The following is a 72,089-nucleotide window of genomic DNA, read 5'->3' as shown; positions in this document are numbered from 1 at the left end:
ATAGTACATTCTTTTCAGATTTGTCATTAGACATATCTTAGGTCATTAGCGCTCGTTTACAAACAATTAGCCCGTAAGCGCGTATCATATTATTCCTATATCTACATACATCAACGATCATCTTTCCTCAAGACCAAAACACGTCGTGCCAAGAACAAGAACATATCATCTCTTCGCATGAGCAAAACCATAAGACGGAAAAAATGGACCCTACCACCAAACCCGCCACAACTTGGCTAGTCGTGTGATAACGTAATCTAACACGAAGCCATGACTGCATAATAAAATAGCAACACAACATCAGAAAACATTAGTAATAATGCTATAGATTAAACCCTTAGGGGATATGTAATTACGTATACAAGTACACAACTACACGTACAAAGTATGCACCAATCGCGATAATAAGAACAATAAGCATGACCGAAAGTCCATTTAATCCTAGCCATCCAATAACTGTAATCAAGATCAAAGTTAGCAACTTAACAACTTTATTATTAGGAACCAAATATTCAAACACATGTGCATTTGAAAGGAGTAAAGATGATTACTTGAAAGAATAAAGAAAATGCCAGCAAATGATATTGATTGAGCATGTGTAGATGGCATTCCAGGGCCAGAACACAGTTTAGAAACAGGTCGCTCTTGGTTTAAAATCTGCTTCAAAGTGAACGATAATAGCGTGTTCAAAATCGAACCCACGAAAGCAGAAAGTGCTAGATCATGTTGTCTTAATAGAATCACTCCGTAATATGTTACGGCAACGCACCATATGCTGTGAAAACAATATCAAGAAACCGAATTAATAAATGCACATGAACTGTTTTAGAATGTCAAGTAAGTTCAATATCAGCTCAATTTCATACATGACATAATTATGTTTTGATGTTATGAACACGCAACGGATTGAACACAACAGGAACACTAACCGAACAATTAAGAACAATGTGGAGCGTGCAAGCTGTGCGACGATTTGACTCTCGATCACTATCGACCAAAACTTCGTGTTCGAAAGCATTAACCACAGTATCACTACATTTATCACCATCCACCATGGGACTCTCACTCGGCGTGTGAACCATTGTCTTCTTTGGCTGCAGGTGCGAAAGTAGAAACCGAGTTTGTGGTTAATTTTGAGACGAAAGTTGAAGAATGTTGCTGAGTATTGGGAATGCTAGATAGATTCAAAGAGAAGGATTGCTTTGTAATTTATAGACAACCCAAAAAAGAAAACATTCCTCTGGTTTGTGGACCTTCACAAACTACATTTTTCTAATATTTATGTGTAATTTAGAAAGAAAATAAATAGACTGTACATTCAATTGAAAATTGGATATTTGATTCTTGGTAATCATTATTGATCGTGATCCAATAAATTCTAAAAAAATAATTTGATAAATCATATTTTATATAGTTATCAATTATATACATATTATTTATTACAATATATTTAAGGGGGTAAGGTTATAATACTAAGACAAGAAAACAATTCTCTAAGTTGAATTAATTGAGGCACCGCAAACGTCCCGTAGATTAATTATAAAAAATAACCAACACTATGAGGATTAAATTAGCATTCATTCCTATGGGTACAAAGACGAGTAAACGAGCATCCTTGGAGTGGGAACGTTCAAATTTAGTTTTGTTCATTTTCGATTGTAGAATGTTTTTTTCCTTGTTTTGTTGTGAATTTCCTTTCTTTATATGTTTTGGGTTGCATGCTTATTGTAAGTAGTCTATTTTTGTGTTTAGTGTATTAGTATTTTAAAAAAAATTGAATTCGTTAAGGCTGAATTAATTGTAAGTTAACTTTTTATTTTTCTTTCGAATAGCAATTTAAAATGAGTCCTTAAAACCCCAAGAGACAGGGAGGTCTTGGGTTTAAAATTGGAGTATTTCTCCTTTCTAAAGTCATTTATTAAATATTTCCTCAAACTAAAAAACTATATCATATATTTCCCCTTTTTAAAACACATATATTACATATTTCCTTTTCCACTAAAATTAACCTGTTAAATTCTCATTTTAGCCTTATATACACAAAATGATTCTTTACATGTTTTCACAGCCAAATTTTCTAAATAATTTGATTCTTTGTTGCCTGTAAAACTTTAGTTATATGTCAAAGCCTCAAAGGAATCAAGAAATTAGTTTCTTGAACAATCATTTCTCAAGAAATAAAATAGATTATTTTGTATGTTGTAGACCATGCCACCACAGCCAAAGACTACTAATACCCTAGAGTTCATCGACAAAAACCGCCGTAGGATTTCGTCACATGTGGTTAACCAACGTCCATCTCTCCGCCTTGGTTCGCCATGGGAATTACAAATCTGAACAGTGGTCCAACGATGGTGGGGCTAGTGCAGATATGAACATTGGTGGCTTCTTGTGTGGCAGTGGCGGCTCGTGACGGTGGATATGGAGGTTGTGGTGATTTTCTGGCTAGTTATAAACAAACCCAACTAAAGATGCTCTGATTTAGGTTTGACAAGAAACACTCCAATTTGGTTGTGGGTATTATATATTGATGAGGGTAAATGAGTAAATTTATATGAAAAGAGAATATATGTAATTGATTTGTTAAGGTTGGGGATATATGTAATTATGTGTCTTATTTCCCTTAAATTTTCTCAGATAACATAAATTTTCCATTTAAAAAAATAAGTTTAATAAAATAAAATAAAACTAGCTATCATGACTCCTGAGTTTATTCATTTATTACTTTTTCCGGAATTTTGTTATACATAGATTCCTCGAGGATCATATTGGATAAATCTATATAATAACGCCGTTGTGGAAGGTGTGGCAGACGGGGGGGTTCATTATATACCAGATCTCATGGTTTGTGTGAAAATGAAAGTAAATAAGAGAAATATAGAAATTAAAGTAAAGAGAATTGAAGATGTGTTGAAAAAATGAAAGAAATTTGTTGTATTGTTTAGTGGTTCTTGCAAGGTAAAAATATATAGCCGTTTGAAATTTAGTATGTAGTTTTCATAGACTGTCATAAGAGCCTTTTGATAAAAAAACGGCTTACATCGCATAATCTCATAAAACCGAGTATTAGAGATGCTATTACATTTTTTTGTGCGACGATTTTTTTTATGGTTCTATTACTCTATACTACTAATGTTTGATAAATTATTGCAAAAGATCCCTCCCTCAAAACATGGAATAATTTATATTTGCGCATATTTAATAAAAAATAAATAAATAAAACAATGATGCCGTTTTTCACTATTCACATTCGGTTCTCTATGTTTGGGACTTTGGGTTCATAATATCCAAATGCAAATGCATGAAAGATCTCTGCATAAACTATTAACAAACAAATTGCTTTTAATAATATTTAAAAATCATGTTATTAACTGTTTTTTATTCACTGCCTGACTGCCATAATGGAGTATCTTTAGCTTAAGTCATTTTAAATATGATTAACAATCGAATATTATTATTTTATTACGTATTATATGGTACGCGTTGTATTGGGAGGAAAGAGCTGTTATATTTCATTATTTTGCATTTTCATATCTTATGGGTTGTTTGTGTGTGTGTGAGGGAGAAAAGATTCATATAAAAGGTGAGGAATATAAAAATTAAAGGAAATTATATCCACGGACAAAAACAGAACTAGTTAGTCATTATTTTATTTTTATGGTTTATTGGATTTAAATAATCTGAAATTGGTCAATATTAATCCTAACTTAAGAATTGGTTCACGTTAATATCAACTTTCACTGTATTAGCCATCAAGTCTTTTTCTAACAAAGTCTAACTCTTGCTGATGTGGCTACTTATGTGACAAAAAAACATATTTCTTTAAAATAACACTCTTTTTAACATATTATATTAAAGTTCAAGGAACATTTTGCAAAAATCACCTATCACCATCATCATTCATCTCTAACATCTTATGCCACCACTACCACATCTGGCTAACATCACCTCACCATTTAACTCAAACACACGTATGTCCATTTAACCACATTAGTTACATCTAAGCCATAAAGAAGTGCGCCTAGCCTATGTGCATGCTACTAGATTTTTATGTAGGTACCTAACCAACACATATATTTACACCAATTTTATATCCATTTTCATATTCTAAATGGTTTTTAGAACCCTAGATTTATCAAAACTAAATGGATTCATCGTCAACAACTTTAGATTTTTTTTATGTAACCTTCGTTTTGAACTTTTGTTTTTTTAGGGCAAAATCATACTCAGATCTAATCTATTTATTTATTTTTTTTAAAGAGAAAATATTGATCCTTTTATATATAACACAAACCGAACTACATCTGGATAATGGGTAAGCGAGCAACAAGCTGCGCCGCTATCCCCTTTTGAATCGCAAAGCCTATTCTATTAAATATAAATCATTGGTTCCTCGGGCTCTGCGAGTCACTGTGGACCACCTTCTGCACCCGCTCCAAGAAGCGAACCGCCTCGGGAGCTAGGGTTCCAAAAGTGTCGAAGGCAAATGGAATGAACACGTGCTGATTCTCCAAACACGATGTCTCATGCTTAGCAACCTCCCAGACTCCGCTCTCAAAACCGCCTGTCCCGGTACGAAGCCACTGTCTCTCAACCCCACCAACGGGGACACCCCAGTGAGGTCAACACACGCATGCTTACCCCCCTGCCCAGCCAAACACAAGAACATCCGCAGGACGCAGGGTAGATCTTCCCTCACGCGGATCAGTCAAAAAGTTAACAGGTGCCTCTTTCTTGGCTGAGATCCCGGCACGTCTAAGCACATCCCATAACACATCTCTAACCCAGTCATGACGATACTTGAATCTCGGCAATTCCTTACAGTGGAGGGCATGCTCACCGAATCTATCCAAACAAGCTTTTTTACAAATGGGGCATAATTCATCTTGAGGGAAAAAGGAAATCATAAGCCGGTATTTAAGGATGGCTCTGTATTCAACTGCCGACATCCGTTGCCCAAGACCTTCAAAGGGCACAACAGTCAAAAAATCCTGGGCATGAGCCCCCTTGAGACAAGCTAAAACTGTCTTTTGTCTCGGGGTCATATCGAATCGCTCCTCCAAATCATGTACATGTTTACCATAAAGAGCACTCGCCAAGGTTTGTTGAGGTTTCTTGGGGGCGGTCTCCTTATCAGTAAAACCGCCTATATCAAGGTTCGGGAGAGTTGTTCCAATATTACCAAGTGCAAAAGAGTAGTCAGGATCTACCCCCGTAACACCCGCGTTTCGCAGGACGTGGTCCTGCAATTTCCACGACTGAGACCTGGAAGCCACAAATGCATATGCGGAGATATCCTCAGCCGAGAAAATTCCTAAGCCTCCGCAACGCATAGGGAAGGAAGTCAACCTCCACTGGAGGTCCCCAAAATGCGGTCCTCCACACACAACAATATCTTCAATTGCCCCCCGCATGCCCGCATCAAAGATAGACACAGCCTCTTTGACATGTTCAGGTTGACAGATTCGGATCCCAAACACTAACTTAGCAACCCCCATGCACAAGCGTAACAAAAGGAGCTCACTTTGGGGGTCCCTCAGGTCCGGCGGGCGTTTCATAACTTCAACCGCCCTCAAAGCTCTTTTAGTTGCCAAAGATCGAATAAACCCTGCATCCCGACTAACTGCTCCCCCCAAGAGTTTAACTCCCATCGCAGGCCTGCTAATCTCTCCAGGGAATAAACCCGACACTTTCTTCGAATCATCACATGACGGCCAAAAAACCTCTGTTTTTCGAATATTAAGCCTAAGCCCTAGAGACGCCCACTCTGAGTGAATAATGCCCAACGCTCTAGCGACCTCCTCAGCCTTACCAATAATAGTGCCATCGTCTAAATATCAAGCATGGAAGGGCAAGGAACAGGTCCCCTGCACCCTAAGGATGAGCGGATGAAGGACCAACGCAAAAAGAAGAGGGCCAAGGGGGTCCCCTTGCTGCACCCCAGTAAAAGCCCCGATATGAGTATCCCCCATATATAAACGGGCGAGGTGGGCATATAAAAACTGGACCCATGGGAAGATGGATGGACATATGCAGCTAACTTCCCTGAGAAGGGTCGTCCGATCCACCTCGTTGAAGGCGTTAGAAAAATCAACAGTGAGCATAGCCAGGGACCCGTCAGAATGAAACGCGCTCAAAAATCTGTTAGCACTATGCAATACCGCTTTGCCCCATTAGGGATCCTAACCCCGAATTGGAAATCCCCTAGATAAGCAGCCACCTTTTTCCCTATTTTACGCATAGCGACTTTCGACACCAATCTTCTCCAAATGGCCCCCACTGCGATGGGTCTAATTCCATTGTCAGGCTTCAACAGGGAGGTCAACGGTGCCGAAGCAATGAACTTCGCTAGAACTTTTGGACAAAGCCCCCCAAGCCACAAGTTGACAACATCAGTGATGGTTTTTAAGAGCCCGGAGGCGATCGGAGACCCCTGGCCACAGAAAGCGTCTAAAATATGTTGGGCCCGCAAACAATCCCTCCCACAAGATGTACCTTTCGGGAAGGTTTTAATACATTCCAACACACAATCACCGTCCACCTGCAAGGCTGGTTCCGATGGCACGACGGAGGGCATGGTCGGGGGGTCCACCACAGGATGTTTATCAATCAATGCTCTCAAAGTATCCCCCGGCAGGCGCGACCCCGGATGAACACAGGACTTTGATCGCCGCTGTGTAATGGCCGTCCGCTACCTTCCGGAGGCAGTGCTTGATATTGCCCCCTCCTTCTTCTTTATGTTGGCAATCCCACATCACTGGAAGTTCAAGGAGTTGTAGCACCAACTCTTTTAAACCTGCCCCATCTTTCCAAACAGCCAAAGCCCGCATAATGAAGCTACATTGGAGCTACTTTTGTTGAATACTTAACTAGCCTTTCCAACTAGTTTGAGATATTACAAAATTTCCAGCCAAGTATGTAACCTTTTGGCTTCACTCTTCTGAAGTGAAATTTGCTTTGTACTAGAAGTGACCTCAATATATGGTAGAGATGTTACGAGAACTTCAATTGTATATAGAATTTGAACCTGTTTAACACCGTTGATCGTATTTAATCAATGAATTAGTCTACGTTAATGGAAGATTTTGTGAGCTATTTTGTGTTTTAACTTTTAAGGGTATAACAAGAAAAAACATAATTTATTGTTTTTGAAACCCGCGAGTAGAATCCCCAAGATTTCTCTCACTCAATCCTAATCATCCAATAAGTTTCCTCCCCAAATTAAAATAGAGAAGGTGATAAAAATTAAAGAGTACAAAATCATAGCTAACCAAGTCATAGGTCAAGTTTTTGTTTGCTCAATCAGAACTCGGAAGCATAGTTAATTAGTATGTATAGTCTTATATTAATGGCAACTTAATAATACGGATCATATGATTATGACTGATTTTGTTTTCTAACTTGTGTGTTCAAGATGAAATAATTAAATACATGATATGTGTGTGACAACTGACAAATTAATGTTCATACCGCCCCTTCAATTTGAGCCCAATTATAAGCTCTCTAAACACAACAACACGACATGTTGGGGAGTTTGAGTAGCATACATACCATGCACGCTGAGTAAAATTTGGACAAATATGTCCAAGTTAAGTAAGCATTTTAGACTATTGTATTAGATAAAAGAATCCTATAAAACTTAAAATGATTTTTATAACAAGTTCTTGAGTTGTAACAAAATATATGAGCTCTTGTTAAAGAGTGGGGTAGGGCACGTGTGTGGGGTGTGACTTGTGATGGGATGGTTGGTGGTGTTTGGTTGTGGGAGAACAAATGAAATACGAAGCTTCATATGAGCTTCCATGGAATGGACGAATTATTGTTATATCCGGGAATAATTTGATGAGGTTTATTGGCAATTTATTATTAACAATATTATCCTATAGTTATAAAATCAAAATAATAATAAGATTCTGATTACTCCCTTGCACTTGTTAATACTGGAACAACTATTCCGAACCTTGATCGAGGCGGTTTTACTGATAAGGAGGCCGCCCCCAAGAAACCTCAACAAACATTGGCGAGTGTTCTTTATGGTAAACACACGTACATGATTTAGAGGAGCGATTCGATATGACTCCGAGACAAAAGGCAGTTTTTGCTTGTCTCAAGGGGGCTCATGCCCAAGATTTTTTGACTGTTGTGCCCATTGAAGGTCTTGGGCAACGGATGTCGGCAATTGAATACAAAGTCATCCTTAAATACCGGCTCATAATTCCTATTTTCCCTCCAGACGAATCATGCCCCATTTGTAAAAAGGTCTGTTTGGATAAATTTGGTGAGCATACCATTCACTGGAATTGCCGGGGTTCAAGTATCGTCACGACTGCGTTAGAGATGTGTTATGTGATGTGCTTAGGCGTGCCGGGATCTCAGCCAAAAAAGAGGCACCTGTTAACTTTCCGACTGATCCGAGAGAGGGAAGATCTATACTGCGTCATGCAGACGTTCTTGTGTTTGGCTGGGCAGGGGGTAAGCATGCGTGTGTTGACCTCACCGGGGTGTCCCCATTGGTGGGGCTGAGAGACAATGGCTTCGTTCCGAGACAGACAGTTTTTTGGGCGAAGTCTAGAAAGGTTCCTAAGCATGAGGCAACGTGTTTGGAGAATCAGCACGTGTTCATTCCATTTGCCTTCGACACATTTAGATACCTAGCTCCCGAGGCGGTTCGCTTTTTGGAGCGGGTACAGAAGGTGGTCCACAGTGACTCGCAGAGCCTGATGAACCAAGGATTTATATTTAGTAGAATAGGCTTTGCGATCCAAAAGGGGATAACGGCGCAGCTTGTTGCTCGCTTACCCATTATCCAAATGTAATTTGGTTTGTGTTAAATGTTAAAATAATGATTTTTAGATTTGTTTTATTAAAACCTTTTGGTATAATAAGATCAAGTTAATGAATGATTAACTTTATGGAGTGAGTATATAATATAATATTATAAAGGACAGAATTTGCGTACTTTAATTTGGAAGATCCATACATGCAAATTTCAAGATGATGTAATATTAGTTGTATGCATGGTCCATTGCGATTTTTATGGGTGTATCATGAAGTATAGTTACTTTCTTCGTGATACTACACTTCGTGGTTGTATGTTATACAAATCTTGTGTTTAGTTGTATTTATTTCCTTAAAATATTGTTTTCTTAAAAAATAATGGCCCAGCTAGGGAGGTTTATTATTATATGTGATTGTCCATAATCATTGATAATAATATTTTAGTATAAAACAAATCTTTATCACGACGTGAGACGAAGTGGTGTTTTAAGTTGTATTTTATTTGATCCAATTCCAGTAGAAGATTTTCTTACTATTATCATCACAAGATAATATTCCATGAATTAATTTAACTTAAAATCTTTTATAGGACCACGTATCTAATTGAAGAACAGAGTTAACATTCATAGTTTGTGAAAAGGAAGTGATATTATCAAGTAAGCTAATTTATTCTTCAAACATTTGGTCCTTGTCATTCCCCAACCACCAATCACGAGCATCCTTGTGCGTTGCCTCACATTCGCATCAACAACTTTGATATAATGGTTTCAATTTAGCTTATTAGCTAAATGAACACTCATTATAATGTTAATCCCAACGTGCAACGATCATTCATTATTTTGGATTGTTTTCGTTATGATTTCTCCGCTTGGACATGTCCATTTCTTGCTCATGTGATCATTTGGTATGCCGTTGCAACACGGCTATTTTTGTTTACATCTTGATATAATTTTTTTTGAAACCAAGTTGCGAGTAGTAATGTACAAGTAACTGAAATATAAACATGCATGTCATCAAAGCCATTTTCATATTTAGATATCTCTTCTTTTTTATAAATTAACGTTATTTAACCTTTTCGTTTTCTAATTATATAATTTTATGAGTTTTAAAATTTATCTGAGTATACTATAGCGATGAGCTTCTTTTTTGTGAATAAGTCGACCCAACAGTGATGTATGAAACAACAATGCCTTCCCTAAAAGTCTAAAACCCACGTCGCCTTTCCTCCACGCGGTTGAATCAAGCAAACGTGTATTGTAATAGTTGCTTCATGTATTGCACATAGTTGAACTGTAAAATGCAAGATCTAGGGCCTGTGACGTTCATAAAGGATATAGATGGGCATGTATTAGTCAAGGAGCAGGACATTAAACTAAGATGACAAACCTACTTCCACAATCTTTTTAACAATGGGAGAGCTTTCCAAGAAGAATATGACGACACAACCTCCCAACGACAACAACAGGAATAACTGCTATTGCCGACGGATCACACGGGAAGAGGTGCAGAATGCACTTAGGAGGATGGGAAGGGCTAAGGCGGTTGGCCCAGACAACATACCCATCGAGGTGTGGAAGTGCCTGGGAGAGGAAGGAGTCATGTGGTTAATTACTTTGTTCAATATTATCCTCAAATCTGGTAAGATGCCAGACCAGTGAAGGAGCAGCGTTGTAGTTCATATCTATAAAAACAAAGGCGACGCCCAATGATGTGGTAACTACCGAGGAATCAAACTACTAAGCCATACTATGAAGCTATGGGAAAGAGTGATTGAGGTTAGACTGAGACGGGAAACTCAGGTTACGATGAACCAATTTGGGTTCATGCCAGGGCGTTCCACTACAGAGGCAATACACCTTTTAAGAAGATTGATGGAAAAGTATAGGGAGAAGAAGCGTGACCTGCATATGGTGTTTATTGACCTAGAAAAGGCCTACGACAGCGTGCCACGACAAGTGCTCTGGGAGTGCTTAAAGGGTAGAGGAGTCCCGAGAAAATATATAGAGATAATTATGGATATGTATACCAGGAGTGCAACAAGTTTTCGTGCGCCCGTGGGGGATACTGACTTCTTCCCCGTAGAGGTAGGCCTCCACCAGGGGTCAGCGTTGAGTCCGTTTCTTTTTGCAGTAGTCTTGGATGAGCTGTCAAAGTCGATTCAGAGGACGCTCCCGTGGTGCATGATGTTCGCAGACGATATTGTGTTACTTGCTGAGAGAAAACAAGACCTTAACGGGAGGCTAGAGGAGTGGCGAACAACCTTAGAGACAAAAGGTTTACGGATTAGTCGCTCTAAGACGGAGTATCTACACTGTGATTTTGGTGAAGTAAATGACAATGAGGACGCCGAGATCACCATTGAAGGGCAACCGGTTCCGCAGGTAACGAAGTTTAAGTATCTAGGATCATTCGTTCAGAGCGATGGGGAATTAGACAGTGATGTGACCATCGAGTTCAGGTAGGATGGTGTAGATGGAAGGCACCCACAAGTATATTATGTGACAAGAGTTTCCCAACTAAACTAAAAGGGAAATTTTATAGGGTAGCAGTTAGACCTGCAATGCTATATGGAATAGATTGTTGGGCCATCAAGAAGGCACAAGTGCGGAAGATGGAGGTAGCAGAGATGAGAATGCTACGCTGGATGTGTGGGCACACAAGGTTAGACCGAATAAGAAAAGTTGTGTTTCGACAGAGATTAGGGGTAGCTAACATATCAGACAAGATAAGAGAGTGGAGATTGAGATGGTTTGGATATGTGAAGAGACGACAGACAACGAACCCGGTTAGATCCGTAGAAAACATTACTATAGAGGGGAGGAGGGGTAGAGGACGACCTAAGTTGACGTGGGATGAGAGGATTAGGCATGATTTGATAGACCTAAATCTCTCAGAGGACATGGTTAGGGATAGGAATTCTTGGAGAAGTAAAATTAAAGTTAAGACTTTTAGGGAGAAATGAATACCTTAGGTCCTATATTTACCTTATTTTGGTCACACACCATTATGGTATTTTTTTTTCATATATGTATATATATATATATAGTATTATCATTTTTTTACTACGTGCTACTATGAATTATACTATAGTTGAACTTCGATTTCCTTTTATATTGCCGCATACATATGTAGTCAAGAGCCGAGAGTCTCTCTGAAAGCCACCTCTCTATCCAGTTGGATAGAGGTACGGTGTGCCTACATCCCACCCTCCCCAGACCCTACTTATAGCTTTGCTATTGGTGGGACTCCACTGGGTATGATTGATTGATTGAACTGTAAAAGTATGAGGAGAAAGAATTTTAATAAATAACGTAAGTTGCTTCATGTATTGTATATTGTTGAACAATAAAGGTACGAGGAGAAAGAATTTTAATAGATAATGCATGTAAATGTTGAAAATTTACTTATCTAGTAGCATAACAACTCATAAAGCTTTTAAAGGTTTATTGGTTTATTTCTCATATTACTTAGGGGTGTTTGGGTGAGTTTTTAGATTTGCGTTTTTGTTTATTTGCTTTTTGAAAGCAAAAGACACATTTAAAAAACTTCATTTTGAAGCTTTTGAAGGACCTTTACCAAACACATTTTCCTTTCCAACAAAAAAGTAGTAAATAATCAAGTTTTAAAAGCTCCCCCAAACACGCCCTTAATATGATATGCATGTAGACTTGGGCTTCCTTTGTTTTTAGTTAAGACCCAAAAGAATTATCTTACTTTTGTTATATTTCATATTATGAAAACAACTCAAAGTTTTATATGATTAATCATTTTTAAGGTCGTCTTTAAGATATCAGATGCCCTATGCAAGTACTAAAAATATACCCTTACACCTAAACAAACATATTTACGGACAATCAATAATTGTGATAACAATAAACAAAAACAAACTTATTCTAACACAATGACTAATTTTACATATTTAAATTATAACACTCTCTTAGTTGCATTCTTCGAAAAATATAATCGAATAATATGAATATAAGATTACAATATAATTCTAATCATAATATTAATCAAATGGACAAACTTGTTAATTGGATAAGACTTCTTTTCGATTAAACTTGCTTACAGGTTTGGATTTGATCAATGATCGAATTTCACAAACATGTTCATCAATGACTAACATATTAATCGTAAGTACCATTCGCGGAAAAACCCACATTATCAGGGAATTGGCGAGCGAAAGAGTAGTCTTCCGCGGATCATAGTTCATCACCAGTGGATGCTCACCCGTCAACTTATAATAGCCTTGCAAAAGCGTCCCCCGTGGGCACAAGACCTGCCACCCGTTGATGAGACAAATAGTACACAACGGCTAGTCTGCATGCCTATTTTTTTTAATTGTCGTATTTTATTTTTACAGTTATCAATTATGTAATTTTTTTTATTTTAATTACTTTTAGTTGTTTAATTTATTGTATATTAATAAACAAAAAGTTATAGGGTACTTGTGGGTAGATACGACCAGTGATTTACGGTTTGAGTACTTGATGATAGAAATGATGTAACAATACATGATTGGCCGGTCCATGTCCAGTATCCATGGATGCTCATTCCCCGTTATTCAGATATGCCCATTAAGGACATCTCCAATGGGTAACTTACAAGGGGCTTGAAATCAATATGAAGGAGAGAAAGTGTGTCATATGTAGGAGAGAGAGAAAAGAAGAGTTTGTATTCTTAAATTGGGTGTTGTGAGTAGAGCTACCAATTTATGACACACATGTTAACACGACACAAAACATGTACTGACAAGTTTGGGTTTTAGCTTAAAAGGTTTCATGTCTTAAACATGTCGACCTGTTTAAGACATGTTAAAATTCGTGGCCAAACATGTTAAAGACCTGTTAACTTGTTAGTAACCTATGTAGATTTTTAATTTAAAAAATAATATATAAATATACATTCCTAAAGTCCTAAACCTAAAGTCATACTTATATATGACATTTCACTTATGTTCGTTAGAACTCGCTATTAGATTTTTAATGTATGTTATGATTTGCTTATATGTTTTTTTTGTTTTAAGTATGTTATAGATTTGTGATTTTTTGTTTCATATATGTTAAGGATTTTTGTTTTTTGTTTCAAGTATGCTATGGATTTAGTATTAACAAAGACTTATATACTTGTCTTGAAAATTTTGTTTTCATTACACATGTATTATTCATTGTATGTTTAAACATGTCCCTTTAACGGGTTTTAAGATGTTACTAAACAGGTTTGTGTGTCGTGTTTGGAAAAACATGACACGAGTAGTTGTCGTGTCGTGTTTGTGTTTAGTACAATAGGTCATCGTGTTTTATCGTGAAATGTCATATCGTGTCATTTCCATCATGTTATGACAGCCCTAATTGTGAGATAAAAGTAAGAAAGAGGAGAGAGAAATGAAAGAAAAGTGAAAAGATGGTGATTAGATAGTGATGATATTGAGATATTTGAAAATAAAAACACCTCCACCATTAAAGGTGCTCTAAGTTGTAAAAACCAATTCCCGTTGGACAAGTATTCTTTCATTCTTATATTTACACAATTTATTTTTGTATCTGTATACTCTTTCCATCTCATTATAAGTGTCAATGTTTGAAAAATACAAAGTTTAAGATGGATTGAATGATTACTTTTTTTTCTTAACAAATGACAATAATGCCCTTGAAAAGTGGGTCCATCAATATTGTTTATTAATGTTAGTTGTGTGTGTTTAAGGTTAAACTTGAAAATTGACTAATAAATTTTGAAAGTGAACATTTGTAATGAGACAAATAAATAAGGAAATGTTGACACTTATAATGGGACGGGGGGGATATAATATTATCAAAATATATACCCAAACAGGAATCTCCGCTTTATACAAAATGAAACTAATAAAATACCATATAACGATAAAATAAAAATAAAACTCATTTTTTATGACTATTTGGTTGAGGTAACGTGTGACCTTTGTCAAATTCGGGTCTCGATGGTATTCGTATTTGTATTGTTAAACCGACCCGTTTTGTAAACCGAAACTCATGATATATAAAATATTGGATTTTTATGTTACCAAATCATTCTCATTTGTTCAATTTGAAAAATCTCTTTTACGGATTCGAAAACGGCTTTAAAAGGATCAAAATACATCAAAAATGAACTTCCGGACGCATAACGAACCACGCTAGATGAGCTGGACCAAACCCCACCCCCATGGGCGCCGCGTCGCGCGGCCATGAGGGCTAGGGCTAGTCGCGCGGCGCCTAGTGACCTCAGTAGCATATTTCAGATTTCTTTGTTGTTATGTGCTTTGCTTGTTTGTTTAACCAATCTATTTTCATGTAAACATAAAAGAGAACTTTGCAATGAAGATTTGACCCTTACCCTATATATACACACCCATCTTCTTCATTTTACACTTGGTCATACTCCAAATTCTCTCTCGATTCTTAAGATTCAAAGGTTGTTCTACATATTCTTGGTAGTTTGACTTCCCAAGTCAAATTAACCATAGTCTTTCATTTTAATTAACTTGCTAACTCTTATTAATACTTGAATCTTATGGCACAACATATATATAATATACACCCCTTGTTACCTTTGGTAGTTACTTATTCGACCCCGGTTGGTTAAGTTTCGGACCTTGTAAGACAAAGCTTCATGGAGAACTTCGTGTTCTTGATATATATATATATACTTATATAACTTGTTTATACATACTAACCATGCTTAATTTCTGCTTATTTTAGTTTATTTACAAGTTCCATGGTTATGAGTTGAGGGCCTATGCTTCAGTTTAACCGTAAATCGCTCAAAACTGTAAACCGAACTTTTGCTTACTAGTTTTGTTAAAATAGTTGTTTAAACATGTTTAATATTATATTTGAGTTTCTAAAATCATTTTTGCAAGTTCTTTTGATATTGGGCATGTGGAAAGCATCTATGAACTTATTGGGAGATGGAAACCGAACCAAAACCGAACTTTTGTTTAAAGACTTTATTGTTAACCTTTTGGTTGTAAAACTTAATGTTTCTTCAACAATAAATTATTATACAAGTTCTTGGATATTTGGGCATGTGAAAACCATCAATGAACTATTTGTGAGTTGGAAACCGAACCAAACCAAACTAAACCTACTTTTACTCGCTTAAGACACACAAGTGTGTTTTTAGCTATCAAGACTTGTATATTTCTTTAAAAATAGTTTACAAACTGATTTTAATTATTTTCTTAAGTACTTGGAAATGTTGGATCCAACTTGACCTCATAACAAAGTTTGGACCGACAAAACCGAACACTCGCTTAACGTACGTTGTTAGTTCTAAACAATAGATCTACATACTTGGTTAAGTTTTACTAAATTTTTATGAGTTATCTCATGACATTTAATATTTTGGAAAGTTGACTTTGGGTTTGACCAATTGTCAAGACCCGAACCAACAACCCGAACACTCATTAAAACCCGTTTTAGTATCTTTATTCCCAGGGGACTTGCATTCTTGCATTTTTACCCACCTTATTACTTAACATAGGTTAAGTAAATATTAAGGTTAGATACTTTAACCCGGTTTCGAGTAAACTTACATTATTAAAGGGTTATTATTATAAATTGCAAATAGTTACATTTTAAACCTTGAACTTTAATTATTTACATTTATCAACATTTATTTTACTTAAAGATTTTCAAGACAACCTTTCTAAATCTGAAACTTATTTCCTTTTAGGCTTTGTTCGTTAAACCCATCGTTCCGGAAAATCTCCAAATTATCAACTTTCAAGTTTATTACTTGAACGTGAGTACTTTCATACCCCGTTTTCTACTTTCGTTTTGGGGGTGACATTTCATACTTATTCAAATTAAATGCTTTATACTTGATTATTAAACCACAACCGTTATTGTATGCTTTACTTAAATAAATGCTCGATTTGGTGTTATATGCTTACATGATTACATGCTTATGTGTTTACCGCTTTTGGAGGGTTGAATCATAAATCCGAGAATTATCTGGTATTCTCTTATAGCACGATGTCGTTAATGTATTCTTATTAACGACCTCAAGAAATCCGAATCTATTTGGTATTATCTTATAGACGGTGCCGTTAATGCATTCTTATTAGCAACCTCATATTATCCAAATTATTGCTATTTATTTGTTGTTTCGTATACAAGATTGTGGCTTTTCTTATTATATATTTATATGCTCAAACTTTTGAATTGCTCACCAACCTTTGTGTTGATAAACTTTATTTTATGAAATGTTACAGGTTTGTATTTAGGTTGATTATGGAGCTTGTGGAGAAAACGTCACAAATACCTTTAGGTTATTAGCAAAATGAACAATATATGATTTGCTATGTTTTATTGTATTTGTCTTATGAATATTGTTATATGACATTTTCGATGTTGTGAAATAAAATGAGTTTGTTAAATATTGTCGCTTTAATTAGTATCATGTGCTTATGGGTAATCGTTACACCTCGGCATGTTCCACCGCCTTTGGTCGAGGTGTAACATAACGTGTATAAGATTTTGGATAATCACGTCGAGTATCATCTAATCCCACACAAAACCTACACATATATAGATAACCATTTAAAATTCTTAAAATATAGCATATGAATAAACTACTTAAACATTTTTTACATATGTATTTTTTTTGTATGTAAAAAGTAAAAATTTTAAACCACGGGTAAAAATTTAAATGATTTAAGTTTTTTATTTTCTTGTCACATTAAAGTATGTTTAAACAACTAATAAATAATATTAAGCTAGGCCGAAGTCTTAGCCGATCTTATAAAGTTAGTCACGAGCCAAACTTGAGTTTCAGATATTGCACATTTGAGTCGAGCTCTTTTGTTAAACAAATAGGGAGGGCTTCGCTAGGATTGTTTATACCTAGTTAACTCGTTGACGTGTTTTGAAGATTGACATGTTCTGGATATATAACTTTTTGGTCTTTCATTTCAACTGATCGTAGGAGTAGATAAGATTGAGATTGATGTAGTCAAAGACACATAAACGGTTAAAGGAGATGCTGATCCTTATGCAGTTATTATACGAGCAAGAAAGGTAATAAAATGTGCGGAAGTGGTGACGATTGGATCCCCACCGAAGAAGCCCGAGGAGAAAAAACCCGATGAGAAGAAGCCCGATGAGAAGAAGCCCGAGGAGAAGAAACCTGATGAGAAGAAGCCCGTTATATGTGTGCCTCCCCCTTGTGTTACTTCTAGACCCGTGGCCATTGTTCATGAGATGACTCATGATCCATGTGCTAGTTGTTCCATTATGTGAAGTTGTGAACATTAATAATTTCATGTATGATCTTTATATTAATGTTTGTGTATAATGGATAACAAGTTAGAGCTTTAGGTCCACACTTAACTAAGGTCTACAAATAAAAAAAAATTATATATAGATATATTACTAGCTGGGTGCCCGCGCAATGCAGCGGGGCACACGCGCAACTTTACATTGAACGAATAGTCCATGTCGGTACATATGTCACCTGATAACAGTGCGCACGTAGCCTGAAATTGGGCGCGTAACTCGTGCAAAGCTAGTTGCGTGTAATCGAAGATTGAACACACGTAACCAGACGGGAATGCACGTTATCGACATTAAAACATGCTTAACCAACAACACGCGTGTAACTCATGGCGATTAACGGTGTAGGGTGCTGGGTAGATCGTTTACCAAGATTGGGTTATGTGCGTTACGTGGTGCTGGACTTCATTGGCCCCGGTACATGTAAACAACGGTATCCGCGTAGCTTGTAATGAAAATAACAAGGAAAACCTGAAATATACAGTAATTTGGAATAAATCATTTTTTTAAATCAACCCGTTTTGGCATCAAACCCATTATGATTCGACAACGTTCTGACATGGCCCCTTTCTACTCGAACCCGAACCAAATTAACCATTTTTTGTATTGACTCATTCCGACCCTAATGTACTTTTATAAATGACCCAAGCTCGCCTGACTCGACCTATTACCCGGTTCTAAATGGTAAGCGCGCAACATGCTAACTTTTTAAAACTAAAAAAACCATAACAATATCATAATCAAATTAAAGAGAATAAAATGCTCGTTTTTATGTTGTATTTTTTTTTTAAAAAAATATTAACGTGTGAAAAAATTATGACCGTTAAAAAAGTCATGGGGTAGTTAGTTTTGAATTAGGGGCCATATGTGTAACTATTATTAAACTTTACAAAAAGATAGTGAAGTTGAGGGACTAAAGTTTTAAATATATTTTGAAAGAATGAAAGTTATATTAGGCAATGGGTTTGGTACATCTTAAAATTTTGACCCAATTACAAATTTTGTCCTTTAAAATAAGACGAATTACGGTTCGTGTCCTTTTTTTAGTTTCCTTGCAGGCGGTGTACTTTAAACTATTTTTTCCTACAAGTTTTGTCCTTTACGCTAACTGGGTTAGAAAAAGTCAGTTAAATCCCATCACGTGAGGCACATGTGAGGGTAGTTTTGTCCTTTCATATAATAGCAATTAAACAAATTGCACAAATAACATAATTAATCTTAATCTTAGAACAAAAATCCAAAATCCCTTTGAATTAATCAACGCATACTTACAATAACCAGATTATTATCATTAATTCATTATCACCATCTCGGCATTCCACTCTGTTCTTCAAATATCAAATTCCGGCTTCTTCTCGATGCAATTCGACCGAAAATCAAACTCGATAAGCTCCGGCTGCTACAGTCCGCCAGATCTAATTGAAGACAACCATAGTCCGGCTGCCATTACCATCCACCGGAATACCGCTACTCCTCCACCACCGTCCAGCTGTCATCGGAAACCTTGCACGATGCTTTTCGCATATATGAAATTTATTGAGGTCAGAGTTTAACCGTCCGGTCCTCACCATCGACGTCACAATTGATTTTCCGACCACCATTACCATGGCGACCCACGCGCAGCCTCCACCACCACGTTGAGGTTAGAATTATGCCTAGGGTTCGATTTTTGGCTTCAATGGTTTTAATATCGATCGATCCATGAATCAAGCTTACCCCTAATTAGGGCTAATTTAGGAACTAGGGCGAGAGTTTGACGATTTGTGTTCGCTGTGGCCGTCGGTGGATGTCGTAGACGGTAGATGCAGTGGTTGTAAAGGGTTTTTTAGAGAGATATATAGAGTTTTAATGGGTTTTTAGCTGCAGTGGAGGTGAGATACGGTGGCGTCGTTGGAGCTGGGAGATGGTGGCGGCAGTTGAGTGGGGAAGACGGTGACGGGAGGTTGGAGACAGTGGGTTATATCTTGAAATATTTAAATTACATTTGATTTTGACATATTAAAGATGATTTTAGGGTTTTGATTGAGATATGCAAAATGAAGAAGAAGAAGAAGAAGAAGAAGAAGATGATGATGATGATGAAGTTGCAGGGTAGACGAAAAGACCAATATGCCCTCACATGCGTTTCACGTGAGGGTATTTAACTGAGTTTTTCTAACCCAGTTAGCGTAAAGGACATAACGTGTAGGAAAAAAATGTTTAAAGTACACCGCCTGCAAAGAAACTTAACAACGGACACGAACCGTAAATTGACTTTTTTTAAAGGACAAAATTTGTAATTCTGTCTAAAATTTAAGAGGTCTCTAACTTATGCTTTATATATAGTATAGATAATGAGCAAAGTCAATTCAAAGTAATCTATTGGTGTGATGGTAGGTTGTTACTAAAGTACATGTCATGAGTTCAAAACTTGTAGTAAGCAAAAAAATTTTCTTACCAATTGTCATAAAAAGGCCTTAAATCTTATTTCGATTTAGACATCCACATTCGTTGAACCGGCCTTGCGTGTTACATGTTCCGTCCTTTGATACCTAAGGTTACTGGGCTTCAATGCCTTTTAACCAAAAGACACATTGTAATTTGTAAGAGAAAATCATAGATAATTTAAACATGTAACAAAAACTGTTTTTCTAGAAAAAAGTAATCAAAATATAAGATATTGAAAAATTAGTTTTCAACCTGAAAGCCTAAAATTTCATGATAAAAAATGAGTTCATATAATTCTCGTTGAAAGTTTTTGTGGTATACTGATTTGATGTGTTATTTTAGTAGCAAACTCTTATTATCTTATATATAGGGTCAAAGGTAAAGGGCCTAAAACTATTTTGGGCTTACATACCCTTCAGAATAAATAGAGGCAAGTCTTAATATTGGTCTTAAGTCTTGAGTTGTTACCACAAATATACCAAAATCATTAGACTCTGACTCGTATACAATCATTAGAAGAATATTTGAACCCGGTTGAGTCCAAAACCTTTAACATCCAATTCGGCTAGTTAACACCTAGTAGCCTAACAAATGAACAAGATAAAATTAATTATAAATTATAAAAGTGGTTTTGCGGATCTATCATAGAGCAAGATGACATTCTAATATGGTTGATCGAGTTTGGAAATATTTAGATGAGACGGTGAACAATCCAATGGCATTTTCTTGTGTCCCTTTTGTATTATTATAATATTAATATTATTATTTATTAGTTGTTTTCAATGTATAAAGAGTGCAAGTATGTGTGTGCTTGTTAGAAGGCCATATGGTGCAAAGGACGGTTTTGAAGGTGCAATTATCAGGCGAGAAAAGTAAGAAGAAATTACTTACAGCAGTTTCTGGACTTCAAGGTAACTTATTTATTTATTTAACAAGTCGGTAATTTTAAAATTACATAATAGTAACAGACCGTATGCGGTAGCCTAAAGATAAGAAATCTGTCATTCTAAAAAAAATAGACGGTAACGGTAATGATTACAGGTGTAGACCATATTGAGATCGATGTAGCCAAAGGAACATTAACAGTAACCGGAGATGCAGATCCTTATGAGATTATAATACGAGCAAGGAAGACCGGAAAATTTGTTGAAGTGTTGACTGTTGGACCTCCACCGGCACCACCAAAGAAACCTGAAGAGAAGAAGCCACCAGAGAAAAAGCCTGAAGAAAAGAAGCCACCAGAGAAAAAACCTGAAGAAAAGAAGGCACCGGAGAAAAAACCCGAAGAGAAGAAGCCCGACCCAAATGCTCATATTCAACCTTATAATATCCACAACCCACAGGATTGCGTTATTTGTCAACAAATGGCCATGCTTCATATGAACCGGTGGTAGGAACCGGTTCCACTTGTACGGTTACGTAATATATTCATAAAGTATAAAACCATTATTTATGGCTAAAAAGCAAGTTTTACTCCATTCTATTTGTTTTGTGAATGAGATTGTGGTTTCATACATCCTTTTAGAAACTATACACTCCTTTTGAATATAAACTAATGGAGATTTCTTATCTTTTCCCTAGAGGTTCGTAGTTATTGTCTACACTACTATTTTAATGTATTTCTTAAAATTGATCTAATCAGTTAAATGATTAATTTGCTTTAAAATAAAGTTTTTGAAACTCAGTGTTGATGAATGGACAATTTAACCTTTTATTTTTGTGTTGCTAGACCCGACCCCATCACTCATTGACCTGAAAGTTTTGGGCTGTCTAGAACCAGTCTTCGGCCTAGGCCCAAATGTTCACATTTAACCATTGTATGATGTTCACGTTTACTTATTGACATTCCTGTACATAACATATTTACATAAATATAATTGTTAGTAATTATATACATACAGTACTTGTTAATTGCATATGATGCATAAATATTTATATACATTGTGTAACATGAGTACATAATAACTTAACTATATTACGTAATATCGCATGTAATTATCTACATGAATTGCATAATATTGTACGTAATTAGTTATATATGTTACGTAATATTACATGTAATTATCTACATAAAATGTAATACAGTATTAAACGTGATTTCATTCCCTAAGAAGTTTATTAAAAAGAGTCCATAAGAAGTATTTAGAAATGAGAGTGCATAACAAGTTTTGAAAAGTAAACACAGTGAGCCCACCCCAATACTATAAAACTCACATACTTCAGACAACCAAAACCACCCCCCATCTCCATTCCCTTACCAATCTCCCCTCAAATCATTAACCTAAATGGCATATGAATGGAAACTCGCCATGGCGAAAACAGTTGTTTCCACCATCGGATCGGTTGTCGCAGCGTCAATGGTGGTTCGGAGTGTAGTTCATGATTACTTGCCTCCTGAATTCCAAGACTATCTTTATTTCAGTTTCCGCGGTTTCATCAACAAGTTATTCGGACAAATGACCATGGTGATATACGAAGTCGATGGTATTCAAGTAAACGAAATGTATAACGCCACGGAGCAATACCTAAGCTCCCAAAATTCTCCTGAAGTCCCTCGTTTGAAGATCACTAAAAATCCTAGTGAGAAAAACATCAATGTTGCAATTGAAATCAGCGATCGGTTTGTTGATGTATACAATGGAGTCAAATTCAAGTGGTCTTTGGTTTCTAAGAAGCTACCGACGAAAGAATATTATAATTACGATGATATGAGGGGATATATCAGCAGAACGGAACAACAGTCGTTTGAACTGACGTTTAATCGAAAACACAAAGGCCTAGCGGTGAATGAATACTTTCCATTCATACTTAATCACGCGGAAACAAGGAAACGAGAAGAGAAAATGGTTAAGTTATTCACCGATGATGTGTCCCAAAGGACGGTGTGGACGTCGGTGAATCTAGACCATCCAGCGACATTTGCCATGTTGGCGATGGAGACTGATGTGAAGGAGAAGATCATGAAGGATTTGGATAGGTTCATAGAGAGGAGAGAGTATTATCGAAAAGTTGGAAAGGCGTGGAAGAGAGGGTACCTGTTGTATGGTCCACCCGGGACGGGTAAATCAACTATGATCGCAGCCATAGCGAATTATTTGAACTTTGACATATATGATTTGGAGTTGACGGACGTTACTTCTAACTGGGAGTTGCGGAGATTGTTAGTGGCAACAGCAAACCGGTCGATATTGGTGCTTGAGGACATTGATTGCTCAGCAGAGTTGCATGATCGCGAGGATGCAGAAGCAGCTAAAGAAGTAGTTCAAGAAAACGTACAAGGTGGCTATCATAGAGTTATGTTATCAGGGTTCCTTAACTTCATCGATGGTTTATGGTCAAGTTGCGGTGATGAGAGAATCATTATATTCACCACAAACAGGAAAGACAAACTGGACCCTGCACTGCTTCGACCAGGTCAAATGGACGTTCACGTCAACATGTCATACTGCACCCCGAGTGGGTTCAAGTTGCTAGCATCCAAGTATCTCGGTATCACACAACACGATCTTCTTGAAGAAATCGAGCATTTGGTTAGGGAGGTGGAGGTTACCCCGGCTGAAGTAGCCGAGCAGCTGCTCCAGGAAGATGATCCAGACATTGCTCTTGGTGGCCTGATTGAGTTTTTTGATGAGAAGAAGACAGTGAAAGAAAAAGCGAAAAAGAAGCAAAAAAAATTGGCTGCAAAAGAGAGTGAAAAAGATGTTACAATATAATCAAATGGTAATATCCATACTTTCGATAAATGTGTGTGTTATATTATAACTTTATAAGTTCTAAAATAAGATTGATATCTATGAATTCCCAGCTATGTTAATGAAAAATAGAAATAAATTTGTATTGTTTATTTTCTTTTTCGAGCTTTCAATTCACTCGATTAATGAAATTAAAAAAAATATGCTAAACTATATTATGTATTTGAGTAAATTCCAAACTTTTACTCAACCTAAACAATCGATCAACATCTTGGTTTCTTAACATACTATTTACCAAATTGAGATGTCTTCTAAGACTCCCATGCACTCTTCAGTGTCTTCTCCAAATCCCCGCACCATAATGTGCATGAATGTACGTTTGTCTAATACTTAGTAATGTCAGCGAAAAAATAATGTCGGCGAAAATGAGGGGGGGGGAGCTTGAAATTACTGTTATGCCCTCACGTGAGCACCACAAGACCAAACCTAACTATCAAATTTAACGGTGTTAGGACCAAAGTATAAAACTTGTTGGATTTGTAAACATAAAGAACAATACATATCAATTTTAAAGATCAATGACATACAATTAAATTTGATACACACATAAATGACAATCTCTATAAGTTTTACGTATGCCTTACATTAGCATGTTTTTAATTTTACATAAAAGAAAGAAAAAAATTACTTTACAATATACCAAAAGAGATTTTATTCTAGTATTGACGTTAGCTAAACAAAATATACGCCGGTTACTAAATAAAATACAAAATAACATTGATACGTACAGTTATTTACAAGTGGTGTTTCACCACTTGTACATTCTATCTGCTCATTTTGTTAGATGTCCCAAGATTAACAAATGGTGTCACTTGTACCGAAATGCTTGTTTCAGTATCGGTACTCGGTATCATTTGCCATCCATTATGGCGGTGACACACTTTAATCTAAAATCCGAATAAATTCATTTAACTTAAACACACAAGTCATCAATTGGCAATGGAGGCTCCAAATAATTTCCAGGTGTAAATACTTCAACCCGACACAAGGTTAATAAACCGTGCTCTCGCCACAAACGCGCGACGTGCAAATTTCTAGTTTATAATTATATAAAGATTAAATTACTTAAACTGTATTGTTATTCGACCAAGCAACTCATGTTACCTGGGAAAAACTACCCTCCGCTTCCTATTTGTTCTTTAGAGTTTTCATATAATCTTAAAACAATATTAATCGGCATCTACCTCTGATTCATTCTTGGGTCTTGAATGGGTTAATCATTCATGTTCTGGAGTCTGGACACTGGTTCACAGTTCACCAAGTCAATTGGGCTCATCACACATCTTCATTAACCATTTTATGTCCAAAAACTTAAATATTCCAGCTCACTTTTATACATGACAATTGACATGTCCAACACATACGCAAAAATAAAAAAAAATAATATATATATATATATATTTCCTAACCCACATTTTGATTTTTCAACTGTACTGGAACTGATATAAAATTCACAGCTGGAATCAATAAGTTACAATTTAATTAGCTTTGAATCAATATATCAATTAACAGTATATTGTTTCGTATAACATTCAAGTTATGTGGCTAAGTTGTTTGCAAGTTGCAATAATGAAGGTTTGGAGAGCATAGAGCCCGGTTCGAGTCTTGCAGGTGGTAAAGGTGTACATCACATGTTGAGAAACCCGATAAATGTAACAGACGGGTTTATGCACCCGATTTATCTCCCATGTGACGGATTTGACGCTGATGTGAACCAATTAAGCACTAAATCAGAACAATTTCATTCTTTTCGATGTCTTGTTTCTTTTCACACTCATTCTCAGCCAATTCCTCTAGTGCTTTTGCTTTTTCTTTGGCCTCTTTGTTCTCTTTCTTTTTCAAATGACAAAAATCAACTAGCCCATCGAGGGCGACGTTTGGATCGTCGTCCTTGAGTAGTTGCTCTGCTATTTCGGCCGGGGTAATCTCCACCTCACCAATCAAATCCTCGATTTCTTCAAACAGACTGTGTTGAGTGACACCAAGATAGTTAGACGCAAGCAATCTGAATCCACACGCGGTGCAGTATGACATGTTGATGTGAACATCCATGCGACCAGGTCGAAGTAGTGCAGGGTCAAGTTTGTCTTTCCAGTTTGTGGTAAATATGATGATTCTTTCGTCACCACAACTTGACCATAAACCATCGATAAAGTTAAGGAATCCTGATAAAGTAACCCCTTGTTCTACGTGGCAACCACGCGATCCATACTGGTAATTTGGATAGTTTTCTTGAACTAAGGGTATGCCCGCTTCTGCATCCGCTCTATCATGCAACTCTGCTGAGCAATCAATGTCCTCCACCACCAGTATTGACCGGTTAGTCGTTGCCACCAACAACCTCCGTAGATCACAGTTGGATCTAATGTCAGTCAACTCCAAGTCATATATATCAAATTTCAAGTAATTCGCCATGGCAGCGATAAGGCTTGATTTACCCGTCCCGGGTGGACCATACAACAAGTACCCTCTCTTCCATGCCTTTCCGACTTTCTTATAATATTCTCTCCTTTGTATAAACCTATCCAAATCCTTCATCACCTTCTCCTTCACATCAATATCCATCGCCAACGTTGCAAATGTCGCCGGATGGTCTAGATTCACTGATGTCCACACTGATCTTCGGTACGTGTCAACGGTGAATAGCTTCACCGTCTTCTCTTCTTGTTTCCTTTCTTTGGATGTGTTAAGTATGAACGGCAAGTACTTGTTCAATGCCAGATCTTTGTCGTTGCGATGAAACGTGAGTTCTAACGATCTTTGATCCGATCTACTCGTAGATCCATTCACGTTATCATAATTGTGATATTCTATCGTCGGATGCTTCTTAGAAACCAAACACCACTTGAACTTGACTCCTTTAAATACATCTATAAACTCATCATTGATTTCCATAGCAACATTAATGTTTTTCTCGCTAGAGATTTTAGTGATCTTCAAACGATGGATATCAGGAGATATTATGGAGCCAAGGTAGAGTTCGGTGGCCTTATAGATCTCGTTTTCTTGAAACCCATCGAACTCGTAGATCACCATCGTCAACTGTCTGGATAACTTGTTGATGAAACTGCGGAGGCCGAAATAAATGTAGTCTTGGGACTCAGAAGGTAAGTATTCACGAGCAACGCTGCGAGCAACCATTGCGGCTGCGGCAACGGACCCGATGGTGGAAACAATGGTTTTTGCCATGGCGATTTTAGATTGAGTTGATGAAGACATGTTTAAACTGAAGTGTTGTGTTTTAGGTATGGAAATGGAGATCAAGGGGTGGTTTTAATTGTAGGAACGATGTGGGTTTTATAGCATGTGGGTGCGTTGACTTTGTTTTTGTTTATCTTTTGAGATATACAAGTGGCCCAATCGAAGTAATGTAATATCTTACAAGTTACAAGTTTATAATTTTTTTCATGCTTATAAAATGATTTTCATTAAAAACTAGATGTGTGATTAATTATGTAACAAATTTAATAAGGAACGGATTTACTATGCAGATGTCATCAAATTTTGCAAATGAAATTGAATAATTGATGTCACATAGTTATCAAGAATTTTTCAATTCCTTTCATATTGATAGGTATAGCCGTACAGTCCTGTTTTCTTTTAAATAATTTATAAAGTGCCAACATACTTGGATATAGGCTGATTCACATATGTTGTCAAATATCCTTTAGTTCGCTTTAACTCATCTTGGATCTGAACTGAAAAATACCTGGACTCTTGTATTTGTTTTGTTAGTACTTGAACACAAAATGTAACCTTTAACAATCTGCCACTAGAAACTTATAGGTAATCTATGTTAGGGAGGAAGGGGCGCAACTGGATAAGGTACCCGAAACGGGTACACTGCCCCCTCCCTGTCATGTATGGCAAGCGGGTAGTCAAGGTGGGTTTCACTTGCATAAGGAATTAGCCGTTAGTTTGGTCAAAATGATTGTTTGTCGGTGGGGGCGGGAGGGTTGGTTTTTTGCAATTAAAAAATAATTATATCCTATAAATACATATATCCCACTTTTGTTTTTCTCACACAACTATTTTCTCTACTCAAAACCTTTCTTCACCATTAGGGGTGTCTAATGCTACTCGAATGGTGTCTCCGACACCTTTAAAGGTAGTAAGGGTGTATCTTAAAGGCAGTAAGGGTGTATGGAGATTTATTGATGAAAAATATATAAAAAAAATCAATCATTGGTCAACCCTCTCTCCCTCTCTTTTCAGCTTCACCAAACAGAATTTGATATCCGAACTACATTGCGAAATTGTTTGGGGTGTATACTCGATTCAGGTTTTAAGGTACCCGAGGTAAGCCATGCTACACCACGAACACCCCCTTAGAATGGTTTTGTTCACCCTAGAAGTAATTATTTCAGGGCCATCAAACTCTCGTCACCTGATTAATTGGGCCGCCAGCATAAGCTTTAAGCCTTGAATCGGTCAATTTTGTCGATTATACTGGAAAACGAACTAAACATTTGTTCAGTCTAGTATATGCTAAATTGTTTGAAAATAAACCTGGAGTATGTAAAAATAGATATAGATAAAAACCATTAAAACAAGATGAAACCAGTACATCCATAAATTTAGTTATCAGTAAGTAATTATAATATTGGAAGTGAGAAAATTTAAATTTATTAATGACACTGAGTGTTATAGAAATCACCCAAACATAATTGTGTCTATTTTTTAAAGGTTTTGACTTTGTGGCCTCTAGAATACAGTGACCAAGTGTTTTGCTTGGAGAGGAAGTATTTTGATTAGACCAACAATAAACTATTTTAGAAATTTTCTTAGTAGTAATCAAATTCCTAAATTCCCTGATAATTAAAACGCAAGATTCCTTGATCAAATTGCTAGATTCCTCTATCAATGTCAAAATATTCAAATCAATGAAAATCGTTAAAATTTTTTGACCTATAGGAAAAAAAAAATTGTGCCTTAAATATATGGGGTTTTTTAGGTTTAAACAATTAAATTTTAAATGAGCTTACTTGTTAATGATTTGGGTTGTGCAATTCTTTTTTATAAAAATATGCTTACATGAGTTGAGTAATTTTTAAGGACGACTTGTATTTAGTTTACCGCACTCTTTAAATTTGGAGAGCTCTGATGCCCCACTCCGGCCAGACTATGTTGTCTTAACTAAGCACACGCTGGCTTCAGAGTTTGGCTTGGGCATTCTCCCAGAAAACCATACTGTCGACTGCCACTTGACATTCGTCGTGCCACCACAAGAGCATAACTCTCTAGCGTAACACACGGTGGGACGAAAACCTAGGCGGGCTCAGGGTTTGAACTGACAACTTTTCCACAAAACCTAACTCAAATATTTCATTGCCAATATCTACCCAAATATGACACAAGTGAGATTTAAACTTGAGTTTCCACTGAAGAACCTAAGCCTCCTACCACTTGACCAGAAGTGAGAGATAGTTGAGTAATTGAGTTTAAATATTTAAAATACATATTTTTTCGCATAAAAATATATAAAAATTAAAAAGGAAATTCAGGCCTACTAAATAATCGGGATAGTGACCATCAACCACCCTACCCTCCTTCAAAGACGGCAGTGATCCAACCTCCACTTCTGAGAAGCAATCTCACACAAACCAAACACATGACTATTGTCTCCCTCATTCGACATACAAGGCGGATAAAAAATGTACATAATGTCAATAGCACGACAACAAAGATTTTACCTAGTATAAAGCTGATCCAGAAGCACCTCTCAAACACAAATAATAAATTTATTCAGCTAGAAAGAATTCCTTCTGGTAGGAATCGTATTCAATGAAAATGATATGAGGGATGATCTATCAATGTTAACTCTTAACTCCTTAACCGAAAATTCCAAATCCAAGTGTCATCCTTATCCATAAACACCACTTCATTAAGAAGGTTCACAAGCTCGCCATATAGGAATTGTTCGGTACCTCATATCGGTTTCCTTCGTCAATCCCTTAACCATCGATTCTTCATTCTCTTGTCCGAAATGAGACATGACTTGTTCTTCACGAGTGCGTACATCCGATTAAAATGGAAAGCCAAAGAATCATCACCTAGCAAGATGTCTAGACAAAACCAAGTATTACTCCCACCTCCCACCTTTTTAGAAGTGATCGACTCAAAGAATGTTGGCCACATGCAAACTAGACGCAACTAGGCAAATGTGATTACAAGTTCTCGACTCCTTAACCGACCTATCCGAGCCAAATGCACCTCCATGAATAGCCATAATAACCTTTTGTCTTTGACCATAAAGCATCCGGATTATCAATCAACTTGTGTTTGACAAATAATCTCTTACGTAGCGAATTTTAATCCTAAGATAGCATTTCAAGCATGGCTCAACATATTAATGCACAACAGATTCAAGTGTTGCGTTAGGGTCCCACTAAACACATTTTTGAAACTTGTTTCTTTAATTATGTTTTTTAATTTGATTCTTTTTTAATCCTGTATATTTCATAAAGATGTTATTTTAAACTTTTATTTTTTTATATTAACAATTAATGACCGTATAACATAGATAAATGATTCTAAGTTATGGAATTGGAGGGGTTGTTTGTTTACATCTGAATAGTTTCATCTGATTCATTCAGACTTCAGACTGTTTGGTTTCAAGCAGAAAAACATCTGAATGATTAAAATTAGGTCTGAATCATTCAGACTTATTGTTGTTGCTGAATGAGACAGAGGTTCATTCAGATCTGACCCATTCAGATCTGAATGAACCAAACAGCCAAGTGACTGATGATGCTTGGCTTTGGAAAGGTATGGATAATAATGTTTTTTTTTTCAGGTTAAAACTTTACGGTGGCAGATCTGAATGAACCAAACAACCCAGTGACTAATGATGCTTGGCTTTGGAAAGGTATGGATAATAATGTTTTTTTCTTTCAGGTTAAAACTTTACGGTGGGAAATCGATAATGAAAGTTAATCGGGGATGGAGTATTTTTGTTGAAATAGATGGGTGCCAAACATGGTGTGAAATAGATGGGTGCCAAACGTGTCAGACATAATGGCTTATGCAGGAATTTGCCAAAATTGTCGACTCATCTTTTGGTGAATTGATGCTATTCAGAATTACTAAGGTCCATTTTTTCATGAGGAGGATATACTAAGTACTAGTAGGTTAATTTAGTGCAAGAAATCATAGAGTACCCGCTAAAACAACATGTGAGAAAGGAAATGGGGTAATGATTCGATCAATAATGGTGGTTTCCCTTTGAATAATTTGGAAAACAAGAAATTAGGAGATTTTCAAACAAAAAAAGTTGCTCGATTATAAAATATGGTGAGTGATATGAAGGCCTACTCATTCATTTAGGTGAAAATATAAGCAAAAGGACGAGTTAGATTGAGAATCGTGATGCAATTTAATTTTGTCAAAAATATATATATATACAAGTTCTGTGTTCATTTTTAGTTTTTGGTTGTAACTTGTAGCTTGTTTAGGATTTTTAGTTGTATATTTCAACTTTTTGCTTCTTGTGTTGTGGTTTTTTATCCCTTAAAAAATAATTAATTGATAAAATAAGAAATATTAATAAAACAGTTAAAACTAGAAGTAGAATATGTGGTTAGAAAGAGAAAAAAAAAACTAAATTAGTATAATCTGATTGCTAAGCCCGAAAAAAAAAAGTACTCCGTATGATTATTAATGCCACCGGAGTATTTATATTATAGAAAGCACCCAAACATAACTTCATATATATTGTTACTGGTATAGGTGGACAAATAAACCAGTTAATTAAGCCGATATGAAAATTGAATCGAAACTGAACCGGTTTGAAACCGATTAAAACCGTCAATTTGGAACCGGTTTGTAATTTTATCCACCAAAACCAATTCTAAATCGGTTAACCGAAACCGATAATAACATGGTAAGGAACCGGTTTCAACCCGAACTAAAACCGATCATAAACCGATTTTGACTTTTGTTGACCAAACCGAAACGGGATTTACCAAAATTGGTTTTGAGTTTTAAACCGGTTTGTACACCTTTACTTACCGCTGCTTAATCGGAATTCGGATCCACTTAACAAATCTACCAGATACTAATAAAAGAAATAATAAGGATAACGTGTCAATTTCATATTCATTCATGGCCAATATTTCTCTCCTATTTTTTGCAATATCTTCTCATTCCTCCTATTAATCCATGAGATATGGGTTAAAACCATTTTGACAATTGGATTATAAAATAGTAAACTTTTTTCATAATTTTCTAATCTCTCCATTCATTTATCCTAGCTATTCATGGGTCATGGGTTAAAACCATTTTGACAATTAGGTTACAAATAGTCAAGAAACTTAATTTAAAATATTTATTGAAGATTAAACAAGTAGAAACATGAAAGTTAAATAACTAGAAAATAACTAATAACAATCCTTTTTAAAGTTGGTTTGTTTCTTCAATTACTTTTTTTTCTCATAAACACAATATGTTGTATTATCCAGTTTAACTAGTAGAAATGATATGAAATTATTAATATTGAACGACGATGAGAATATTTTTGATAAAACAACAAATGTTGGATATAAAGAGATTTCTTAAATTTATAAGTTTGACATTCGACACTTTTCATTGTTACTTTATTTCTTTTTTACCTTTAATTTTGTTCATTTATGTCGATAACAAACCTTATTTATTTTAATCAGTTTGATAAATATCGAGTAGTACACGAGTTTAAAAGCTAGTAGAATAAATAAATTAAAAATAGCATACAGGACAAATAGAATAGAATAAAATGCGTGATGGCCAAGTGTTTTGCTTGGAGTGGAAGCATTTAGACTAGGCCAACAATAAAGTTTTTCAAATCTTTTGTTAGTGATATTTAAATTGCTGGATTCGTTGATTAAAAAAGCAAAAGAAAACTACATGTGTTCATTATATTAGCTTCCATATTAAAAAAAAAAAGTAAATAAATAACTTTAAAGTTACTTTATTTCTAGTTCTTGCCTTCTTGGAAGGAGTCATACTTAAAAATCACGCGGCTCTCCACCGAGTATTCTCAGTCAATAGTCAACACATCAATTTAGAAAATGTAACAACACCACACTATAAATCCCACATCATTTACACAAACCTCACCACACCTCACCTCACCTCACCTCACCTCACCTCACCTCACCTCCATTTCCTACTTATTAAAAATGGCCTCATCAACTGAATCAAAAATAGCCATGGCAAAAACAATTGTTTCCACCATTGGATCCGTGGCCGCGGCGTCAATGGTGGCTCGCACCGTAGCTCGTGATTACTTGCCTAGCGAATTCCAAGACTACCTCTATTTCGGCCTCCGCAACTTCATCAACAAGTTATTCAAACAATTGACCATGGTCATTTACGAATTCGATGGCATTCAAGAAAACCATATTTATAGCGCCGCAACTCTCTACCTTAACTCCCTAAAATCTCCAAACGTTCACCGTCTGAAGATCACCAAAAACGCTAACGAGGAAAACATTAATGTTGAAATGGAAATCAAAGAAGAGTTTGTTGATGTATTTAAAGGAGTCAAATTGAAGTGGTCTTTGGTTAGTAAGGAGTTACCAACGATAGAGTATCATGATTACGATGACAAGGGCTCATACGTTAGTAGATCGGATAAACGATCGTTGGAGCTCACATTTCATCAGAAACACAAAGATCTTGTGTTAAACGAGTACTTGCCGTTTATACTTAAAGATGCCAAAACGAAGAAACGAGAAGATAAAACCGTGAAGATATTCACAGTTGACACGGACAGCAGAACGACATGGACGTCGGTTAATCTAGACCATCCAGCGAAATTTGCCACGCTGGCGATGGATACTGATGTAAAAGAGAAGGTGATAAAGGATTTGGATCGGTTTATACAAAGGAGAGAGTATTATAAGAAAGTCGGAAAGGCATGGAAGAGAGGGTACTTGTTGTATGGTCCACCCGGGACGGGTAAATCAAGCCTTATCGCTGCCATGGCGAATTACTTGAAGTTTGACATATATGACTTGGATTTGACCGACATTCATTCAAACTCGGATCTCCGTAGATTGTTGGTGGCAACGTCGAACCGGTCTATACTGGTGCTTGAGGACATTGATTGCACGGTGGAGTTGCACGATCGAGAGGACGCTACAGAAATAGTTCGAGAAAAAGACCAGCGTGGTGATCACGAAGAATACAAAGTTACATTATCAGGGTTCCTTAACTTCATCGATGGTTTATGGTCAAGTTGTGGTGATGAAAGAATCATCATATTCACCACTAACCGGAAAGACAAACTCGACCCTGCACTACTTCGACCTGGTCGTATGGATGTTCACATTAACATGTCATATTGCACCCCTAGTGGGTTCCGATTGTTGGCGTCCAACTATCTAGGTGTCACAGAACATAGTCTTTTTGAAGAAATTGAGGATTTGATTAGGGAGGTGGAGGTTACCCCGGCTGAAGTAGCCGAGCAACTACTCCAGGAAGATGATCCAGACATTGCGCTCGGTGGACTCATTGAGTTTTTTAAAGTGAAGAGAAAGAAGAATGAAGAAACTGAAGCAAAAGCAAAATAATTGGCTGTGAAAGAGATTGAAAACTGAAAGAGTGAAATAGTTCGGTAGTTTAACAGAATGATAACTCTGGGTATAAATATATATTTGGTATTAATGTTCAAACCTGAATCTTACATAATTAATTAAAGATGTGCCAAAGCTGATTGATTATAACGAGTTATACAAGTTATAAATCATGGTATAGTTGCATGAGAGAGTCAATAACCCAGACCGTTACCAAGAGTTCATGCGCGAAGATGTCATATTGACAACAATGTGACTATACTGTGGTGGTTAGAAGTATCATGATATGTAAGCAATAAACAACTTTGTGTAATTTGATATTTTGATCCAACTTTATAATGTTAGTCCCATATTCATATCACTCGTTTTAGTCGAATTCCAAATCTAAATTTAAAATTCTGAGCTAGATAAAACGTTAAGTAATCAACATGAATTGCAAGAGTTAAAAGTACAATCTGTATATTGTTAACAGAAGGCTGGTTGGTTTGTAACCTAATTAAGTCGTGCCACAGTCGATTACAGATAGTTTCTAGGTGTTCATATGAAAGCAGAACAATATTGTGGCTGTAGTTTAGTGGTAAGAATTCCACGTTGTGGCCGTGGAGACCTGGGCTCGAATCCCAGCAGCCACAACGTTTTTTGTGTAATTTCAGTTCAATTCTTTTAACTTGAAACTTGATAACTAAATCATAGATAAAACCAAATGGATAGTAATCGGTGAATATTTACTCTTAATACATTAAATGCTAGGTGCTAAAGTCAAAAGTCTGATTGTATAGTAAGCTTAGCAAAACAATCGGGCAACATGCCAAAAAAAACGAGTCAAACTAGATTATAACGTATCATTTTTTAAAACATATCAACATAGTTCAGATGTGTAATTGAAAGGATCACAATCCCTGAGGGATCCGAGTGTTGGTAATATATGACTCCAAGTCACAAGTAGATGAATTTGAGACAATAATATTGACAAGTATGCTATAGCTAGTTGGTTAAGTTTTCTAATTGCAGGGTTTAATTGGATTTCTTGTTAGCCAAGTACGTTGGGTTACCATTATATATAGACGAACCGAGTTGTGGTTTCATAAAAGCGAGAGAAGAGAGACACGAGTTATGTGTTATTGGGTTTTTGAGTTACATTTCGTTTACTTGATTTCTCTCTCTTTAACTGTCATGGTTTGAGAAACACAAAATTCAAGGTAGATTAAATGATTATTTTTTTTGCTTATCAAATGATAATAATGCTCTTGGAAATTGGGTCCATAAATAGTGTTTATTAATGATAGTTGTGTGTGTTTTAGGGTAAACTTGAAAATTGACTATTAAATTTTGAAAATGGATATTTGCAATTGAACAAATAAAGAAGGAAATATAGACACATTTGTTGGGCAGGGGGAGTATAAAAGTTATTCAATATTAGTTTTGTATGTGCTTTCATTTCGTGTCTTATCAGTTCGGTCTTGACTGAGTGCATACTTAAACTAAATACCTAATATAACAGTTAATAACTATGGATATATCAAAGACCATTGTTACTTAATATTTAATTTTGCTTACGGGTTGATGGTTTTAGCATTGAGAGTTTATTAGCTAAAAGCCTAAAACTAAAATTAGAGTGACTGAATTCAATGTTTATGTAATCAACGAAGTATTACACATGGCTAAAGTCGGCAGATTAAGTAAAGTTATGCCAATGTCAAAAAGGGGAAACTCGGTGCCAAATCTAAAAATCACTTTAAGTGTATATATATATATATATATATATATATATATATAATCTCCATCAAGTAGACATGCTAAAACAGGGTGGGAAATGAGAATATAGCCTTCTTACATGATACATGACTTGTGAATGAGCTTCATGCAAACACTCATTAAAGAGAGAAATAGGATCTGCATGAGGCCACTTGAAAACAGAAAAATGCTTGGCTATAAGTAGGATGTTAGAGAAACCCTAATTAGACAATGCAATCTCTAAGCGGGAAATGAAGCGGGGGCTTACATGAAGGGAAAAACGTTGTTTAGTAGCCAAGGATGACTTGCCTGCTACTTTCTTTTAAGAGGTTTTGTTATACTTATATCGAGACCTTTTCTATGTTGGTTATCAGGCAGTCTTCTTGGCTAACTTGACAACTTCTTCCTTTCATGCTAGCTCTCCTTTTCTAATGTTTATTTTGTTTCTTTAGGGTGAGTGGTGGTTCTTTGTTAAATAGATAAGATGATGAATTTGATGGTTTAAGCATTGTATCTATGAGTTTTTTTGTTATTGAAAAGTTATTAATTAGAAAAGAGTTCTAATATTTTGATAGCAATATTGTGCTACAGTTTTGTATATTTGGGTTGTGGTTTGTGTATATATTTGAGCCGATCCAATACTAAGGTAGACGCAAATAAGTATGTTTATCATGTGAAACTGTGAAAGTTCTAAAGAACAAACAGGAATTGGTGATTTGGTATAGCAAGCCTTTTTTCCCCGAGTTATGTTCATGTTTGAATCTAACTATCTAATCTAATCTAAACTAATTATACTACTAAAGTAAGATGATTTTTTTCACATGACATCATTCTAGAGCCTTCATATAGTATGCCATATGAATGTCATGTGAGCATTTTTCTATTTTATCATTGCTTCTTTTAAACACGGTATGGGACATGAACCCGTTTAGTTATGTTATAACCAATGACCCGGTTTTCATGCTAGAACAACGACCCGATTTCTTCTCAAATACATCCATCTTTATATGGCAATGAGGCTTTATAAAAATTAGAAAAATAAATTATTATGTAATACAAGTCTTAAATCAAAGACCTCATGTTTCAAACTAAAGATGCTTACCTACTTCACTTAAGTGGTAATTGTGTTGGATTTCTTGACTTATAAATGACATATTGTTAATTCACTTATAATTAATATATAGTAGCAAATCATTAAACATTTAAGTCAATATCCAATGTTGTATTCAAAAAGGTTTTTAGAGATTTATGAATTATAATATTTTGTTTATTGTTATTTACTTCTTATTAATCCATAGGTATGTTATCATGTATATTATTAAATTTACCTTTTTTTGTTGTTTTTAACCACTGGTGTGTCACACGAACTCTATCATAGTAACAATACATTGTAGGTATTCCTTTTATTAATCTTATATTATCACAAGTGTATATCACAATAGTACAACTTACACGTCTATATCCTTATACATCTCACGTATTAGAGTTGGTATCGAACACTGAAGAATAAAAAAGTTGATCAGTAACGCACTGGAGTTGTTACTTATTTTACATCTTTGTGGCGGTGGATATAAACGAGAGGTCTAACGAAAACAATGCTTGAAATTATTTTATATTTGATTTTAATAACAAGTAACTAATCAACGTGAATTGCTAAAGTATAAATAAGTAAAATCAATATGTTAGCAAATAAGTATAATCGTTACATTTTTCATTTTGATCATCAAAGTTTGAATATTATCGAAAATGTTTACATAAGAAAAAAATTGGCTGCTTGATTTCTAATTTAATTTCATGTGAAAAGATGTCATTGATGTGGCTGTAGTTTAGTGGTAAGAATTCCACGTTGTGGCCGTGGAGACCTGGGCTCGAATCCCAGCAGCCACAAATTACATTTTTCGATTACAAAATCTTAAATATAATTATTGATTAATAGTAATCCTTTTGTCTTTCTTAAATAACCCCTTATATCTTGGTCTGATAAAATTTTAACGTTATTTTAAATTCATGAAGGAGAATAACGAGAACTAGCTAGCATCTTTTAACTTATTTATCAAAATTACAACAAAGCTACAATACGTAACAACATTTTTTTAGAAATAATATAGGTTGGTTTTAATTTCGATTTGGTTACTTCAGTCATTTGGACACAAATAATATCATAACCGAAGCACCGGTGTCCGTTTTTTAAGTCGATTCGTATAGTTATTTTCGTTATGGTTCAGTTAATCAGTTTTACAGGTTATTCAAAAGTGTGTGCGCATGTAAATATTCATTCATATTTATTTATAGCTTGGGTAGCCTAAATGAGCTGATCCCTCTTAACGTGGCCTCTCTGTGAAATTAAAGGTGGTTTACATTCCATGAGGGACCTATATACTGAAACTGAATACTTGAAGATAATTGACTATGAATTTTGTTTAATATATCTACAACACATCAAGTAATGAAGTACCATTACTATTAAGGAGTGACTATGTTCATTGTGTTTCTGTTAAAGTTATGCCACTGTCAAAAAGGGTGCCGCATTTAGAAAACACTTCTAGAAAAATTTCATAATCTCCATTAATTAGTAGACATGCGAAAATAGTGTGTAAAACTGAGAATATATTCTTCTTGCATGACACATGACTTGTGCATGAGCTTCATGCAAACCCTCCCTAAAGAGAAATAGAATGTGCATGGCCATGAGGCCACTTCAAAACAGAAACATGGTTAGCTATAAGCAGGACGTTGGAGAAACTATTAGAAATTGCAATCTCTAAGAGGATAGGGATTGGTTCTGCGAATGGCAAAATGGGAAAAAATAGGAGTTGAGGTGGATGTTGGAAGTGGGGAAATCCGGGGAGCATTCCATGGATTCCATTGAAATTCAAGAAGAAAAGTTAAAGAACTGGGTTGGGTTGGGTTGGGTGGGTTGGGGGGGGGGGGGAATGGGACCGCAAAGCAAGGCCGTCTCTGAGAACCCTTTAAAATTTTGGGGCCTGGGATGAGTAAAAAAATGGACCCCTAAAATCGCGTTCTCAATTTTGTATAGATAAATTTAACAATTTTACTGATAATGTTGCCTTTCTAAAGCTCAAAACAAAAAAATAACAATAGACATGTTACTAAATGACTCATATAAAATTCAATGAAAGTTTTTTTATATAAAAAAAGAACACTAATTGTGGGAATTGAACCAGTGACCTTTGTTTACATAGTTTAGAACACTTTTGGTTCAATCAAAGAGTCATTTTGTAAAACAAAATTATATATAAAATATAAATTTTATTTTTTTAACAATTATGGGTCTCCAGGAAAAGTAGGCCCGGGTCCGTCACCCTCCTCGCCCTCCCCTTGGGCCAGGACTGCCGAAAAGAACCGAGAACACCATCCCCGAAAATGAGGAAAAATGAAAAAGCTGAGTTGGATAGGAGAATGGAACAATTTTAAATCCACTATGTGTGCTCTAAAGAGGGAAACAAAGTGGGGTATTATATGAAGGGACTGACTTTATTGTTTGGCGGCAAAGGAAGATTTGTCTGATACTTACTTTCAAAAGGTTTGGTCATAATGATAGCTGGGTTGATTATCAGACCTTAATGCACTTTATTACTCTATCCTCTCTCCGCATGCAATCCCTTATCAATTTGCATCGTTGCCGTTGACGTCTTCATATTAACCGAAAGAACCCGGGCATCCATGCCGCAGTACCTATCATTTACTATCCTAGCACGTTCACCAAAGTGCGGGATAACCGTCCAAAGGTGTTCTTGATCAAAGAAGAACATTTCGTTGGTCTCAAGCACCTCAACCCCAGTTGTATGTTTGTCGATTAATTTTAGAACCACCGCATTTTTGTTAAAGAAAGTAGTACCAGCATTTACTACAATGCCTTCAACATTCAATTCATCTCTAGGATCACAACTTCATTCATCTCAACCATCATAGCCCACATCCTCTGATTTGTGTTAACATATAATGTCTCCTGGTTGTCTAATTTGTTAAACTCAGCATGGTTTATTTCAGAAATGACGCGAAATCCAGGTTATTGTCATTTAACCGCCACAAGATCAACAATCGCATAAGCTTGGGCTTTTGTTGCTGTCATAAAAACATCTTTTTCCATTCTTCGGATACAACCCACAAGGGTTTGCCCGTTCTTTGTACATAAACCCTTATCAGGGTTTCACGTAGTTTAAGAAGTTCCAGTTATAAGTGTGAATCTTGAGTGTGTGCCATACCGAATGGAAGACCTTGTGCTTGATCATAAACGTCATCATAATGTGTAGATAGTAGATACGCCATGATAAGGATCGATAAATTTGTGTTTACTATACTAAATCATATGGCGGAAACATATAATAAAGGAATTGACCACATGTTAACAGTCTTAATCATCATTATATTCATATAACATTTAAAGTACAATTGATGATTTCTCTCATATTACGTTTCCAAAAAACTGTTTAAAATATGACATGTAAGTTTTGGATGGTTAATCGATCAATTTTTCACTTTTTTCACTAAGACCGTTTTCTGAGCGTTTAAGTTTTCTGAGCGTTTTAGGTTTTTGCTTTTGTTTTTTGCCTTTGAGCGTCTCGCCTACTTACCGTACGTTAAGACATTAGCGTACAGTAACTGCACCATATATATATATATATATATAGAGAGAGAGAGAGACAGGCAACATTTCACCTTCTCACACTCTCTCTCTTAAGACTAGGGCGTTCAAACCGCTCGTTGCTCGAACTCGCTCGCCGCTCGTTCGAAAATTGCTCGGAAAATGCTTGCTCGTTTTTTCGCTCGATTGAAAACGAGCCGCTCTGCTCGGTTCGATTTGTAAACAAGCCAAGCAACGAGCAAACGCCTGCTCGGTTCGGTTCGGCTCGAATATTTTTAATTTATTTTATATATAATTATATATGAAAAAAATATAAAAATATATAGACAAAACACATAAATATAAGCTTACAATTATTTTTACCCATTATAAGTTTTCATATTCCGTCAACTTTATTGTTTTATTTGTTCGATTCAAGTTTTTATAATACTAGAAGTTTGTTTACATTATCATTATATCTCACTTCAAACTTATTTTTAATAAAAATTTACAATACATTACACGTTTTTCTAAAAACTACTAATTTATTTATATAATATATTATTTACAATTTTCAAATTTGTTTATTATTGAAAATTTTAAATTGAAAAAGAAATAAATAATGCTCGAAATCGCTCGATGTTCAATCGAAAAATGCTCGATTCGATTTTGGCTCGTTTCGGTTTTCGCTCGGTTCAAATTTCAGCTGTTCGGTTCGGTTCGGTTCGGTTGGAAACGAGCCAAGCAACGAACAAGCCTTCGTTCGGTTCGTGAACAGGCCCTACTTAAAACGCTATTGCATTTATTAGGGTTCATGCCTTCATATACTCCTACCTCAATTATATTATCTATACAACATAACAAAACCGGTTACGAATTTTTCCTCACATGCCTTTACAATTGTTTTCTGGTGAACCTTTAATTGCAATCAATATTAACGGATGGAAGGGTAAAGGACGCTTTTAAAGATATTCAATTATCATCCATCTTCATCTAATAGGTTCATTTCAATTGCTGTCAACAAATAGAACAAATTCGAGGTTTAATCTTTGTTGCTTATCAGGGTTGTGCTTTCTTCAATCTCTGACAAATCAAAACCAACCCGACTCACCATGAAATACCGTCACATGTTATTGCCCTCAACCTGTTCGATGATATGGCTGACATAAATCGGGGTTCATATTATTCAGTTGGGTTACTTTTCTGGAAGTCACCAATCGCTTTGCTAAAAGTGTTCATCTTATCTTGATCCTTACTCGCTGAACTCAATTCATTGATCAATAATCAACCAATAATAGGTACACCTTCACTCGAAATTCATTTTATTTATTTATCTTTGTTGTGATATGATTTTGATATGTGAAGGATTAAGGTGAGTTTTCTGGGTTTGCATTACAAGGAGCTTGGTAGAAGACTCCGATATGTGTTTTGACTTTTTAAAATTTTGATGTATGTGTTGATTTGTGGAACAATGGGTATGGGTTGCTAGATGTAGGAGGTGAAGATGGGATAAAGTTTGTAGCTTTAAGTTAAAGACTGTCGTTGACCATAATTGACATCATGGGTTTCGGGTTTACTTTAAAGTAATTGGAGTTTTTGTTATTATTTAGAAAATTTTGATTTTTGCATTAATATGTAGAATAATGAGTATGAATTGCTAGATGTAGGAAGTGAAAATGGTGTTAAGTTTGTAGCTTCAGGGTTAAAGACTGTAATTAATTATCATTGTTGACTTCAAAGTTATTGAAATTTTGTTATTATTTAGAAATTTTTGATGCTTGCAATTTGCATTGATATGTAGAACAAAGAGTATGGATTACCAAATGTAGGAGATGAAAATGGCATAAAGTTTATAGCTTTAGGATCGAAGACTGTAGTTGACCATAGTTGATCTCATGGTTTGTGTGTTGACTGGTGTCTAAGGTAGTCAAGATTTGTTCTTCGTAGTTGTGGACTTGTGGGTTCAAATGGGTTATTTGGGGTTTTGTTTTATCTATAGTGGGTCAAACAGGTCAAAAAGGTTTATCTAAGACTAACAACGAAATCTTGTTTTGATATGCAGATAACGAACCCAGTGGTCGCAGCGATCTTCTCCCTCATGTCAAGAGATGAAGCCCGTCATGCTGGGTATGTATACATGAATAAAAGATCAAAAATTTTAGGTGGAAATTTCGACAGTTTACTATCTCTATCTCAAATGGGTCAAATAGGTTGAAAATCACCTACAGTCAGTTTTTAACCATTAAAAAACCTATACATCATTTTGATTCAAAGATTTAGATTTTTACTAGAATTATGTTTTTGTAAACACAATTAACACATTATTGAATATGCACAGAAAAGTGTTTATGGGTCAACGGGCTTGCCGATCCTGACATTTTTTTTAAGAAAGAACACCTAAACAAAGTCATAACGCAAAATTAATTAGTATTAAAAGTTTATAAATAATAAAGATGCTTCTTGAATATAATACATAAAAACAACTTAAATGCATATTCCAAAAATTTTTTAAAAAAATAAATAAAAGGGTAAACGGTCGGTTCCAAGTTCGAAACCATGGGTCGATCAAAATTGTTTATTACCAAAGTTTTAAAATAATAAACAATGTATAAACTGTTGCAGATTTCTGAACAAGGGATTATCTAACTTCAACCTGGCGTTGGACTTGGGGTTCTTGACAAAAGCAAGAAAATACACCTTTTTCAAGCCCGAGTTCATATTCTACGTGATATATCTGTCGGAAAAGATTGGATACTGGCGATGTATAAACTGTATACCCCTTACTTTTTTTAATTTATTGGTTTTTTAATAAAGGCCGAAAGGATTTTGTTATTGATTTTGTGTTGGGGTTGCAGGTGTATGTTACCATGTATCTTAATGATACACAAAGAACTGCTTTCTGTGAAGGTATTGGGCTGGACATAAAGGACTTTTTTGGAATGGCCTTTATATCTGCAAGATAAAACATGTGACTTTTTTTTGTTAATTTTCAAATTTTTTTTCATTTATCATGATTTTATTATATGTCAACGGTCGATATTGAAGTATGTAGATACCCTTTTTGTAGTTTAACACTAGATCAATTTTTTCTAAATATATAAACAAGAAATATTAATTTTTGAATCCTTGAATCTTATTCTTTGACAGCAGGAGTTAAACTTTTTACTACAAAGATTTTTTTTTTCTTTGCAACTTGTATTTTCCGGAGATTAGGGTTGTAGATGTGACTGGTAATACATCTTATCGTCAACTTTTCCCCTCCCTACAAGGTACATTTTTATTTTACTCGTGAAAGATGGTATTTTGAATGTGGCGAAAGCTCAAGTCCTAAACGGGTTCGGGTCAAAACAGGTTAACTAATCGTGTTAAACGGGTTAACAAATACACGATACGTTTATAACCCATTTATTAAAAGAATATAATTATATCAATATATGAGTGTATGATATATCATAACTGTATTATATTGTAACATGTTTATTAAAAGAGTATAATTATATCAATATATGAGTGTATTATGTTTATATCCTACAAGAATAAACTCCTAAAACTAATACTCTAAAAAGGTCGGGTCGTATCGTGTCATTTGTGTTCCTAACAAGTTATAGTTAATCGGGTTAAATGGGTTGTGTCGTGTAATTCGTTTATTAAACATTCCCTTGTTCATGTTTCAGTATATGACAGTTTATTTAAACAGGTCGTGTCCGTGTCTGTTACCCATGCTAATTGTGTCATGTCGTGTCTGACAAGTTAAACATGTTTGCAACCATATGAGATTACGGGTCAACGGGCCCAGGATGAAACAAAACATATTTAATATGGATCTGAACACCCTTATAACCACTCAAATTTGACTTCATGTAAATTTCAACGCTTGTGACTTCTTTTTCTTTTATCTATTTTTAAAAATATTTGATCTGTTTGACATAACGAATCAAATGGGCTCTACTTGAAACAAGTCATTCTAAATATATGTGTAATTTGTTGGTACGGGTCGAATTGGGTTGACTGGTCAAAACGAGAAACACTTAACCCCATAAGACAATTGTTCTAATTTTATAACTTTTAAGAGAGTTAGTTTATAAAATATGATTATGATATAATTATCTTACTTTCAGGTTTAAGTAGGCGGATCGCCTATATATAAAGTCGATGGAAACTTAGGGGAAGGTGAAACTGAACTCGTCAGGACCTGGTGTACTAATTTGTATATATTGTTTTATATAAATCTTGATGTTTGAACTCTATTTACGTATGTGCTATTGTGGCAGGTAGCTATTAAGTTTGAGGATAGAAAAAGCAAAGGCTGTAGTTATAAGTTTACAAGTATGTGTGCTTGATATATAACTAAACGTATTAACCAAGTTTCTTTTGTCGATGAAAATGATTCAAGTTAAATAATGCTTGTTTTGGGTGAAAAGAAAGCATCTCATGCTGCGATGTTTGATATTGCCAAGACACCAAATATAGACCAATAAAACAAATTGGTGGTTGGCATCCCTTGTTTCTTTCGTGTAAGTTTTAAATATTTTTATTTATTCTTGGAAGTTTGCATAGCAAGATAAAAGTTAATTGTTTAGCATGAACTAAATGAGTTTGGATTATATTGAGCATTGTTAGGTTGATTCATGTTGTATTTTATGTCCGACTTAAACAGAAATAGGTCTAACGAGTTGGGTGACTTGGGTCAAAAGTTTTCCAAAGTAATTTTATTATGCATAGAACTTCATAAGCCATTTTATTAAAAAAAAAAAGAAGTTAAAGCAGTATAATTTTTTTAGTTCAATCTGATACACTAATTATTTAGCAATTTTTTTATAGAAAAAACATATTTTAGATTGACTCGGTTTGTAAAAAAATACTTGTTTGACACAATACTCAATCCGTCCATTGAAGTATCCAAATCTAGCACGAGTGTGCTATCATGTAAATGGTACATTACATCTTGTTGGATTTACCAGTCTTGTTGCTACAATGTATTCGTGACCTAATCACAAAGAATCGTAACCGATACTTTATTACTATTAGTAACATTTAGATTTATCAGTGAACAAACATAAGTAGTGGTAAGGGGTCATGGGTGATAATTGAGATTAATATTTGACAATAATCATTTTACCATCATGTTTACTTTTCCATTTGGTATGCAATTTACAAATTATACGTTTTGACGATGACGGGTTTTGATGATGACAGAATGAAGTGTATCATAAATATTTAAATTTTCGGCCGTTTCTTTCATTAAAATTGATTCTAATAATTGTTAATCATTAAAACTTAGTCAACTGTGTGCTCGTCTTGCAAATTTGTCCTATGTTGATGTTAAAAGACTCGTAATCCTTTGTCTCACTAGCCTTGTTTTAACTCAACCCACACTAGCATTTGTTGCATTAACCTACAACAAACTACGGTACCATCACAAGTTGTACAGATGCCATTGGATTTCTGTTGCATCTATGCCACGGACCTTATTCATACAGAGCTAATCCTCAGTGAGTCCCCGCTGCAACGCGCGGGCACACATACTAGTGTGTGTGTGTATAGAAAAGTGTTCAAATAAAAAAGAAAGAGTTTTCTAAGAATGGTAAGAACCAATAGATTTTTGATAAGTGGCATTACAACATATGATGAAATAACAATTCTAAGAAACTATGTCGGTTATAATGGTGAAAGAGTATTTATAGGAAACTATGTCGGTTTTTGGTAATTTTAAATCTCAACAATTGATTAACATGATCCAATGGCTACTATTTATTCATAGTCTTCCTAGAAAACTACTTCTTTTTAGTATAACCCTCCCATATATATATATATATATATATATATATATATATATATATATATATATATACACATAGGATCAGGATCATGTGAGAATTATTTTGAAATTGAGAACTTTGAGAACCATTTTAAACTACAAAAACCCAAAATTTAGTAAAATCATAAAACATAAAAAATGCAAAAATGAAAAAAGTAAAAAAAGTCAAAATTCTTATTTATCATCCCGGTTTCATAAAAAAAAGTCTCAATTTTGCTAAATTATACACATATGTATAATATGTACATATATGTACATACATGTTTTTTATACACATGTATATTTTAAGGTAAATGATAATGTACATTTGTGTACATTACGTAACTAGAGATTAAATGAAATTATACATATGTGAATACGAAATTTTTTTTATGCAACCGGAATGAAATATAAGAATTTTGGTTTTTTTACTAATTAAATTTTTTTGTTTTTTTTATAATTTTTTAAGAGGTTTTTTTTGCTCAAAATGGTTCTCAAAGTTCTCAATTTCCAAAGAGATCTCTTAGAGCAACCACAATGGGCTACACTCCCCAGGATCCAATCCCATGTGACATCTTACAAACTTTGAATAAAGCAAACTTCACAATTATAAAAGATTATAAAATGTTAAAGGTTTGCCATTGCAAACTTGTAGCAAACTTTAAGTGTGGGTCCCTCCTCTCTCTCATACACACATATCATGTAATATACATATATGCATACATATTTAATATTTTTTTAATAAGGTTGTAAAGGTTTGTTGTTGTGAAAAGAACAAATAGAAAAGCCCCTTTAAATTTTTATTTTTTTAATATAAAACTAAAATACCAACAAATTTATTAAACTTAAAATATAATAAATATCAAACTAAATTAAACTAAAAAACATAAAAAACCGTACAAATAGAAAAACAAAAAAAAATAGAACTAATATTCGGCGCCTGAGTCCTTATGTGCGTATTTTGCCATTATTCTTGTTTTTTTTTCTCCAAAAACGTCCGCGTGGCCGGATCTAGATGCGAGAGATCCTTTGCGAGTAGCTTGAAATCCTGCTCTCGTTTCCGCTCCGATTTAGCCTTCTTTCTTTCTTCATGCATGGCTTTGTATTCCGCATGCATCGCTTTTCTTTCTTCATGGCTTTGTTTTTTCTCCTCGCAAAACTCTTTAAGGGCAAGCTCCAAGTTGTCAAACTACGCACTCACGTCGGAACTCATCGAGGATGTCGTTCTAGACGATGATCCCCACCTCTAGTCGCCGCCTTGGCCTTGTCTCTTCCTACCTGACGTGGAAACTCGTCCGGTTCATCAAAAAGAAAATTGGGATCAATCTCGTTCAAGTTAAATTGAGAACGAGCATCCGACCCGGCTTGAGACGACGATTGATTGACCGAAGTAGGCGTTATTTTTAACCGTTCGGACGGTCGCGGCGGTGAAGATGTCGGGATCGGATGCCACTTTGGCAAGCTCGTGCATTTCCTCCAAATTTCAAACATGCCCATGCCGAAGTCGTGACCATGAAGGCCCCTGTATTGTTTCAAGATAGCCTCAAGGAGGTCGGCGTCGTTCGTGCCGCTTCCTCTGTTGTTCGTAAGGCGAGTATGAATTATGGAGAAGCGGTTCATTTTTTTAACCATTGCCTTCCATTTGTTAGAGACAGAATTATCCCCACGGTAGCGACCTCGACCCATTATCTCAAAGAACTTTCCACGTATTTCTGCCCAAAATATCGCGTTGCGTTTACTATCACCTAGGATTGAGTCTTCGAATGAGTCGAACCACGCTTGCTCCAACGCTGCTTCCTCATCGTCTTCCCACTTTTTCCTGTCAACCTTTTCGGTGGGTGTTTGATCGCCATCAACCTTCTTTTTATGGCTTCGTTTGCGACGAACTTGCTGTTCGTCTACTTGGGTTTCGGGTATTGAGGTTTGGGGTGTTTGGGTGGCAGAGGCATAAACGGAAACGGTTGTACGGTTAGAGGCATTACGAGTAGATTCTGGTTGACATAGAAAGGGTTGGTAGGGTCATTAATGTTTGCGAGCATACTAGCCCACCACAATTGAGCCGGATCCCACAGGTTTGGGTTTGGGTTTAAGCTCGAGCTCGTGTTCGGGTTTGAGCTCGAGCTTGTGAAATTTGAGAAAGGATCCATGGTAGAGGGTTGAGAGATTTTTGTAGTGAAATTTTATTGGTTTATTTGAGTGAAATTTGGTATTTGTTTGAATAATTATTGATAAAATGGTTTGGTATTTATAAATAAAATAGTTAGTATTTTTTTCTTATATAGTCGATGCAATATATAGCCGTTGGAGAGGGGCCTACCAAAAATCATTCATCCGCGCCGGCCGTTGCAACAATCGGGCACACGGCGCCCAGCCCTCAACGGGTGAATGATCTTTGGTGGGCCCCCCTCCAACGGCTATATATTGCAACGACTATATAAGAAAAAAATACTAGTATATAGTTTTAAGTTATTAATTCCAACTAGGGGTGGCAAATGTGACCCATTGGGTTGAATGGGTTGTATCATAATATATATATTGGGTCACAATGGGTCAAACTAAAAAAAGAAAATAATTGAAACGGGTCAAAACAAGTTGAAATTTCTCAAGGTTTTTTTTAGGAACGAGAAAAACGGATGAAACTTTTTAGTACTTTTACTTTTTTACTTTTTGATTTATATTTCGAGTTATGATTTTTTACTTTTTTTTTTGAATTTTTTAGTGAGTGGTTTTTGAAATGGGTCAAAATGGGTTGAACTTTCAAAAACTCACTTTGACCCATTTCAAAAACTCTTCACTAAAATATTCAAAAAAAATAAGTAAAAAATCATAACTGGAAAAATAAATCAAAAAGTAAAAGTACAAAAAAGTTTCCTCCGTTTTTCTCGTTCCATATAAAAAATCTTGAGAAATTTCAACCCGTTTTGACTCGTTTCAATCATTTTCTTTTTTTAGTTTGACCCATTATGACCCATTATATACATTGTGATACAACTCATTCAACCCATTGGGTCACATTTGCCACCCCTAATTCCAACCTATCACCATGAAATTTGAGGATCACCAAAAGTTATTACAAGAACATACACCATTACAGAAATGATGAAATCTCATATTATCTCTAACAATAATCTCCCTACCACTAATCTTTGAAGCTCCACACATAACCACATGACAATCTTCACATATTCTTACATTCTTCATGATCCTTATAATCCCACAATCAACCAACAAACCATATGCCAGTGCTAGCTTCTCGCTATGCCCCAACAATATCCTCTTTTTCTCATCGTCACTCACATCATATGGCACACAACTCAAAACCGGGGTGTACCCATCTAACATCAACTTAGATACAAGATCCTCCAACTCTCGTTTGATCTCAGAAGTCCTCGGATGATTCATATCACCAGCAAAAAACTCATGAATTACCCCTTTGGCCCCTTCTACCCAACTACTTGCAGGGTTCTTTTTCAGACCCTTTGATCTATATAATGCACGAATTCTTGAAACCTCGTTCCATTTTCGGGCAGATGCATATGTGTTTGAGAGTAATATGTAGTTTCCTATGGCGTTTGGTTCAAGCTCAAACAGACGATTAGCAGCAATTTCAGCAATATCGGGATTTCCATGAATTCTACAAGCACCAAGCAAAGCGCCCCAAACACCAGCGTGTGGTGGCATTGGCATGGTTTTGATGACCTCATAGGCATCTTTAATGAGTCCGGCTCTTCCAAGAAGGTCAACCATGCATGTATAATGGTCAACGGTCCGGGTAACACCATATTCTTTCTCCATTGCTGCAAAAAAATTTTGACCTTGTTTTACTAAACCAGCATGGGTACAAGCAGAAAGAACTCCCAAGAATGTAACTTTATTCGGTTTTATATCCGTTTTCAACATCTTTTCAAACAACCCGATTGCTTCATGTGCACAACCGTGCATTGCAAGTCCAAGAATCAACGAACTGTAGGAGTAAACGTTCTTCTTCTGCATTTTATCAAACACCTGACGTGCGTCTTCAATGCACCCGCATTTCGAGTACATATCGATTAACGCAGACCCAACAACAACATTATCCGTAGCTCCAAATCCTGCCCGGTCAGCAACATCTTGAACCCACTTCGCATACTTGGTCGCACCCAACTGAGCACAAGCAGATATCACACTAGCTAACGTCACCTCATCCGTTTCAACCCGAGCCTCTAGCATCCTATCAAAACACTCCAACGCCTCTCTCGGTTTACCATTCTGCGCAAACCCCATCATCATCGTCGTCCACGCCACCATATCCTTCACAGGCATTCCATCAAACAACGCACGCGCTTCTTCCATATTACCATATCTCGTGTAAGCAACAATTAACGCCGTCCACGAAATCGCATCTCGTTCAGGCATTTCATCAAACACCTTCCGTGCACTGTCCAACATATCACATCTCATATACATATCAATCAATGTATTGTTCACATACAAATCAGACTCAAACCCGCCGAATTTTACAACTTGCCCATGAATCTGTACACCCAAACTAACATTACAAGCTTTCAATAAACCCGTAAACGTAAACGAAACAGGATCAATCTTTTGCTGTCTCATCATATTATAAAATATCACAGACTCCATTACAGGCCCTTGCAATGCATACCCACGAATCAAAGCCGTGTATAAAAACGGGTTAGGGCGTTTAACTTGTTGAAAGATTCGAACCGGGTATGGGTCAATTGGGATATTAAATTTAGCAGTTAAAACACGAACTAGTTTGGTGATTACGTAACAGCATTGATCAAGGCCTTTACGGATGATGTGAGCGTGAATCTGTTTGGATTGATTTATATTGTTTGAGGAGTTGAGTAACGAGACCAGGTGTGATTCCAAGATTTTTGTTTGGTGGAATTGAGAGGAAGTGATTAAGGGGTTTAATGTTCGAGATATCGAAACCATTTGAAACAACAAACAAAAGTGTAAGGTACGAGGTGGAGATTTGCACCCTGTTCTTCAGTTTTTTTAAAGGTGGGAAATGAAAGAAAAATTAATAATAGATAAAAAATGGGAAATGGGTGTTCTTTTGAGTTTTTTTTTATTTTCTCAATAATTTATCATCCTACAAATTAGATGATTACCAAGGATAACTATTTTTTAACATAGTTATCCTTTCATTTCCTCTAATTTTCTTCCAACTCAATAACATACCTAATTAAAATAAATTTCATTCACTTTCTTATCATTTCCTCTCATTTCCTTTTCTTTTTTTAGCTAAAAAACTCAAGAACAAGACGATGTGTGTTGACATAACTTTTGTTGTCATGTTTTAATTATTTTCTTTTTCTTTTTAAATAAAAACTTATTTTGTATTTTTATCTCTATGTTGACAAATAATAAACTCTAAATATTACTTTTTTTAAGTTCAATCTTAATTTGATAATAATCATATATTAATGTTTGATTTTCTAGGTATAAATTACCAGTAGAAAATAATTAGTATTTTCAATTTAATCAATAATTAGTATTTTCAGTAGAAAACATGACTATAGGGGGGAAGGTAGAGGACGACCGAAATTGACTTGGGATGAGAAGATTAGGCGTGATTTGAAAGACCTAAACCTCTCAGAGGACATGGTTGGAGATAGGAATTCTTGAAGAAGTCGGATTAAAGTTAAAGATTTTTAAGAAGAAATGAGCACCTTAAGGCTTCTATTCACCTTTTTTAGTATGTGTATTATTATTATTTTATTATTACTATTATTGTTTTTTTTTTATTATTATTATTATGTCATTTACTTTATAATGCATCATACATATGTATTACAGAGCTGAGGGTCTCTCTGGAAGTCACATCTTTATCCCGTTGGATAGAGGTACGGTGTGCCTACATCCCACCCTCCCCAGACCCTACTTATAGCTTTGTTGTTGGTGGGACTTAACTGGGTATGATTGATTGATTGATTGATATAATCTTAACTTCAAAAATTGTTGTCAAAGCAATTTTGATATGATAATCATCATAGATTTATGCTTGATTTTCACTTGATTTCTCTCACAATGATTGGTGGCATGTGGTAACTAATAGTTTTACATAATGTGTTTAGGACCGTATTAGTTGCAGAAGAGATACTAATGAGTTGTTGAAATTTGAATTGTAGCATTGTTCTCTGTTGACTATGGGAGGCCTTTAGCTGGCAATGCTCTTAGCATGTAATTTCAATATTATGAGATCAGAATGTTATCTTTCGTTAAGTATAGTATATGGAACATAATACCTATTGACATGCTCTTGAACTATTGGGGAACATTGGATTGACAAAAGAGGTAGGTCCCCGCAAAGCCCAGTTGGACCCGCAAGACACACCTTGAAGAGGTACGTCTGCGCAAAGACCAGCTGGTTCCGCAGGACCCACCATGCTCAGAGATGAAGACCTTACACGCAGTAAGCCAGCTGTTCCCGCAGGAAAGCCTCCCTTGGTACAGTACCCTACCTGTTCCCGCAGCTGTGGGTACAAGCCAAGAAGGAAGGCTACCCGCACTAACAGTAAGGCTACACGCATAAGGCACCAATACTTCAGCAATGTCACCTGAGGAAAGAATGAGCAACGCGGGAATATTCCCGCCCAAAAGAGCCAGTCCGTACGCTTCTGGAAGATCTTTTGTACTATACCTGCCAAGGTATGGACAAAATAGACAAGATCTGACAAAAGCAGCCCATGAACCAATCACAGGGTGACAGCTCACCGACAATAGTACGAGGAGGAGCACGCTCCAGTACAAAATGTCACTATCAGCCGCTGCCTACCCACCAACTCCCATCGTGGCACGTACGTAGCCCGTAGTTGGTGGAAAAGGAATATTATATACAGCTGGCCGTACCTACTTGGAAGCCTACCTTCGGCTATAAATACTCCAACACCTTGAAACGGTATCATCATCTTATCTTCTCTAGCTATTTCTCTCAATATACACTTATATTCAGAGCAATCTAGTCTGATTCTCACGCCGGAGGGTGGTCACAAGAAGGAACCCCCCCTTCTCAGTGACGTGCTCACGGTGTCTATTTTGCAGGTCGAGAAGAACAACCATCTTTGCCGGACCTAACCCTCGTGGGAAACATCTACTTAACCCTAAGATTATCCTTAATCTGCCGGGGACATTTAGTGTTTCTTCATTGGCGCCATCCGTGCATTAAGCTAGAACTAATTCTTTTTCTCAGTTTTTTCAAACTTCTGGAAAGATGGTTAAGGTTACTCCGATGCCAAGGTCACCGAGTGACCAAGAAACTCCGGTAACCACAACCCCAGCTACTGGGGGGAACACCGGTGAATACACGGTTTTTACGAACACTACCCCAGCTACCCAAGCCGGGGCAAGTACAGTAAACAATCCTCCCCTGGGATTCATTGATACCCAGGTGGAGAAGCAACAAACGAGGCTTCCCCGCCAAACACTAGATCAAGTTAAAGCTTGGGCGGAAGCACGTCAGAAAGAATTCCAAGCTGAGTTGATGAACGTTTACGTTCACTCCAACAGGCCAACGACGAATTCGGAAGCACTCGACAACAGCTCAACATGAGCAATGATTGCGAGTATTCGGATGACGATTGGGAAGAATCTGACAGTGACGCAAACCCTCGTCATAAGGCGAAAGGGAAGCGTAAAGAAGCAGACTTCCGCTCGAAAAGAAGTTTTGGAGAAACTTTCAAGCCAAAGAGCCTGGGGGGAAACCCACGTGACTTCTCCAAAACTTTCAGACCGACTGTTGCAAATGCGGGAACGTCCAAGTTTGCAAGAGACATTGCGGAAGCAATCGCTCCAAAGAGTGCCAAACAGATGTCCAACATAGGCACTTACGACGGCGTATCTGACCCGGACGATCACTTGAACAGATTTATAGCGGGGGCAACCGTCAGCAATTGGACGGAACCCACATGGTGCTACATGTTCCAGATGACGCTCGTCGGGGCAGCCAGAGCGTGGTTTGATCGTCTACCGGTCCACCATATCTATGATTGGGCAGACTTCCAGCACAAGTTCAGCCAACACTTCAGTCAACAAAGAAAATATACTGAAGAGCAGTGGACAATCCTCAACTGCGTCAGAGAGGAAGACGAATCTTTGCTAGACTTCATCACTCCTTCAACTCAAAGAAGCTAAGTCTGGGCACCATCAGTGAAGATCTTGTTCGCGCCGCTTTCATCCAGGGCGCTGAGTACCCAGAACTTATCCGCACGTTGACGAGTAAAGATGGCATGCCATCCACGTGGGATGCCATCATGACGGCAGCTAAATGCTTTGCCGAGACGGAGAAGCAACTGGGTAGAAATCTTCCCCAGAGCACAAACCTCTACACGCAGAGGACAAGAGAAAATAACGTCCGTACCGCCCGGCAAAATAAGAAGAGGAAGCTTGGAATTTGGCAGTCAAGGATAAACTTTGACACCTCATCCAGCTCTCGCCCTCTCTTAGGCGGAAGGGATAACACGCACTCATCAAACAGGAATCCCAGATGGACGCCACTCACCAAAAGCGTCACCGAGATATTTGCCACTGAGAAACTCCCATGGCCAAAGGCTCCAATAATCCGACAGCGTCATAACGCTGATCAGAGCAAATCCTGTGACTTCCACGGGACCAAAGGCCACACCACAGAGGAATGTACATCTTTGAAGGATATTGTCGAAACATTTGTCAAAGATGGAAAACTTATACACCTCGTGGCGTCGATCAAGAACGGAGGGAGGAACGACAATCGGTACAAGGGCAACAGACGAAAGTCCGTCGACATCAGCATTCACATGGTTCATGGCAGCGTCAGAGGAAGAAAACGACGAACAACAGAGCCGAGTGCGTGGAAGGAAGCTGAAGTGCGCTTCCCGCATGTGCCAGGGGGGCCCAACAAAGAAGGCCCCATAGTCATTAAAAGCCAGCTGGGGCACTACATCACCTCCCGCACTCTTGCTGATAACGGCGCTTCGTCAACGGTCATGTATAGGCAGTTCTTCGACAAGCTAGACGACGAAGACAAAGAACGCCTAGAAACGGTTTACGCCTCGATGGAAGGGTTTGACGGCAGCACAAACACCCCCTTGGGTATCCTATCTTTCCCCGTCACTCTCACGGACGGGAAATACTCCCGCACAGAAGACGTGGACTTCGTCGTAATGAGGAAGCCACACCACACATACGACATTCTCTTCGGGAGAGATGGGATGGCAAGATTTAATGCCGTGGTGTCTTCGGTCCATGGCATGATGGGATGGCCGACAGCTGAGGGTGTCGCGATGATCACGGGTATTCCCCAGGTATGCATCGCATCTGTCTCATCTAAACCCAAACCAAAGATGGCTAAACCGACCATTACCGAGCCAGAAGAATGAGCCTTCAATGGAAAATACCCTGACCAGGCCGTCACCATTGGCCCAACAATCACTAATCCCACACGCACCTTACTCAAACGCTTATTGCAAAAAAATGCTGACATCTTCGCGTGGACACCAGCTGACATGACTGGTGTACCCTGAAGTAAGGCGGAGCATAAGCTCAAATGTGACCCGGCTTTTACGTCAGTCATACAAAAACGTCGCGTAATGGGTGCGGAACAGGCTAACGCGTGTAGAACCCAAGTCAAGGAACTCCTTGACGCAGGCATCGCACGCGTTAGTAAATATCAAACATGGGTTGCAAATCCTGTCATGGTACCGAAATCCAACAAACAATGGCGCATGTGCATAGACTTCAAAGACCTAAACAAAGCATGCCCCAAGGATTGTTACCCGTTACCCGAAATTTTCCTTAAGGTAGATTCGTTAGCACCGTTTCGCCTTAAATGCTTCCTTGATGCGTATAAGGGATACTATCAAATCCACATGGCCGTTGACGATCAGGACAAAATCGCATTTCGGACGCTCGATGGCACATTTTGTTATCAAATGATGCCATTCGGACTTAAGAATGCCGGGTCCACATACCAACGCCTGATGGACAAAGAGTTCCATGCCCAAATCGGGAGGAACTTGGAAGTTTACATAGATGACTTGGTCATCAAAAGCCTTGAGCCAGAAGCGATGTTGAAAGACATCGAAGAAACTTTCAACACGCTCAGACGGATAAACATGAAGCTCAACCCGAGCAAGTGTTCCTTTGGGATGGAAGAAGGGAAGTTCTTTGGAGTCATCGTCACCAAAGATGGCTTCAGAGCGAACCCTGAAATGGTCGAAGCCATTATGAGAATGGAATCACCTACTACCATCAAACAGGCTCAGACACTGAATGGACGACTAGTCGCACTTAACCGCTTTTTGGCGAACCATGCGGATAGGTCGTTCCCATTCGTGTCAACATTGAGAAATTGCTTGAAGAAAACGCACTTCCGCTGGACACCAGAAGCGGAAGCAGCTTTTCAAGAGATTCGGTCACGCTTGATCGAACTCCCAACACTCACAGCACCAGAAGTGGGGGAGGAATTAATTCTCTACCTCTCCGCCACAGACAGAGCAACCGGGGCAGTCTTACTAGTAGAACGAAAAGGCATCCAGATGCCCGTCTACTATGTTAGCCGCGTTTTAACAGACGTAGAAACCCGGTACTCTACCCTGGAAAAATTAGTCTTAGCGCTTGTACAGGCTTCACGCAGGCTAAGACGATATTTCCAAGGCCACCCAATCACCATTCTCACCAACTTCAAACTTGCAAACGTTCTAGGCAAACCCGAGTTGTCAGGCCGCCTAGCCAAATGGGCAATTGAATTGGGAGAATACGCGATAAAGTACAAGCCAAGACCAGCCATAAAAGGCCAGGTCTTGGCCGACTTTATCGCAGAAGTCCCCGCTTCGCGGGAAAAAGAGTGCCAGGAAGAGGCTCAACCCTCTCCAGCACAGGACATTGATGATGTCTGGCGACTCTATACTGATGGAGCAGCCAACAACGAGGGTTCAGGCGCATGGTTGAAACTAACTAACCCAGCAGGCCAAGAGTACACTTACGCTATTCGGCTGGATTTCCCAAGTACGAATAACGAAGCGGAGTACGAAGCATTCTTGGCCGGATTAAGAATTGCGCGTAAGATGGGGGTTAAAAACTTGGAAGCCCACGTGGATTCCATGTTAGTAGCCAACCAAATAAACAGGACGTACACGGCCGTGAACGACACAATGGCCTTGTACCTCGCACAAGCAAAAATCCTTATGCGCGATTTCAACGATTGCAAAGTTATGCACATCAAGCGAAGCGAAAACAAATCTGCGGATGCGTTAAGCAAGCTTGCATCGTTAGCCTTCACCCACTTGGGAAAGGACATCCGCGTTGAACTCCTTGGAGCACCATAAGTCCCGCACAAGGAAATTTGTGTCATCCAAACCGGCACGGAAACATGGATGACACCAATCATAAATTACCTTGCGGCGGGTATACTACCAGAGTCAAAGACACAGGAAAGAAAGATACGTTGTAAATCACTGAACTATCAATTTGTTGATGACATACTTTACAGGCGTAACTTTCTTGGCCCACTCCTCGGATGCGTTGACGACCAAGATGCCGATTACCTTCTAAGGGAAGTACACGAAGGCATCTGTAGAGTACACGCAGGTCCACGTGCAGTTGTAGCTAAGCTAAACAATGCGGGATACTTTTAGCCGGGGATGCATACGGATGCGCTGGCCTACATCAGAAAATGTAGGTCCTGCCAGCTCTACGCACCAAACACGCATCGCCCGAAGAACGAACTTGTTCCAGTCACTTCTTCATGGCCATTTCAGAAGTGGGCCATCGATGTGACAGGCCCATTTCCCACAGCAGCAGGGAACGTTCAATTCCTAGTGGTAGCCATCGACTACTTCACCAAGTGGATAGAAGCAAAACCCTTAGCCCAAACAACCGCAAAACATATCAAAAAATTTATTTGGGAATTTATTATTTGTCGTTTTGGACTTCCACAGAATTTGGTGAGCGATAACAGCACCAACTTTAGTGACCAGAAGCTACAAAGTGGCTGAAAGAACTTCAAATCACCCACACCTTTACCTCAGTGGCACACCCGCAGGGTAATGGTGAGGTGGAAAGAGCAAACAAGAGCATCGTCGACGGCATAAAGAAAAGACTCTTGGAGCATAGATCCAGCTGGGTGGACGAAGTTCCACATGTCCTTTGGGCGAACAGAACGCTAAAAAAGGCAAGCACGGGCGAAACCCCGTTCAGCCTCACCTATGGCACTGAAGCCATGGTCCCGGTCGAAATTGGTCTACTCTCACCAAGAGTCATAACTCAACCAGAAGACAATGATGCGGAAAGACGGTTAGACCTTATGCTAACCGAAGAACGCAGAGACTTAGCCGCAGCGCGTGAAGAGAACTACAAGCGACAAATGCAAAAGTACTACAACACGCGGGTAAAACTCTGCAACTTCAATGTCGGAGACTACATACTGCGTAACAACGAGGCTTCGAACCAAAAGCGCCCAGGAAAGTTGGCCCCGGTCTGGGAAGGGCCATACATCATTAAAGAAGTTTTTGGAAAGGGCGCATACCGGCTCGAAAGGCTCGATGGTACCCCCATCCCAAGAACATGGAATGGAGCTCAATTACGCAAATGCTACATGTAGATCAATTCCAAACTTGTAAAGAAAAGGCCTAGAGCCACTTCTAATGGAAATGATTCTCCTTTCACATTGTGTTGATAGCCTTACCTTTATACTTATGAACTGACCACACTAATATGCCGGTGTTCACCGCATAAAAGTGGGAGGAAGTAAGTCGTTGCGTGTGGAAAGCGGTACAACCCGCATAAACACAAAAACAGTAAATATTTCTAAGGGGATGATGAGGAAAACCTTCACGCAGGTCAGATATAGGTAAAGTTTGGTCATCCTACTAAGTGAAAGTGACGGTTCTATCCGCACAATCATAATAGAGGAAACAAAACATTAACCTATTATCCGACACGCGCCGAAAGGTTAACTTATTCAAAACACTTAGAAAATTGCTAAGTTAAACTAAAATATGCATGAGCAAATCATATAATGTTTACAAGGCAAGGCGTTAACAAAATATTTATATTCACAATAAGAGTTCAAACATTACAAAAATGGCTAGGTATCTACCCGCCTACAAAAATACAAATCTATCCTAACGGTTGGAAGGAATCTCAAGATTCAAGCTTCGGGACCACTCCCTCCAAACCCACTTGAACCCGCACCATCAGTTGGCTGCGGCGGTTCGAGGAAAGCTTTGAGAATAGCTAGCCCGTCATCAGCAGCAGCAATTTCGTTCACCTTTTCCACAACCGGATGCGGGAAGGCAGCATACTGGTTCACAGCTTGGTCGTAGGCAGCTTCAGTGTCCACATTGTGTAGAGGAAAGTTGGAAGGCGGGATGCCCTTCTCAGCAAATCCTAGACCAAGCAAGAAACCAGCTTTCTCCCCATCCTCATGAGAAGCGTTGAGGGCTGCACTCATGGCATCGTCATAAGATGTGTTCGCGAAAATCCGATGCACAACCTACAAAAAAAAATAAATAAATATATATATAAAAAACTTTTCTAAGTATAAAGAAAAGCGTAGAGCAAAAAAAAAAAAAAAATTATGGAGCTATGCATACCTGAGGCAACGCTTCTCGCAGAAGCCACTCCTTATTTGTCAGAGCCTCTTGAAGGGTAGCTTGAGCTTGATCGCGGGAGCGTTCAGCTTCATTCTTGTTGAGGTTGGCAAGCAACACATCCTTAGCAGCAGCCTCTTCAACGCCCTTAAGCTTGCGCTCAGTGCGATCAAGCATACCCTTCTGATCCAGGAGCTCTTGGAGCTTCTTGGCATCTTCTAAAGCCAAAGCATCATGAGCCTGCTGAAGCTTCTCTAGTTTGGCTTTGAGCTCTTCGTTCTCAGTGCGCAGAGGCTCAGCAACGGCTTCGGCTTTGGTGGCCCTCTCGGTCGCATTACGCGCAGTTTCCTTGGCCAACCTAAGCTGTTCGTTAACAGCTTGGGTAGCCTTGGAACGGGCCTCATGTCTGGCCTGAATCTCGACCTCAAGGTCCTTGAAGGCCTTCTCCTTCTCCGCAGCGGTGGCAGCAAGCCTCTTGTTCTCCTCCCGCAATGCTCGCGCCTGAGCCACTTCCAGGCTACGCGCAGTCTTTAACTTGTCGTTTTCACGACAAAGTAACTCAACGCGCGGCTGCATCCGGGCAAGGAGGATTCGGAGCTCATTGGACAACCTGCCCTCTTGGTAGCTAGCCATTGCCTCCCCCAACGCACCGCTTGGGGCGGCATGGCGCGCCCAGTCGACGCAGTCAGCAGCCGTCTGGAGGGTCGTTCCCCGGCAGATATTCCACTGTGGAGCATACACCTCATTGGAATCCGAAACTGCAAAAACAAAAAACAGTTAGGAAAAAATTGATAAAAATGGATAATAGGCCAAAATAACCCCACGCACCTGTAGGGTCGGTAACAGGCCGGTAGCCGCCAAACCCATCACCCGAACCTAGAGGATATCCATCCAAGAGGTCAAGGAGATGGGAAGGAGGCAAAGATTGGACCCCCTCAACAGAGGCAAGTCTAGAGGTCCCAACCCCAAACATACCTGAAGAACCGGCCATGGAAGAGGTAGTCGCTGACACCGGAGGGGGCATGATAGAAGCCACCGTGGTAGAGACCATCGGAGGTGAACTCATTGGAGATGAACTCACAACCGTGGTCGCCGCTGCGGAGGAGCTCGCAGAAAAAGTCACCGCCGGCCCAGTGAAGGATGTGGTAAAGATGGCACTGACGGCCGGCGGAGATGACGTCATAACTGGAACAGTTGCTTCAACAGTATGAGCAACTGAACCAGCACCGGAAACAGGCGCAGCCGCCTGGGTCATCGCCTCAGATAGGTTGACCAAACCTACCGTCGTGGGTCCTGAACTGCTCCCTCCCGCACCGCTCTGAAAAGCGGATAAGTCCAAGAGAAGATATTAAAACAAAGGTGGAAGGAAATGTGGAAAAGATGAACAAAAAATATACTTACTGGCTTTCTTGATCCTGAAAAACCTAACAGGTGGAGATAGACCCGATGGGACTGGCCTCTTCACGCTAGTCTCCGTCACAACGTTTGGTGGCTCGGAAGCGACAGTTGTCTCAACCTCTGAGACAGGGCTCTCGCCACCACCACCAAGGTTCCCCGCCGCCTCCTCACTCTCAGTCTCGGAATCAGACTGATTCCCCAGGTCGACGACGGAAGCAACCTTCGCCTTGTCCTTCCCGCCAGCAGCCTTCTTCTTCCTCACAAAGAAGGGCCCATCTGCGGATTCCTCATTAGAAGATGACAAAATCAGAGGAATTCCAGCAGAAGTTTGAGCATGAAGAGGACGAGGATTGAAGAACTTATTACCTGGCCGAGTGCCGCTTAGGATCTCATGACCTGCCGGATAGACTTCTACGAACCTATCCGCAGTTTTCTCCAAGATGGGCAACTCGTTCTCTTCAAGATCACGAGTACCCAACCGTGCGGAACCACCATTCTCCCGAGGATGCAAGAACGATTGCAGGTCGTTCCCCTCTGAAATAAAAAAGATAATGTTAGAAGAAAAATCCTAAACCAACACAAAAAATGGAGCATACCGTAAGGAATAGAGCTCAAACCGTATTCAAGGACGATGGGTATTTGTGGCGTCCCAGACCCAGCATCCTTCCACACGCGGCTCATCCCGAGCATCACCATCCCAGACTCCGCAAAGCGATAAACCGGAGTCTGGATCTGGGAGATCTTGGCGAACCACTCCGCCTCCTGGTAATTGGAGGCGTGAAGGTTAGGGAGCGCCCTCCCGTCCTTGAACGTCATCGCGATGGGGACGACGCGAGCGGAGATGAAGAAAAACTCCCGCTTCCAAGAACGAAGACTACGCTAGGTAGCGCAAATCTTCAACCCCTTGATCCGAGTAACCAGGGTATACCAACCCTGGATGCACCTCCAGGAGTAGAAGGTCATCAGGCGGTCAACGCGGGGCTCGATGTCCAGAATGCGGCACACCCATTCAAAATGGCGAACCTTAGCAATCGCCATCGGGTGCACCTCCGTCAAGTGTACACCGTGTTTCTCCAAAACACAGTATACGAACTTCGTTAATGGGAATCTGAGATTCCCATATATGAAGAACGAGGGGTAAACCCCTATCTTGCCCTTAGGGGCATCATACACAGTCTGGTGGGGCTCCGGAAACTCAGGCTCATAAGGCTCGAGCATGAACTTCTTGACGATATAGTGGTATAAATCGACAGAAAGAGTACACTGGCACTCGCCAGCAGTACTCTTATCGTCCTTATCAGACGTGGACGTCGGGTTCTCGAGGTATACATCGGACTCCTCGACGTTTAACTCGGGATCATGAGTAGAAGACGGCATTTTTTAGATAAAGAGCGATTTCAGGAGAATGCTCGACGGAAAAGATAAGTATTCGCCGGAAATCGCTTAAAAGGGAAAGAAGAGTGAAGTGAAGGTATGGGATGAGATGCACCCTCTACCCCCTTATATACTCATCGCAATGAATGCGATGAATTTAATGCGGAGGAGAGAGAGAGCGCAGGTGCAATGAAACGGCGACACGTGTGGATAAAGCAAGCTGGCAACAGGTGTCAGGATGGCGCGTGACATGAAACTCGCGCCCACGCGCCTGAAAAAGTGTCCTGATTGACCACATGCTGTCACGTCGTCATAACTTCCTGCACGTCCTGAAACCGCCAGAAGACGCCAACGTCCCTTCAGCCGTTTGGACTGTCCTTATCCTTTCACCAACTCTTCGAATTTCAGAAAGATTCAAAAAGATTCAAAAATAAGAGGGAATATACCCCCTTACCTTGGAAAACAAGAAACCATAAGACAAGTGAGGGTACAGTGTCAAGGCGAAACCCTTCACATACTTAGCACTTGCAGGGAATTGAAGCTAAGATATCTTGGAAAACAAGGAACCGTAAGACAAGTGCGGGTACAGTGTCAAGGCGAAACCCTTCACATACTCAGCACTTGCAGGGAATTGAACCCAAGAAGGATCTTATGGGCCATGCTTGCGGAAAGAGAAATAACACCTCCGCATGGCGGAAACGTTGAGAACTAGATTGTTTGAAGCTTCAAGGTGGAATTGGTGGTTTAACATAACTGATCACTATGTCCAAAACTACCAAAACCTCGTGAAGAATCTATACAAGTGAAACTCAACGCTTCCGACTTGCGAAGAGGTTAAACACCTACCCGCATCATAACCAAAGATCAGGCAGAAAAGTCGGGAATTTCTGCAAGTGACATTAGGAAAACTGCGGGAAGAATCCCCACGGAAAACCTTAAAAAACAAAAACCCCTATTTAAAACCCCTTGCTTAAAGTCTAAAAGTTCACCTCACTTATTAACAATTCATGAGAAGAACAATGGACTGGGGGACTTGAAGAGGTAGGTCCCCGCAAAGCCCAGTTGGACCCACAAGACACACCTTGAAGAGGTACGTCTGCGCAAAGACCAGCTGGTTCCGCAGGACCCACCATGCTCAGAGATGAAGACCTTACAAGCAGTAAGCCAGATGTTCCCGCAGGAAAGCCTCCCTTGGTACAGTACCCTACCTGTTCCCGCAGCTGTGGGTACAAGCCAAGAAGGAAGGCTACCCGCACTAACAGTAAGGCTACACGCATAAGGCACTAATACTTCAGCAATGTCACCTGAGGAAAGAATGAGCAAGGCGGGAATATTCCCGCCCAAAAGAGCCAGTCCGTACGCTTCTGGAAGATCTTTTATACTATACCTGCCAAGGTATGGACAAAATAGACAAGATCTGACAAAAGCAGCCCATGAACCAATCACAGGGTGACAGCTCACCGACAATAGTACGAGGAGGAGCACGCTCCAGTACAAAATGTCACTATCAGCCGCTGCCTACCCACCAACTCCCATCGTGGCACGTACGTAGCCCGTAGTTGGTGGAAAAGGAATATTATATACAGCTGGCCGTACCTGCTTGGAAACCTACCTTAGGCTATAAATACTCCAACACCTTGGAACGGTATCATCATCTTATCTTCTCTAGCTATTTCTCTTAATATACACTTATATTCAGAGCAATCTAGTCTGATTCTCACGCCGGAGGGTGGTCACAAGGAGGAACCCCCCCCCCCCCCCCCTTCTTAGTGACGAGCTCACGGTGTCTGTTTTGCAGGTCGAGAAGAACAACCATCTTTGCCGGACCTAACCCTCGTGGGAAACATCTACCTAACCCTAAGATTATCCTTAATCTACCGGGGACATTTAGTGTTTCTTCAGCTGGCAATGCTCTTAGCATGTAATTTCAATATTATGAGATCAGAATGTTATCTTTCGTTAAGTATAGTATATGGAACATAATACCTATTGACATGCTCTTGAACTATTGGGGAACATTGGATTGACAAAAGACGTTTGTGACATATGTGGATTCCAACTATTTTAATCATGTTTAAGTTAGTGTGCTGATTTTATAATTTACTCCTTTTCATGTACAAATATTTAAAAAAAAAAACATTTTATCGTTTTATTTTCGACTTATTGTTTGCAATTATAGCTATTAATAGTTATCTTTGCAGACATTTGATATATGCTCTATACGCACGAAGCGCATGATTTCCATACAAATTCATCTCACAAACCTTAGTAATTGATGCATATAAAAATCATTAAAGATAACACATTCCATAGTATTAACACAGAGAGCTGAAAACGTGTTGATGACCCTCATAACAAAGTAGTAGACAAAGCCTACCATAGTCGTAAAGAAACAAGCCAAACAAATAACCGTAAAGTTCATGTAAAGCGTATTTTATTCTGTAAACATTATGAAGAATCAACGATTGCAAAACGACAATAACTTCTGGTAGATCATATGCATTCTCTAAGTGCAATACATTTTGGTTTTCCGACTAAATTATGCGATGCTCAAAACTTGAAGGCTTGAAGCTAAGCCAAAATGAGCCGTTAATATTTTATTTCCCAATTGACATATATACAAAGTATTCGTAGCCAATGTTTTGACTCATAACCTTGGTCGTAATCATTATGTTTTGACTGATACATAGAAACCTAAAACTAAGTCGAAATGTATTTAATTTGTTTTTCAAACCAACCTATATCTAAAGTGCCCGTAACCACAGTTTTGAGACAAAGCTGAAAGCGTCGCTGCAGCAACAAAAGCTACTCTATCTGGTTCAGAACCTTCAGATTCTATAAGGGTATCAACATTTTCAAACAGTAAAAAATAGTCCTAACAAACATACCGTTAATAATAGCTTACACTGCTGGATGTATGTAAGGCCAATATTTGTGACTTATGATATAAAATTACGAAACCTGTTATATATTTTATGGTCAAGTTAATAATTAAAGCCGACGAGGAAACCGGACATGAAACGAGAGCTTCGGGACGCGTGTTTAGCTTCAACGGGATAAGGCTTCTAGAATATGTTATGTTTACTATATATAGAGGCTTTATGTGTTTATTTTGTGTGTGTTTGTATGGTGTAAACAACCATCTAAGGGAGCTCACCTTGGGTGTGATCGGTCCGTTTTTATTATATAAATCTTTTACCGATTACGGGGTCGTTCACTATCCTTATTATCTCTATATTTTTTTCGTTCGATCGTTTGTTTATGTCGCACCCGTCTCGAACGTTTATTAAGCGCAAAATCCGTTCGCGTTGTCGTTTTGGTACCTACAATGTATGGCTATCTCTAGATATTCAATACTATTAAATCATAATTAATATAGAATTACTTAATGGGTTAGGATTGTATTTTATATAATTGTCTTGTACTCAAGTGTAACTTATCATTCTATTTATATCATGTGTATCCTCACTTGAGGATAATCAATTCATTCATATGGTATCATCCGCTCAGGTTCTTCTCCCCCATTAACTCTCCAACCTATCGATTCTCCTTCCCCTCCTCCTTTCATCTGCCTTTCTTTTTTACCTTCTTCCCCACCATGTCAACCTCTAAAATTTCCGAAGAACCTCTGTCCATGACCGCCCTCCTTCACTCCCTCAAAATTCAGTTATCATCAACTAATTTCCTGCAGTGGAAAAGTCAAATATGTCCGTTGTTGTTGGATCAAGATCTCATCGGTCATATTGATGGAACTGAGGCAGCCCCGCCAGAAAATTTAACCGCCGATGGCAAAACCGTTGCCAATCCGCAGTACACCGCATGGAAGGCTCCCGATCGTCGTGCAGTCATTCTTATAAATTCCTCTCTGTCTGAAGAAGCGGTGTCTGTTGCTGTTGGCCTCACCACCGCGAGGGCCATCTGGCAGGCGCTTGAAGCCGAGTATTGTAATGCCTCCGTCGAGCGGGTTTACAATCTTCGTGATAAACTACAATCACTTGTCAAAGGATCTAGTTCTGTGGCAAAATTTGGTCGTAAGTTTAAAGGGTTATGTGATCAACTATCAGCTATTGGTCATGCCGTTTCGGATACCGATAAGTTATATTGGTTCACCGCTGGTCTCGGTGTTGATTACATCAGTTTCACCTCTAATATCCGAGCCACTCGTCCAGCCCCTTCATTCCAAGACTTGGTTCCTCAGGCCGAAAGCCATGAGGTTCTTCTTCGTGAGCTTCAGGGACAAAACAGCCATACTGCAGCGTTTGTGGCTCAATCTTCCCACCCTCCTCGTCGTGGTGGCGGTGGACGGGGATACAATCGTGGTTACCACAACTATAGAGGAGGCGGAACTAACTGTGGTGGTCGTGGAAATCATGGTCCTCGTAACAACAACAGGAACTCCTCTGGTACTTCTAACCCGTGCCAACTCTGTGATCTCCATGGTCATGTCGCTAGTTCGTGTCCTTCTCATGTGTCATACCCCACCAGTGAAGCTCATCTTGCAAATGCTTTTCAAGCTCAATGTCAAGTTAATCCAAACAATGCAAGTTGGTATGCGTATTCCGGGGCTACCGATCATATGACTCAATCTACTGGTAATATTCACGACATTATTTCATGTAATGGCAAAGAAAAGGTAACTTTTGGGGATGGCAAGTCTCTGCCTATTTCTCACAGAGGACACAAAACTATTGACAAAAATATTCATCTTAAAAATGTACTTGTGGTCCCTCGAATCACCAAAAATCTTCTTTCTGTCTCTAAGTTAACTATGGACAACAATGTTGATGTGCTTTTTTCTCAACCAAATTTCTATATCCAGGATCGGGGAACGAGGCAGGTCTTGGCTCAAGGTCGCTGTGACAACGGGCTTTATGTGTTGAATCAAGATCATCTTGCCCTAAGTGCTGTCTCTACAAATAAAGCATCATATGAATTGTGGCATAACCGTTTAGGACACGTGTCGAATGATGTTATTAAACTATTAAATAAAACGGGATCAGTGTAAGTCACGTCCATTTTGCCTAAACCTATTGTTTGCTCTTCTTGTCAAATGTCTAAAGCACATAAATTGCCGTTTGATCTTAATCCGAAACGAGCACTCTCTCCTCTCGACTTAGTCCATTGTGATTTGTGGGGACCGTCACCTATCACCTCTCATGAAGGTTATCGATATTATGTTGCCTTTGTTGATGATTTTTCCAGGTTCACATGGCTATATCCGCTACACAACAAGGCAATGTTCGCGACTATTTTAACTACTTTTATCACTTTTGTTCAAACTCAGTTCTCGAGAAAAATCAAGGTTTTCCAAAGTGATGGTGGCACGGAATTTGTTAATAATCAAGTTAAAAAGATATTTCAAGACAACGGAACATTTCATAGGCTCTCGTGTCCATACACTACTCAACAAAATGGACTTGTGGAACGTAAACATCGTTACATTGTCGACACCGGGCTTGCCATGATGTTCAATGCTAAAATACCCTGTTCATATTGGGTTGAAGCTTTTAGCTTAGCGGTATACATTATTAATCGTCTTCCATCTAAAATTCTTGACGACAAATCTCCATTTTAGCATATGTTCGGCCACGTTCCAAACTACAATAATTTTCGCACCTTTGGGTGTCGAGTCTTTCCGTATCTTCGAGACTATTCGGAACATAAGTTGGCACCGCGTTCATTACCGTGCATCTTTATTGGATATGCTACCCAATATAAAGGATTTCGGTGTTTAGAACCCATCTCACAACGTGTGTACATCACGAGACACGCCACTTTTGATGAATCATTTTTTCCATTCTCAGGAGAGCTATGCTCAACAAATAATATTAATCTTAAACTAACAACTTTTGTTGAAAATTCATGGACAGGTTCAGCTACAAATTCACCACCTCCAAACAACAAGCATGTTGTCAAAGTCCAATATTCTGCTCCATGTGGCCTCTGTTGCGATGATTCAAATGGGCCTCCACCATTAAACAATTCTCAAGAGCAGTCCACCAGTTCTGAGCCAAACAATACGCCGCCATCGAACAATTCTCCAACGACTGCTACTCCAGATCACCAGACCGAGCCGTCAGCACCCACGGCGCCAACTCCGCCTCCGCCGCCGCCTACATCAACAACTGGTCATCACATGACGACTCGTTCCAAAGCCAGAATTTTCAAACCTGTTCATAAACCAGATTTTGTTCACACTCAACATCACAGTCTCTATGCTGCCCTCTTTGCAAAAACAGACCCGACGAGTTTCAAAATTGCGTCTACTCAACGGGAATGGGTTCTGTCCATGTGGAAAGAAATTAGTGCTCTCCATCAAAACAACACTTGGACCCTTGTCCCGAGACCAGCAAACACTAATATTGTTGGCTCGAAATGGATTTTTCGTACCAAGTATCTATCGGATTGCACAATTGATAGGCACAAGGCTCGTCTGGTTGCTCAAGGGTTCACTCAAATTCCAGATCTTGACTACTCACAAACGTTCAGTCCGGTGGTTAAAGCTTCTACTATCCGTATTGTTTTATCGTTGGCTGTCATAAATGGATGGAACCTCCACCAACTCGATGTCAATAACGCATTTTTACATGGTGCTCTTCAAGAAAAAGTGTACATGGAACAACCGCCTGGATTCATTGATCCACAGTTCCCAAATCATGTTTGTCGTCTCAACAAAGCCTTATATGGCCTAAAACAAGTGCCTCGGGCTTGGTTTCAACGTCTCAGTACGTTCCTCATTCAGAATGGATTTTCATGCAGTCGTGCTGATCCATCTCTATTTATTTTCAAGAAAGATTCATGCATCATCTATTTATTGGCATATGTGGACGATTTAATTATCACTGGTAACCGGGAAAATATTATATCCTCTTTCATCAATAAACTCAACTCCGAGTTTGCTATAAAAGACTTGGAAAATTAAGTTACTTTCTTGGTCTCAAAGTAACTCACTCACAAGGTCAACTATTTCTCAGTCAATCAAAATATGCTAGAGACATCTTAGAACGGGCTAATATGTTACATGCCAAACCAGTGGCCACTCCCCTTGCGGCCAACATTGTTTTTACTTCCACAGGAGAGACGTTCGGAGATCCCACCTTATACAGGTCCTTGGTTGGCGCTCTCCAATACCTAACTATCACTCGTCCCAATATCTCCTATGTCGTAAATCAAGTAAGTTAGTTTATGCAAAATCCAACCACTAAACACTATCAACATGTCAAACGCATACTCAGATATGTTAAAGGTACCATTGATTTTGGGATCACCTTTCGCCGCGCAACTCCATCCAACATTCTTGGATATTCAGATGACTGGGCTCGTTGTATTGAAACACGTCGATCAACCTATGGATACTCTATCTTTCTTGGGGGAAATCTTATTTCATGGAGTGCCAAGAAACAACCGAGTGTAGCTCGCTCAAGTTGTGAATCCGAGTATCGCGCTATGGCCAATACCACTGCTGAAATTGTTTGGGTAACTCATCTACTCAGGGAATTGCACGTGCTTCCACCAGATCGCCCCACCCTACTGTGTGACAATCAAAGTGCCATATTTTTAAGTCAAAATCCCATTGCTCATAAACGTGCTGAACATATAGACATCGATTACCACTTCATTCGAGAACTTGTCTCCTCAGGTAAGTTACACACAAAGTTTGTTCCTACCAAGCTCCAGGTGGCTGATATTTTTACGAAGAGTCTCCCAAGACCTCAGTTCGAACTCTTCCGAGACATGCTTTGCCTTAGGTCACCACTATCTCGCTTGCGGGGGATATTAAATCATAATTAATATAGAATTACTTAATGGGTTAGGATTGTATTTTATATAATTGTCTTGTACTCAAGTGTAACTTATCATTCTATTTATATCATGTGTATCCTCACTTGAGGATAATCAATTCATTCATAAATATTCTAGATGTGTAGGACTGGTATAAATATATGATTAGTAGCCATTTGAATATTCCCATAACTTGTACTCATAAGCCAATACTTGTAGCCTTGTGAAAGCTTCTTGAACCTTGTTCTTGTAATCAATATAAATAGTTATTTAGTTGTAACTAACGCTTCCGCACCACAACGCATTCTAGGCACGCCACACGAAAGTGTAAAATATAACTCCTTGACAATAAACTCTAGAAGAAAAGGTGAATGGCTTGCAATTTAGTAAAGTTGAAGAACACGTAGTGCGATTTTCTGAAAGATAGGATGAGTTGGCAAAACTTATATGCTATAGTAAGTTGTACAATAAGTTTGAGAAGTGGTAGGGGTAGTAGTAGCACGTACAATGGTCAAACATGAGTAACATAAAACTTGTTAATTATTATGATACTAATTTTAGGAAAGAAAACCTATTTTGGTAATTATAAGTTTATCCCCATCTCCTATTTTAATAAAAAGAAAAAAAATAAGTAGCCGTTCAAAAAAAAAATAAAAGAAACTCTCTTTTTCTCATTTCTATCTTAAATCATGATTAATATTTGCATTATCCCCATGTTAACATTTTCTCTCAATCATCTTTCCCTTTATCCTCTCAAGTCTCAACACCTATTTTTTCTGTAAAATCATGCATTTTTGTCTTTTGTACTTGTCATGTGCAATGAGATCCCACCAAATTGGTAGGCATCTGATAGTGTTTTCGTTGAATGCGATACTTAACAAATTGAACACTTATGCTAGTTATGGTGAAGGGTCTTTAAAACCCAAGTTAAAATGTTAAAGTCACGTTAAAGTTTCACCCCTTGTGATCCCCACATGTGTTGAATAACTCTTTTTCCGTCCAATAATGCATTGAAGCCCCTCTCTTATCGTTTCAATGA

The 72,089-nt window shown here is 38.1% G+C and overlaps 2 protein-coding genes, 2 non-coding genes and 3 pseudogenes across 4 annotated transcripts; 5 read left to right on the top strand and 2 right to left on the bottom strand.

The window, feature by feature from the left end:
* Positions 1-21,017: 21,017 nt before the first annotated feature.
* LOC143630330 (heavy metal-associated isoprenylated plant protein 43-like) lies at positions 21,018-22,014 on the top strand. Its single transcript, XM_077099381.1, has 2 exons — positions 21,018-21,409; positions 21,540-22,014. Exons 1-2 carry the CDS (start codon positions 21,325-21,327, stop codon positions 21,890-21,892), a joined length of 438 nt encoding a protein of 145 aa, XP_076955496.1. The 5' UTR covers positions 21,018-21,324; the 3' UTR covers positions 21,893-22,014.
* Positions 22,015-22,625: 611 nt separating this feature from the next.
* Positions 22,626-24,211, top strand: LOC143630299 (AAA-ATPase At3g50940 pseudogene; annotated as a pseudogene).
* A 1,649-nt stretch (positions 24,212-25,860) lies between these two features.
* On the bottom strand, positions 25,861-27,563 carry LOC143630327 (AAA-ATPase At3g50940 pseudogene; annotated as a pseudogene).
* A 5,830-nt stretch (positions 27,564-33,393) lies between these two features.
* LOC143630328 (AAA-ATPase At3g50940 pseudogene) lies at positions 33,394-34,823 on the top strand (annotated as a pseudogene).
* Positions 34,824-35,363: 540 nt separating this feature from the next.
* Positions 35,364-35,435, top strand: TRNAH-GUG (transfer RNA histidin (anticodon GUG)). Its single transcript has one exon. It is a non-coding gene; the product is annotated as a tRNA-His (tRNA).
* A 2,917-nt stretch (positions 35,436-38,352) lies between these two features.
* Positions 38,353-38,424, top strand: TRNAH-GUG (transfer RNA histidin (anticodon GUG)). The gene has a single exon. It is a non-coding gene; the product is annotated as a tRNA-His (tRNA).
* Positions 38,425-49,957: 11,533 nt separating this feature from the next.
* Positions 49,958-51,871, bottom strand: LOC143630275 (pentatricopeptide repeat-containing protein At5g44230-like). The gene has a single exon (XM_077099335.1). The coding sequence runs from the start codon at positions 51,858-51,860 to the stop codon at positions 49,977-49,979; it is 1,884 nt and encodes a 627-aa protein (XP_076955450.1). The 5' UTR covers positions 51,861-51,871; the 3' UTR covers positions 49,958-49,976.
* Positions 51,872-72,089: the final 20,218 nt, after the last annotated feature.

Source organism: Bidens hawaiensis, unplaced genomic scaffold (assembly GCF_021521415.1).
Source record: "Bidens hawaiensis isolate Kalapana, Puna unplaced genomic scaffold, B.hawaiensis_p1.1 tig00005637_1, whole genome shotgun sequence".
NCBI classification, from domain to species: domain Eukaryota; kingdom Viridiplantae; phylum Streptophyta; class Magnoliopsida; order Asterales; family Asteraceae; genus Bidens; species Bidens hawaiensis.
The sequence above is the reverse complement of the archived record's forward strand: the minus strand, read 5'-3'. Positions and strand labels throughout refer to the sequence as shown.

Coding starts and splice junctions, on each gene's coding strand:
- LOC143630330 (XM_077099381.1), top strand. CDS start 21,325: ATGGTGCAAAGGACGGTTTTGAAGGTGCAATTATCAGGCGAGAAAAGT. Junction 21,410..21,539: donor AGCAGTTTCTGGACTTCAAG/GTAACTTATTTA, acceptor TAATGATTACAG/GTGTAGACCATATTGAGATC.
- LOC143630275 (XM_077099335.1), bottom strand. CDS start 51,860: ATGGTTTCGATATCTCGAACATTAAACCCCTTAATCACTTCCTCTCAA.